The sequence below is a fragment of the Nicotiana tomentosiformis genome, chromosome 4 (genome assembly GCF_000390325.3).
Source record: "Nicotiana tomentosiformis chromosome 4, ASM39032v3, whole genome shotgun sequence".
NCBI lineage: Eukaryota > Viridiplantae > Streptophyta > Magnoliopsida > Solanales > Solanaceae > Nicotiana > Nicotiana tomentosiformis.
The window spans coordinates 109,894,737-109,955,684 of record NC_090815.1 but is presented as its reverse complement, the minus strand read 5'-3'; the positions used below and the strand labels follow the sequence as shown (position 1 = coordinate 109,955,684).

General features: G+C 39.6%; 2 protein-coding genes across 2 annotated transcripts; both read right to left on the bottom strand.

Moving 5' to 3' along the window:
- Positions 1-16,776: 16,776 nt before the first annotated feature.
- Positions 16,777-17,622, bottom strand: LOC138910330 (uncharacterized). The gene is made up of 2 exons (XM_070201561.1): positions 17,362-17,622; positions 16,777-17,166 (listed from the first exon to the last, which is right to left on the bottom strand). Exons 1-2 carry the CDS (start codon positions 17,620-17,622, stop codon positions 16,777-16,779), a joined length of 651 nt encoding a protein of 216 aa, XP_070057662.1.
- A 1,374-nt stretch (positions 17,623-18,996) lies between these two features.
- LOC138910329 (uncharacterized) lies at positions 18,997-19,494 on the bottom strand. The gene has a single exon (XM_070201560.1). The coding sequence runs from the start codon at positions 19,492-19,494 to the stop codon at positions 18,997-18,999; it is 498 nt and encodes a 165-aa protein (XP_070057661.1).
- Positions 19,495-60,948: the final 41,454 nt, after the last annotated feature.

Below are 60,948 nucleotides of genomic sequence, written 5' to 3'. Positions count from 1 at the left end.
AACCTCCTCCTACGCCGAGCGCTCATGGCGCGACTTGTCGAAGGGCCGATGGGAGGCCAAAAATCACGGTAAGCACCTTTCTTGTATCTTTTGGTAATTTGAATAAGATTCTTTTCACACACTTTAATAAAAAAATTTATGTGTAGATGTGGGCAAAGATGCGGTTTTGAGGCCCTCATCTGTTGAGGGAGAGGCTTCGGCCTCTATCCCAAAGCCGATGAAAGATAATAAGAGAAAAAAAGCCCCCGTCCTCGAAGATAAAAAATCGAATAAGAGGACGATTCGTAAGCCGAACAAGAATAGCATTCCTTTTACCGTAGAATCAGTTCTGCATCTGAGAGATAAAGAAGAAGAAGAAGAAGAAGAAGAAGAAGAGAACGATGGGTCTGTGCTGGCGGCCCGAACGAAGAAGACCACCGACATTCCACAGGCAGCTGGATCGATGATGGTTCATAAGGCTCCTCCTCGAACTGAGGATATATCAGAGAAAGATTCGGGCAGAGTCCCCGAGTTGTTGGAGATCGAAGACGCTTCCCATCAAAGCCAACAAATGGGGGATATGTCTGAAGGGGCTCTTCTCAAATCTTTTCGAACCGAAGAGAATGTCCCAGGTAATTCACTTGGGGCAGTAGCAATCGAAGACTCGCCCACCTTCCCTGCTTTTCCGCAGGGGCGATTCAGGAGGCCCAAGCTTTGGGGACCCTCGAATTAGATAGGCCTCATGATGGAGAGTATCCTTTTCGTGACCTATTTATCGGTGTCGAGGACACTACCGGTACAAGTGACGCATCAGATATTTTTCATGGAGTGCATCAGGCTTTGAATCAGGTAAGACTTAAATTATATGGCGTTACCTTTAAGTTTGCTTTTTCTTTTCTAACTTCGTTTCTTCTTTCTTTGCAGGCCGCGACAGTTCATCGAGAATCATGTTCTCGGTCCCAAACTGAGCTGCGTCGATACGAGGCCGAGCTTCAACGAGTTACGGAGGAGAGGAACTCCCTAAAACTCCTCTTAGGCCGAAGGGGGAAGAAAAAAGACCTCTGAGCTTAATTGGCCAAGGCTCACCAAGATCATATCGATCTGCTCGAGCAGGTAATAATACTTTTAAAATCCTATGGGCTCGATACCGGAACGATGGCTAATTCTTTGGTCTCACAGCTGCAACAGAAAATTGAGATTATCGGAAAACTCCGTGAAGAAGTCGATGTGATAAAAGCGGAGTCTTTGAAGTGGAAAGAAGGAATCTACCGCTTTGCTGTAGAGAAAGAAACTGCTCGAGCCCAATTGTCATCTGCCGAAAACCAACTTTAAAAAATAAAGGAGAAAGGCTTGGTCCAAGCAAGAAGAATAGAGGAGCTCGAAGCTCGGTTGGCCTCTGAACTTTCCAAGGCCGAATCTGACACCGAAAAGGCAAAGGCCGATGCGGATGCACTCGTGGCCGTCTATCGGTCCGATGCTGAAGCTGCCCAGGTCCAAGCAAGAGAGGCAGCCGAGACCGCCGATACTCGAGAATATTGGGTCGCTGAACTTGCTAAGTGCCGATATCGGAGGGAGACCCTCGAGGAGATCCATGCTCGATGTTTCAACCTCGCTGAAGAGATTAAAAAGGCCAAAGAACTCCAAGCCAATGCTGAAGCCTTGGTTTTCGATGACAATGATGATTATAATGATGATGATGATGGGAGTAAGAGCAGGTCCGAGAAGGGGGGGAGCCCGATAGAGAAGAGACCGCTCCTGCGGATAACCAAGAAGCTTAGTCCTTAATTTTTATGTTGTAATTAATCATGTAAACAATTTTTTATATATAAAAATATCCCTTTTTGCCGACTTTCTTCTGTTCTGTTTCCTGTATTGTGATGATTTTATTCACGCCTTATGAATATTTTCACAAGGATTTAGGCAACTTGATCAAATTTGGACTTCGTAGCCTTTATAACCGAGTGAGCGCTTACTCAAACTTGAAATAAGGTAGCTCATAGGCTTAGCGGTCGAGTTGAGTGATTGTTTGAACGTATGCTTACTCAAACTTGAAGTGATGTAGACCTTAGGCTTATTAGTTGAGTGAATGATTCGAATTCGAAGTAATATAGCCCGTAGGCGTAATGATCGAGTGAGTGCTTGCTTGAACTCGAAATAAAAATAGCCCGTAGGCTTAGTAGTCGAGTGAATGATTTAAACTCGAAGTAATGTAGCCTGTAGGCATTTTGGTCGAGTGAGTACTTGCTCGAACTCGAAATAAAAATAGCCCGTAGGCTTAGTAGTCGAGCGAATGATTCGTACTCGAAGTAATGTAGTACGTAGGCGTAATGGTCTAGTGTGTGCTTGCTCGAACTCGAAATAAAAGTAGCCCGTAGGCTTAGTAGTAGAGTTGAGTGATTGTTTGAACGTATGCTTACTTAAACTTGAAGTGATGTAGCCTGTATGCTTATTAGTTGAGTGAATGATTCGAACTCGAAGTAATATAGCCCGTAGGCGTAATGATCGAGTGAGTGCTTGCTTGAACTCGAAATAAAAAAAGCCCGTAGGCTTAGTAGTCGAGTGAATGATTCGAACTCGAAGTAATATATCCCGTAGGCGTAATGGTCGAGTGAGTGCTTACTCAAACTCGAAATAAAAATAGCTCGTAGTCTTAGTAGTCGAGTGAATGATTCGAACTCGAAGGAATGTATCCCGTAGGCATAATGATCGAGTGGGTGCTTGCTCGAACTCGAAATAAAAGTATACCGTAGGCTTAATAGTCGAGTAAATGATTCAAACTCAAAGTAATATAGCCCATAGGCGTAATGGTCGAGTGAGTGCTTGTTCAAACTCGAAATAAAAGTAGTCTGTAGGCTTAGTAGTCGAGTGAATTATTCGAACTCGAAGTAATGTAGCCCGTAGGCGTAATGGTCGAGTGAGTGCTTGCTCGAACTCGAAATAAAAGTAGCCCGTAGGCTTAGTAGTCGGGTGAATGATTCGAACTCGAAGTAATGTAGCCCGTAGGCGTAATTGTCGAGTGAGTGCTTGCTCAAACTCGAAATAAAAGTAGCCCGTAGGCTTAGTAGTTGAGTGAATGATTCGAACTCGAAGTAATATATCTCGTAGGTGTAATGGTCGAGTGAGTGCTTGCTCGAATTCGATCCTGTTTGCATAATAAATCTCGAAATAGAGGAATTTTTCTTGGATATAATATATCGGTATAGAAGAGAACTTTTCTTTGCAGGTCATTATACATGTATTCATGTTTTGCGTCAGGGCTCGGGCCAACTACATGAGCATGGTTCGTTTTGACCATTTGGATCTTACAACTTTTCCTATTGGAAGAACCCTGTTGTTACGAAATAACTTTCTTGCATCAGAACTTGATATATTTGAGGGCTAATGCCCCCCCAATATTCGGGGTCGATTGTAAAGAGGCCTCGGATACTGTCGAATTATTTCTAAGTTTAGCACGATCACTGGTTGCCTCATTAAAAACCTTGCCGAAAAAACCCATTTGGGATAAAACCGGTCTAAGGGAAAAAGAGTGTAATGCGTGCTTTCAAACCTAGGGCTTCGTATTGAAGGATCCATCCTAGCTCCTGATCGGACTCCTGCAGGAGTTAGTTTTGAAATGTAGACAGATATGGGAGGGTCGTACCTTAGCAGTAGTATCGTTTTAGGTGCGACACATTCTAATTGCTTGATAGTTGTTTGCCGTTTATAATGCTGAGCTTGTATGATCCTTTTTTGATGTTTTCGAGAACCTGATACGGTCCTTCCCAGTTCGGTCCTAGTTTTCCTTCATTTGGATTTCGTGTACTAAGGGTGACTTTCCTTAGTACTAAGTCCCCGGGTTTAAAATGGCGAAGCTTGGTTCTTTGATTATATTATCTTTCGATTCGTTGCTTTTGGGCGGCCAATTGGACGAGAGCAACTTCTCGTTTTTCATCAGATAATTCGAGGCTAGTGTTCATAGCCTCGTTATTTGACTCTTCTGCTGTATATCGAAACCTGGTGCTGGGTTCCCCGATTTAGACTGGTATCAAGGCTTCAGAGCCATATACTAAGGATAACGGGGTTGCCCCTGTACTAGATTTTGATGTTGTTCGATATGCCCAAAGGATTTCGGGTAGGATTTCTCTCCATTTTCCTTTAGCGTCGTTCAACCTCTTTTTTAGGTTTTGAATGATAGTTTTATTCGTTGATTCGGCATGTCCAATCCCATTAGGGTGATACGGTGTTGATAATATCCTTTTTATTTTGTGGTCTTTGAAGAGTTTTTTCACTTTGCTGCCGACAAACTATTTCCCATTGTCACAGACTATTTCAGTGGGTATCCCGAATCGACATATGATATAATCCCAGATAAAGTCTATAACCTCTTTCTCTCTTACTTTAACAGATGCCTATACTTCAACCCATTTAGAGAAATAGTCAGTCATAAATAAAATGAACTTAACTTTACCTAGGGCCAATGGTAGAGGGCCGGCGATATCCATTCCCCATTTCATGAATGACCATGGGGATAGGACTGAGTGAAGTTGCTCTCCAGGATGATGTATTTGTCACATTTTCGAACAAACTCCTTTGCATATTTTCCCATATCGATCCAATAATATCCTGCCCTGATTATTTTTCGGATTAATGAATCAGCTCCGGAGTAATTTTCACAGGTGCCTTCGTGTACCTCATGTAGGATGTAATCGGTGTCTCCTGGACCTAAGCATACTGCCAATGGTCCATTGAACATCCTACGGTATAACGTTCCATCTGTAGCTAATGTGAACCGAGCAACTTTGGTCTGTAGGGCCCTCGAAATTTTAGAGTCCGATGGGAGCTTTCCATTATTTAAGTATTCAATATACTTATTCCTCCAATCCTAGGTTAAGCTCGTATAATTTATCTCGGCATGACCTTCTTCGATTACGGATCTCGAGAGTTGAACGATAGTACCCGAGCTTATCTTGCTTTCCTCGACCGATGATCCCAAATTTGCGAGTGCATCATCCTTACTGTTTTGCTCTCGTGGAATATGCTGTAAAGTCCATTCTTTGAAATGGTGCAAAGTGACCTGCAGTTTGTCCAAATACCATTGCATTCTATCTTCTTGAACTTCGAAGGTTTTGTTTACTTGATTTACCACCAACAAAGAGTCACACTTGGCTTCAATGACTTATGCTCCCAAGCTTTTAGCTAGCTCAAGACCTGCAACCATGGCCTCATACTCGGCCTCGTTGTTAGTCAACCTGGTAGTTTTGATAGATTGACTAATAGTGCTACCCGTGGGTGGTTTTAAAACGATGCCTAGCCCGGACCCCTTTACATTCGAAGCCCCATCCATAAAAAGGGTCCATACCCCCGATGACATACCCGATTTCAATAAAAGTTCTTTTTGGACTTTGGGTACGAGGGTCGGCGTGAAATTGGCCACGAAGTCTACTAAAATTTGAGACTTGATGGCCGTACGGGGTTGATATCGTACCCACTGAGTTTGACTGCCCATTTAGCCAATCGGCCTGATAGTTCGAGCTTGTGCAAAATACTACGAAGCGGGTAAGTGGTTAATATGCATATGGGGCGGCATTGAAAGTACGGTCTTAACTTTCTAGAGGCGCTTATCAGTGCAAGTGCCAATTTTTCTAGGTGCGGATATCTAGTTTCTGATTCTCCTAAGGTTCAACTGATATAATAAACGGGAAATTGCATACCTTGCTCTTCTCGAACTAGGACACCGTTTTCCGTGATTTCTGATACTTCTAAGTACTAGCAAAGTTTTTCATCTATTTTTGGAGTATGACGTAGTGGTGGGCTCGATATATATCATTTTAATTCCTCTAATGCCTGCTGGCATTCCAGGGTCCAAGTGAAATCATTCTTCTTTTTTAGTAGAGAGAAAATTTTTTGACTTCGATCTGACGATCTCGAAATGAATCGGCCTAAGGTTGCAATCCGTATCGTTAGCCTCTGTACGACTTTCATGCTGTCCACGATGGTGATGTCTTCGATGGCCTTGATTTTATCGGGGTTAATCTCGATCCCCCGATTTGACACCATGAAGCCGAGGAACTTGCCCGAACCGACCCCGAAAGCACATTTCTCGGGGTTTAGCTTCATGTTGTATTTTTTTAAAGTCTCGAATGTTTCCTGCAAATGGATCAAATAGTCCTCTGCGCGCAGGGACTTAACTAGCACGTCGTCAATATAAACTTCCATTGATTTACCTATTTGTTCCTCGAACATTTTATTTATTAAGCGTTGGTAAGTAGCTCCTACAATTTTTAGCCCGAAGGGCATCACATTATAACAATATGTTCCATATTTAGTGACAAATGAAGTCTTTTCCTGGTCTTCCGGGTTTATCTAGATTTGATTATACCCAGAATAGGCATCGAGAAAGGTAAGGATCTCGTGGCCGGCCGTGGCATCAATTGTGCGATCGATGTTGGGCAGCGGAAAGGAATATTTGGGGAATGCTTTGTTCAAATCCTTATAATCCACACACATTCTAAGTTTGTTCCCTTTTTAGGCACTACAACTATATTAGCTAACTATTCGGGATATTTTACCTCCCGAATGGACCTCATCTTGAGAAGTTTGGTTACCTCGTCCTTTATGAATGTATGCTTTACCTCGGACTGGGGTCTTCTCTTTTGCTTCACCGGTCTGAACCTAGGGTCCAAGCTTAGCCGATACATCGTTATGTCCTGTGGGATACCTGTTATGTCTAAATGGGACCAAGCAAGGCAATCAATGTTATCGATAAGAAATTGAATAAGTTTTTTTCTGAGTTACCCCGTTCCGAGGTATACCTTCCATTCGGGCCAGTGTTCGATTAGTGTGACTTGCTCCAATTCCTCAATTATTGATTAGGTAGCGTTGGAATCATCGGGAATCACGAAGGTTCGAGGGATCCTTTGATCATCATCTTCTTCGATCTTCTGATTATCTGGTCGGGTTAAAGCCAATGTCTATGATTGCTATTTGGTATCTCATTCCCCTTTTGAGCTCGATCCCTTTACTGGCAAATGCGAGGATATTAGATTCGCTTCCTCGACGGCAAATATTTCTCTTGCGACCGGTTGTTCTCCATACACTGTTTTGAATCCTCTCGATGTTGGGAATTTAAGGACCTGGTGTAGGGTCGAAGGTACAATTCTCATATTGTGGATCCATGGCCTTCCAAAAAGGGGGTTGTATCTCATGTCGCCTTCGATTACGTGGAACTTCGTTTCCTGGATGGTCCCGGTCACGTTTGTCGGTAGAACTATCTCACCTTTGGTGGTTTCACATGCCATATTGAATCCGTTTAGAACCAGGGTTGCAAGTACGACTTGGTCCTGTAAACCGAGCTGTTCTACGACCTTCAATCTAATGATATTGGCCGAGCTACCTGGATCAACTAACACACGCTTAACTTTAGTTTTATTCATAAGTACGAATATTACCAGTGCATTGTTATGAGGTTGTATGACTCCTTCTCCATCTTCATCATTGAAGGACAAAGTTCCTATGGGTGTGTAATCCTGAGTTCGAGACCATTTTTTTCTCACAATCGATGTCTTAGTGCGTTTAAGCACTGGTCCCTGAGGGGTATCGGTGTCGCCGATGATCATGTGAATGACATGCTGGGGTTCTTCTTGTTCGTTTTGCTTGACAAAATCCCTGTTTTTAAAATGGTTCTTCGCCCTATCGCTTAAAAATTCTCGAAGGTAACCTTTGTTGAATAACTGTGTTACCTCCTCTCTTAGTTGCATGCAATCTTCTGTTCTCTGGCCATGGGTGCCATGATCTTCGCACATTTTATTGAAATTTCTCTAGGCAGGATCGGTCTGCATGGGTCGAGGCCATTTAGTGTCTTTGATGCATCGAATAGCCGACACGATGGCGGATGCATTGATGCTGAAGTTGTACTCCGATAACCGAGGCTCTTCCTTATATCCGACATGCCTTTCAAACCTACCTCTGTTTATCAACCCCCGGGATCCTTAACCCAGATCACTTCTTTTGTTATTTTGTCCGGGGTTATGTATCGATTCACCGATTCTGTGGTTTCAGTTATACTGTCGGTATCGATCACTGATCGTACCCCAACTGATTATCTTCGACCCTAATTTTTGATAGGTATCGAAAGTGCACTTCGGCCCACGTGATGGCTGGGTATTCGATCAGGTTATGCTTCAATCTCCGTGAAGCCGTCGAACTTTGTTCGTTCAAACCTTGAGTGAAAGTCTGAACAGCCCAATCGTCTGTGACTGGTGGCAGATCTATTCGTTCTATTTGAAAACAAGATATGAACTCCCTCAGTATCTCGTTATCCTTTTGTATTACCTTGAAGAGGTCTGATTTTCTTGTTGCGACTTTTATGGCACCGGCGTGTGCTTTCACAAAAGAATCTACTAACATGGCGAACGAGTCGATGAAATTTGGTGGTAGGTTGTGATACCAAATCATTGCTCCCTTCGAGAGGGTGTCTCCGAACCTTTTTAACAACACAGATTCGATTTCATCGTCTTCTAAATCATTGCCCTTGATGGCACACGTATAAGAAGTGACATGCTTGTTGGGGTCGGTCGTTCCATTATATTTGGGAATTTCGGGCATACGGAATTGTTTGGGGATTGGTTTTGGGGCTGCGCTCGAGGGAAAAGGTTTTTGCACGAATTTTTTGGAATCCAACCCTTTTATCATTGGTGGAGCTCCCGGGATCTGATCAACCCAGGAATTATATGTTTTTACTTTTTTATCGTTGGCTTCGACTCGCTTTGTGAGCTCCTCGAGTAATTTATCAATTTCGGGAGTAGTCCCCGATTCTTGCTCATTTGACTTCACTATGGCTGGCTCCGTTCTGTGGGCGATTTCTCGAGGTGGATTGGGCTCCTGCCTGCTCTGTAGCTGGGTTTGGCTCTGCAACTGAGCTATTGCTGCATGTTGAGCTTGCAATATTTCAAAAATCATATGCAAGCTGATGCCGTTTTTCTCGACGTTATAGGTATCTCGAACTGCAGACCGAATGCCATCATGAATGCTATTTTCGGGTTCAGAATGTAGGTTTTCCTCAATGGCCACATGGGAATTAATATCAATCGGCACTTCGATTCGAGCTCCAACGGCGTTGACAAGTGGTCTTTCGGTACTGGGTGTCAAGTTATTGTTTTCATCTTGAAGACCGACTTCGTTGTCGATAGGTGAGGCTATTTGATTGGTACTTAGTCGTTGCTAATCCGAAATCCAAGATATTTTCATAAACAAGCACAAAACACAACGGTGTGTTTTTGTAGATTCGTATCAAATAACCACTCTTATCCTTAGCCCAACGGTGGGCGCCAAACTGTTTACCAGAAAACAGATAGAGTTAAATTTGTACGTAGTTCTAAGGATATGTGGTATAGCTTAATACAAACCGTAAGGATAATTAAAAATATCAAATATGGATTGCAAAGAGCGCAAAGTAAACAAGGTTGTAAAGAAGATGATTTTTAGGACTAAACATGTTGAATAAATTTATGAAGCTTAAAAGAACAACTCTTCACTATAGGAGAATATGGTGCTTGAATTACAATGGAAGCAAAAACTTGGCCTTACAGAAATAATAACCATCCCCTTTATAGTAGAGGGATCTTACTTTAGATATAATTAAAAATACATAGTAGGAGACCCATGATAAATCAGCTATTCTATAATTCCTGCCAAGATTCTCTCTTCTAGTGGAATTGTAACGGCTCTTGTCTATGAGCTCGATATTGACTCTAGTTTTCGGTCTTGACTCGAGCTCTCGATCTTGACTTGAGCTCGATTATGACTCGGATCCTTGCATTGATTTGGGGTCGGTGTTGGTCGGTCTCTGAATCATAAGCTCGATAACTTTACTTTACATCATAGTTCGATTTGGATTCGAGCTTAATAATGATATCGAGCTCGACATTGATCGGTCTCTCGGGCTCGAAGCTTGTTTATACCATCTTCGAAACCCATCTCGAAGTCTTACTCCGATCCATTACGTTTTGATTTCGATCAATCGTACGAAGGCCGAAATCTATTTCGACCGTATACAAGAAAGATATTCAAGAAGCACAAGAGAAAAAAGCAGACAGACATAACATAATATGAGCAACCGAAAGCTATAAAGTTTTGGTATGGCATTGTGTGTTTGTGATGGACGTTTTATTGCGCCCAAAATTACAAAATATTTTACATCAAGTATTACAGTGGCGGAAACCTAATCCAATAAGCACTTTTCACTCTCATCGTCATACTCAAGAAGTTTAATTTCGGAAATCTACAAATAAAACATTACAAGAAAGTGTCACTAGTACACAAAAAGTGAAGGGGTAGGAGAGCAATTAAAAATTATGTAAAAGGCAAATTATGAAATAAATTGCACGTCTCATCGTCCAACTCATCATTGCATGTCTCAATCCCTTCCCCATCTTAAGAAAGTAATCTCCTTGTTACAAGTTATATTTTGAATAGAAAAAAATATATTCTTATAAAATTTTGTATTTAATTTATCATTTTATTTGTATCTAAATTATATTAAAAGCACGAAAGTTTTTAGCGAAATATTTGTATACCCGTAAAACGGTACAGTTAAATTTATATGTGGTTTCTAGATAAGTGAACTAATTTGATCCTGAAATAATGCAACAATTGAAGAAATGTACAATACTTAGCCTTAAAATGTAGATGAAATAGCAAAGATGACAGTTCCGGGAACAAGGTTTCCGGGCACAGCAATAATGAGATCAAGAAGCAGGAAAGTAAAATTGTATTAAGCTTTGTATAGAGTGTAGTGTAAGTTTAGCCAGAAAATTCGTGTCATTTACAATGATAACTGGGCTTACAATTTATAGTTGTGTCTAGGGAAGGAGATCCTATGATTGTGTCATCCTTTAATGTCAATTATGAGGGTCATTGATGAAGATGTAACGGTGAACATAAATACTAAATTCTCTGTAACGGGCCGTCACTCTTAATGCTGCATAATATTCCTTATTAAATGCTACTGGGCGCAGAGCATTTAATACACCTTTATGAATGTTATTCCTTCCGGTGACAAACGGAATGGCTGCGTTCGGTCTTCGGCCACCCCCATCTTGGGCTCCACGTGTCTTTCCTTTAGATGACCACATATCATATCATATTTTACCCTATACAGATAGCCCCCTACTTTCCGGTGACATAATTTTGTGTTACCAGGAAGTTGGTAGAAATACTCTTTTGGCGAGAATTACTATAACTCCCTCTAAAGGCTACTGACAGTTAATTAGACGCACGTCTCTCCACATTTAATGCCCCGAACACGCGTCATCCCACGATTTAGCACAACTTTTGCCGATTATTGAGGTAATCATGGCCATGAATTTAGCCGCCAAAAGTTTACTTATACGCATTATTCTTTTCCTTTGCACTTCATAATTTCTCGAGCTTCTGATTTGCATCTTTGTTCTCTATCCTTTCTCTAATTCTCTTCAAACAAAAACCTTTTCCTTCTTCTTATTCAATGGATTCTTCCTCCAAGCGTGTCGGTTTTTCTAAGAATAAGAACAAAGCCAAGGACTCTGCTCCTCCAACGATGGGTTCCATCATCCCTAGAAGTCTTATTACCACAAAAGACTTTGAATAGAAGTTTTCTACTGCTAATTCTCGTACATGGGCCGTTAGCAGGTATCCTTCTTCCATACGTCCTTCGAGCATTCCTGTTGTGAAGGAAGACTGTCGCTGTCATGACTTAGAATCCTTTTACTTTGGGTGCGCTTTTTTTGAACGGGGAGCTTGATTCTATGATTGCGGAGTTTTTCCTCCGCTACCAAGTGTGTTTGTCACAAGTAAGTCCTTCTGTGTGGAGGACGGTTTCTTGCCTTTGGCGTTTGTGCCGGGAAACTGGAGAAGAGCTAACCTTAGCTCATATGATAAATTTTTATTCTCCCAAAATCTTCCGCGGGGGAATGATAAACCTCTACAAGCGTGGCCACCATACTTTGCTATCTAGCATGGATGATGACAACGACCGTAGGTGGATGGAAAGGTTTGTTGCAGTCGCTACCAATGACATTATTCCGGCAATGACTTCATCCTTTCTGGCCGCTTGGAATTGCACTCGTAAGCTCTTTGTTTAGTATTTCCTTTTACTAAATATTTTTCTATAGCCGTATTGATCCTTCATCCTTCGTTTGTTTCAGAAACTCGATGGATCCTACCGGTGACCGAAGGTTTGGAACGGTGGCTACAAAAGATCTTGGATGTTACGACGCCTGAGACTCGCTTGTGGAAAGAACTGGCCCCTAAATACAAGTGGAAGGCCAAGAATCATGGTAACTCAAACTCGCCTTGTTTCAATTTTTCATGTAAAGAACTTGATTGATCTCTTCTAACCTGTCTACTAAATCAGGTCTACATGTGGGCTCTGTTGCTGTCCTTGAGGAGGACGTCTTGGCTGATCTTAATGATGCAACGTGGCTGCTTTAGGAGGCACTTACTTGAACAGGTATCTCCGGGCCTATTTCGAGCATAAACATTTCTTTACGGAGTCCTCGACCAGAGAATAAACAACCAAGGTGAAGACGTTCCTCCCCGGTCGGGAAAAAGAATAAGAGGGCATAGACTGACGCCCCCGAGTCATCTCCGGTGGCGATGGTGACTGGTCCTCCTTCCGGACCGGTCATAGACACTGTGATGATTGATGATGATGAAGAAGCTAGTGATGAGGGAGCTTCTCTACATAGAAGACAAGGATCCTTATCATCTCAACAGGATGCTCGTCCTGGTCAGAGAGTTACACCAACCGAGGACGATGCATCGACACTTTGGGGAGAGTTTGATTTGGTAGATAATGTTAACTCCCATTTTTGGGCCCCAATTGTTGTGTCCGGTACTGCGGGGCTGAGTACCGGATACCTGCCGTCTTTGGTTGGCGAGCATCCATACACCATCACTGCATTTGATGCAATTTCTTCTCACCCTTTGACTTCATCAGCTTCATCTCCACCTTTACCAACACCAGCAACTGCTACATCATTTTCACCTTTGTCCACTCTTCCACCAGAACTGCTATATCATTTCCACCTTCATCCACTCTTCAACCAGCAACTGCTACATCATCTCTGCCAGACGCACCTGACCATGGATAGTGTGTTCCTCTTCCCTAGTCCCCAGTTTATGAGAATTTGGGGCAAAATTATGCTGCCCCTTCGGAGGATCCACAAAGGAGGAGAAACATTACTCTTTCGGTCTCTACCGAATGCAACTTGCTATCCCGGCCAGTGGAGCTTGCTAATTATCTGAAGCCTTTGGCTTCAGAGAAAGACTGGGAAAAGATTCAAGCACTCTCGGGGGAGTGTTTGTTGAACAATGCCATGCACAATGCTGCAGCGGTGCATACCTTTCTTTCTTTGTTATTTCTTCTACTTTTGTATGAATGTATTCTATGTTTTACTTCTTCTTGTTTTGTACGCCAACTTTCTTGCTTATGAGGGACTTCAGAGGTTGATTCATAAGAAAGAGGAACTTACTTCTGAACGGAATAAGCTTTTGGTAGAATGGGACCAAACCGTTCTCCGCCTCTTGGAACTGGAAACCAAAGTTACTGAGGTTGTTGTTTTGGAGGTTCGTTTGCAGCAAAGCGAGCAAGAAGTGGTAACCCTTAGCCAAGAAATTGACCCACTGAGGGTTAGATTTGATAAAGCCAAGGTCAAATAGGCTGAAGTCCAGGACGCCGTTCTTGCTGCAACCGAGCGTGAGGCTGATACTGCCACTAAAGTGATTGACTTAGAAGAAACCTTTAACTCCAAAATCAAATAGCTTGCTGCTATGAGGGCGAAACACACCCAGTTAGAAGAGAAGTACAAGAAAACTATCGAGCATAATAGGCTCTTTAGTTCAACTGTACGCGACCTTGATGTCATCCTCAAATTTGCTAGGTCCGCCCGGAAAAACCTTTCTGCCGAAGTAACCCAACTCAAAGAAGAGCTTAACTGCCGAGAGGCTTCCCTCGTTGTTGAAAACAGTTACGTCATGTACAGCATGGGGAGAAAAATCTCGGAAGAGGCCATAGCTGGTGTCATTGACTTTGATGCCAAAATTGCTAAGGCACGCGTGCTTGAGTTAGCTACTAAAAGTGGACTCCCATCGAGGTCTGATGTACCTGGACCTTCTGGTTCTGGTTTTGAGTTTTCAGGAATTGTAGAAGAATCAGAAGATGATGATGCCGAAGGCCAAACTGATGAAAATGTTGAGCCATCGCTGGACCCACCTACTTCTCCCGGGGATGCAACCACTTCTCTTCCTCCTGGTTTCGGAGACAGTGCAGTTTAGCTTTTCTTTTCTTTTCTTTTCCCCATTTTGTACTTTTATCGTTTTGGCACATTTTTATAAATAAAGACATATTTTTGCTCAAGTATTGTTTGAGTCTTACTTTTGTTTGAATATCTATGCAAGTCTTTAACCTTTATTCCGGGCATAAATTCTTCTGAAACCAACCCTTTAACGTGAGGGTTTTTATAAGAGAGGGCCCTCTTATGTTTATGGTGCTCTTGAAGAGGACGTCTTCTGTTCATTATGGCACTAACATTTGAAGTACTTGTTTAACTTTCAAATGACAAAGTTAGTTCATTGTTCAAATAAGAAACAAGATAAAAATAAAAGGATTTCATTTCATATAATTCTTTCTATTTTCAAAAGTACCCAAGCATTTATTATGCTAAGAAATTGCCATTACTTGTGGCTAGCATTTATTATGCTAAAAAGAAATTGCCATTACTTGTGGCTATCTTGTACAACTTGTTTCTACGGGGCTGGCTGTGTAGTCCCCGGTCTCGATGATGCATTTGGTTTTCGGATTTTTGTTTCCCGGTTGATGTGGCAGCCAATGTTGTCGTATCCTCATATCATTCCCCCCAATGTTCGAATGCGAAGAATGCAAATTGGAACACTGGAAGTCTTGTGTCTTCAAGGATTCCACCAATGAATTGCTAGATAATCCTTAAGTCGGCAACATACCTTACTTCCCCTTAGGAATCCATGTTAACGAGTGAAAGAATATATAACAATCCTCTAGTGGTTTGTGCTCGTGAAAGGTCGGGTAACCTCTGTTCGGTAGCAAACTTAACTTCCCAGTGGGAATTTGCTATCGAACCAAAGATTATCTAACCATCCTCGAGTGGAAGCTTGTTTGTTTGCCTTGCTATCAAAGGTCTTATTACTGTTGTTTTCGTAGTATGCTTTCTATCGCCGCCTCATTAAAAACCTTGCCAGAAAAACCCAATTGGGACAAAAATTGAATGAAGGGAAAAAGAGTGCAGCACATTCTTTCCGCTTGAATAATGTTCATCAGCAATAATATCTTTTGAGGTGTGCCACGTTCCAGTTGCTAGGCAATTTGTCTCCATTCTAGTTCTCTAACTCGTATGAACCTTTCTCAGTAATAGCTGAAATCTGATAAGGACCTGCCCACGTTAGACCTAGCTTTCCCGAGTTGAGCTCCCGGGTATTTTAGATTACTTTCCTCAGAACCAAATCTCCTACTTTGAAATAACGGAGGTTGGCTCTTCGATTATAATATCGCTCCATTCTCTGATTTTGAGTTGCCATTCTTACACGCTCCTAGTCCCTGCGTTCCTCGAGCAGTTCCAAGTTGATTAACATTTCTTTGTTGTTTGATTTTTCATCTGTCTAAAAATATCTCAAAGTGGGTTCACCCACTTCCACCGGGATTAGGGCTTCAACACCGTACACAAGGGAAAAAGAGAGTTTCTCCTATGCTCGATTTTGCCGTTGTTCAGTAGGCCCATAGAACTTTGGGTAATTCTTCGGGCCATTTGCCTTTGGCTGCTTCCAATCTTTTCTTGAGGTTTTGAATAATCACTTTGTTTGTTGACTCCTCTTGACCATTTGCGATCGGATGATAAGGAGATGATGTGATCCTCTTTTTCTTCAAATCTTCGAGGAACTTTGTAACTTTTGCACCGATAAACTGTGGCCCATTGTCGCATGATATCTCTTTTGGTATTCCGAACCTGGAAATTATATTTTTCCCCAGAAAATCGACCACTTCGCGTTCTTCGATCTTATGATAAGGACCTGTTTCCACCCATTTAGAAAAATAGCCAGTCAGAATTAAAAGCTTACCTTTCTAGGAGCTGGTGGCAGTGACCCGACGATGTCCATCCCCCATTTCATGAATGGTCATGGGGACAGAACCGAATGTAAGGGTTCTGCCGGTTGGTGTACTAGTGGTGCGTAGCGTTGGCACTTATCACATTTTCGTACGAAGTCTTTGGCGTCTTGTTCCATGCGACGCCAGTAATATCCTGCCCACACCAACTTCAGCACTAAAGAATCTGCGCCCGAGTTATTGCCGCATATCCCTTTGTGGACTTCTCTCATGACATAATTAGCTTCTGATGCTCATAAATACCGGGCCAGCGGGCCTTGGAAGGATTTTCTATACAATTAGCCTCTCTTGAAGCTATAACGTACAGCTTTGGCGCGTAATGCTTGTGATGCTTTGGGGTCTTCGGGCAACTTCCCGTACTCGAGATAGTCAATTATTTCATTTCTCCAGTCCCAGACCAGACTAGTCGAGTTTACCTCATAGTAACCATCCGTATCCAGGACTGAGTTCATCAGTTGCACTATCATCCCGGACTCTAATCCCTTTATTTCCATAGAGGATCCTAAGTTTTCTAATGCTTCCGCTTCTGCGTTATCCTCCCTCGGGATATGAATAATTGACCACTCCCGGAATCGTGCCAAAAGAGCCTAGGTCTTTACCACGTATTGTTGCATGCGTTCTTCTTTGGTATCAAAGATCCCGTAGACCTAATTTATCACCAGCTGCGAGTCACATTTGATTTCGATAACCTCAGAATCAAGTCCCTCATTCTCTGCTTCATTGTTAGTTAAAGGGATCATTGTGATGGCTTGCCTTAAGGTTTCCCCCGAAGGCGTGATTAAGAATATTCCGAGTCCAGACCCTTTTACTTTGGAAGCTCCATCCGTAAATAAGGTCCAAACCCCTGATGTCGATTCCGACACCATTACTGCCTCCTTGGTTGCCAGAGGCAGTAGTCCTAGACTAAAATCGGCGACGAAGTCAGCCAAGACTTGCGACTTAATTGCAGTCCTTGGTTTATATATTATGTCGAACTCACTCATTTCAATGCCCCATTTAGCCAATCTTCCCAAGAGCTCGGGTTTATGGAGAATGTTCTGCAAAGGAAAAATATTCACCACAGCTATCAGGTGTCATTGGAAGTAGGGCCTGAGCTTCCGAGCGGTGATTACGAGAGCTAAGGCTAGTTTTTCCAAATGTGGGTAGCGAGTTTCTTTTCCCGTTAAAATTTTGCTAACGTAATAAATGGAAAATTACGTACTTTCGTCCTCCCAGACTAAAACCGCACTTACCGCAACTTCTGAAACTGCGAGGTAGACTAACAATGTTTCACCTTCTTTTGGTTTTGATAGCAATGAAGGGATTGACAAGTAATTCTTCAGGTCCCTCAGAGCTTGCTTCCACTCCAATGTCCATTCGAAATTATTTTTCCTTTTGAGCAGTGTGAATAAGCTATGACATTTTTTTGACGACCGGGAAATGAACCTGTTCAAAGCTGCTAATCTTCTTGTGAGCCTTTGGACTTCCTTTATGTTTGACAATTGATCCGGCATATTCTCTATGGCCTTGATTTTTTCGGGGTTTACCTCAATTCCCCTTTGCGAGACCAGAAATCCCAGAAACTTACCAGAACTGACCCCGAACACGTACTTCTCGGGATTAAGTTTCATGTTATGCTTCCTCAGGATATCGAATATTTCTTGCAAATGCTCAAGGTTGTCACCTCCATTCAAAGACTTAACGAGCATATCGTCTATATAAACTTCCATAGTCTTTACTATTTGCTTTACAAACATCTTATTTACAAGCCGTTGATAAGTGGCTCCAACATTTTTCAATTCGAAGGGCATCACATTGTAACAATATATACCAAAATTCGTTATAAATAAAGTCTTTTTCTGATCTTCCGGGTTCATCTTGATTTGGTTGTACCCGAAATAAGCATCGAAGAAACTCATTAACTCGTGCCTGGCCATGGTATCAATCATTTGATAGATATTTGGCAATGGAAACGAGTCTTTTGGGCATGCCTTATTAAGGTCTTTATAGTCTACACAGATACAAAATTTATTATTCTTCTTAGGAACTACTACTAGGTTGGCTAGCCAGTCCGCATATCTTACCTCTCAGATCGAACCGATATTAAGCAAGCAGGTTACCTCTTCTTTGACGAATTTATTCCTGGCCTCGGCAATAGGGCGTTTCTTTTGTCTTACAGGAGGTACGTTGGGATCCAAAACTCAGCTTGTGCATGGCTACTTCCGTCGGGATACATATCATATCCTCGTGCGACCATGCAAGACAATCGACATTAAATTTAAGGAATTCATAAAACCAGACCTGAGCTCCGGGTGCAGTCTTGTCCCCAAATGGAATTCTTTTTCTAGGAATTCTTCGAACAATGCAATTTGCTCTGGTTCCTCCGCCGTGGACTTCGTTGCGTCCGTCTCTTCTGAAACTTGGAAATATCTCGGCACCTGATAATGTTCTGATGACTCTACTCCCAGGATAACTTCTTCTAGCTCGGGAGTAGGTGTCGGTTCCTCTAATTGCTATGTCGTGTGCTCCTTCCCTTTGCTACTAGAAATTGATATTGCATTCATCTCTCTTGTTGCCGGTTGATCACCTTTTATGTGCTTGATTCCTTAGGGCGTTGGAAACTTCAGCAATTGGTGATATGTTGAGGGTACAACTTTTATCTCATGTAACCATGGCCTCCCCAGGATGCTATTGTATCCCATGTCACCATCTACTACTTCGAAGAGTGTTGTTTTCATTACTCCTTCAGCATTCATGAGCAGCAAAATCTCTCCCCGGGTCATCACGCTTGCACGGATGAATCCAATGAGGAGCTTTGTTGCCGGAATAATGCTTCCGGTGAGTTTAGCTTGTTCCAATACTCTCAATTGTATGATGTTATCCGAACTTCATGGATCCACTAGAACACGTTTAATCTTAAAATCCAACACATTTAAAGAAATTACCAGTGCATCTTTGTGTGGTAACAGCAATCCGTCTGCGTCCTCCTTCGTGAAAGTGATATCGTCCTCCCGGAGTCTTTTACTATGAGTTATCGATACTTTCGTATTCTTCGCTGCAGAAAAGGTGACCCCGTTAATCTCATTCCCTTCGAAGATCATATTGATCATTTGGTGTGGGGGTACTTTTCCTGCTTTTGAAGGTTCCGCGTTGTCTCTGTTACAACCATAATTGTTCTTAGCTCGGTCACTCAAGAATTCTCTGAGGTGATTATTCTTCATTAGTGTTGCCACCTTTTCCCCGAGGTGTCGGCAGTCCCCTATTCGGTGGTTGTTCGTCTCATGGTATTCACACCATAAGTTAGGATCCCTTTGGTTGGAATCAGATCTCATAGGTCTCGGGAATCGTGCCTCTTTAATATTTCTCATGGGTGACACCAACTCCATTATACTGACGTTGAAGTTATATTCTGATAACTTGGGGTAAGAAGGATCTTGAGACCCCGATCGGTCCCTCTGTCAATGGTGAACTTGTTTGCTGCCTGGAAGTTTCTGCCACGGCCTTCGGTCTGCTCTTAAGGCAAAAATCGGCCCCTCAAAGTCTGTCTGTCTGCATCATAGTCATCCTTTGATTATTCTCTGCTCCTCTCTCGTCCTTTGGCCGATGATGTAGAATTGACCTGGTCATCTTCGATCTTTATCTTTGACTCCTACCGGTGTTGGACATCTGCCCAAGTTGTTGCTTGAAACTCAAGCAGGCTCTCCTTCAGCTTCCGAGAAGCATCTGAGTTTCTCAGATTCAATTTTTTTGGTGAATGCTTCAGCTGCCCATTCATCCAGGACATCCGGGAGCAACATTCTTTCTTTATGGAATTGGGTAACAAACTCTCGTAATAATTTGGATTCTCCTTGTGTGATACTGAATATGTCAGCCTTTCGGGCTTGTACTTTCCTGGCCCCGGCATGAGCCCTGATGAAAGAATCTACGAGCATCTAAAAAGAATCTATAGAATGCTCGGGTAATAATGAATACCACTTTAGAGCCCCTTTCGTGAGAGTTTCTCCAAATTTCTTTAGCAACATAGATTCAATCTCTTGAGGAGCTAAATTATTTCCTTTTACCACCTTTGTGTAGGTGGTAATATGCTCCTATGGGTCTGAAGTCCTATCATACTTTGGCGCTTCAGGCATTTTGAACCGCTTTGGGATTAGTTGTGGTGTCGCACTCGGCTTGTACGGCAATTGAGAATACTTCTTCGAGTCCGGGCCTTTCAATACTGGTGGCGCGCCCGGGATTTGGTCTATGCGGGCGTTCACTTCCCTCATAAACCGTAAAAGTTCATTCTTGAATGGGTCGTTCTCGTTGTTGAGACTGGATCAGCTCCCCCAGCCCCGTTGGAGCCAATTACACCCTTGGGAGTGTTGTTGTCGACTCTCTGCGTTGATTGGTTTGCGGGAACACTAGGAGGAATTAGATCTTGTCTGTTTGCATTATTCAAAGCCCCCGATAGCGCCTGATTCAGCTATGTCATAACCTTATCCTGTCGCGTGAGGTGACCTAGAATGATCATCTGTTGCTCTTGCAGGACCCTCACTGCATCCATGATATGCTCCTCATCAGCATCATCGGGAGTTGTCTCCCGAACCTGTCGAGGGTTCTGCCTGTCTTGCACCGGCGTGGCATCATTCCTCTCATTGCGGGTGTCACTGATTGAATCCTCAAAATGAGGCTGGTCCCCTCGAATTTTAGGGTTGTGCGTGTTGTTAACAGTGTTATCTGCCTTTTTTTAAAAAAAATTTCTAAGACAAGATAATCGAATCACGTTAGTGAAAAAGGCAAAGATCAATTTAATTGCACGACTATCTAGGCCCGACGGTGGGCGCCTAACTGTATACCCGTAAAATGGTACAGTTAAATTTATACGTAGTTTCTAGACAAGTGAACTAATTTGATCCTGAAATAATACAATAATTGAAGAAATGTACAATACTTAGCCTTAAAATGTAGATGAAACAGCAGAGATAACAGTTGCAGGAATAAGGTTTCCGGGCACATCAATGATGAGATCAAGAAATAGGAAAGTAAAATTGTATTAAGCTTTGTATAGAATGTAGTGTAAGTTTAGCCAGAAAATTCGTATCCTTTACAATGATAACTGGGCTTACTATTTATAGTTGTGTCTAGGGAAGGAGGTCCTAGGATTGTGCCTTCCTTTAATGTCAATTATGAGGGTCATTGATGAAGATGTAACAGTGAACATAAATGCCAAATTCTCTATAACGGGCCATCACTCTTAATGCTGCAGAATGTTCCTTATTAAATGCTACCGGACGCAGAACATTTAATACACCTTTATGAACGTTATCCCTTCCGGTGACAAGTTGAATGACTGCATTCGGTCTTCGGCCATCCCCGTCTTGCTTAACCTTAATCGAAGTATTATTGTCTTTTTCGTAATTGCTTAATCTTAATTGAAATTATTGTTGTCTTTTTCGAAATTGCTTAACCTTAATTGAAGTTTTGTTACCCGTTTCATTGTTGACTTATCCGTATTTGGAGTCATTGATTCATGTTATCTCTCATCGTCGAGTTGTACTTATGTGGAATCATTGTTGCACATTATCTCTCCCCTTGTTGAGCTATTCTTTTTGAAACCACTATTCCCTATTATGTTTTTCATTGTGAGCTCATTCTTCCGATTATTTGTGTTCTAAAGTTCTTGTGTTGATTTACTTGCCATACTCTCGTGTCATTGTTGTTGTTGTTGTTGTTGTACTCAGTGTTGTTGAGCCGAGGGCTATGCGTGGTTGTGGTATTGAAATTTGTTTTGAGGGAAAGTTGTGGCATATGGGCACATGTGGTGAAAGACCTTATATTGTGTTGTTATGTTTTTGGCACACATGGTATTGTTGAGAGGAATGTCGGGGTGTTCGCACGTGAGTTGTCCGTGCTATTGTTATTATTGATATTTGTACATACGGCGTGACAAGGTGGGCTATATATGTAGGTTTGCGCATGTGGCGAGACAAGGTGGGAATATTATTATGCGTGTGCAACGAGACAAGGCGGGCATTTATGTAACTGTTGCGCACGTGGCGAGACAAGGTGAGCTATGTCGAGGATGATTTGTGATGACTTATGATGGCCTAGGGGCATTGTTATTGATAATATTTGTGTAGTGGTGTGCCTACCTTGTGTGAGTTATGCATTTTACGTTTTGTTGTGTTGTTTCTTATGTGCCATTCGTTGTCTTTACTCTTACGTGTTGACTCGAGTTGTGATAGGACACTTGCACAAGCAGACACGAAATTAATCACCCATATCGGTTTGAGAAGATGAACCTTGATGTCTATTTATCATTTACATATATTCTCGTATACTTGCCTTCGATGTGAGAGTTGTACTATTGGCACGCGAGTTGTCCGTGTGGTTATGAGTTATTGTTATTGCTAGCACGTGAGTTATCCGTGCGGATGTGAGATATTGTCACTACCTTAGCACGTGAATTGTCCGTGCAGATATGAGGTATTAATGGTATTGGCACGTGAGTTGTCCGTGCGGTTGAAATTTGTAATGTGGGCACAAGATGCCAAGTGATCTGGGACCTGTGATTTGTGATTATGAGGTTTGGTACCTCCGGGAAATTCTTGAATAAATCTTGTGTGAAAGCGGTTGTTCTTATTGAGTTGTTACTTTCTTTCCTTTATTTGGTTTCACCGGACTTAAACTGCGTTCAGCTTACTCTACGTCGTATTACCTGTTTATTCCCTATCGTTAATTATTGTCTCTAGTTTCTTATTGTAAGTATTGTTTTGTTATTTCTACCATGCGTAGCTTTATAATGATATTGTTCCCTATTAGTTTCACATTATTACTTGTACAGATTATTAAGTCCAGTAGGTGTCTTGACTGTCCCTCGTCATTACTCCACTGGGGTTAGTCTTGATACTTACTAGGTACCGCCGTGGTGTACTCATGCTATGCTTTCTGCACATTTTTATGCAGATCCAGGTACCTCGAAGTTTGTTGATCATTAGCTAGCTGATCGGGCATTGCTGTGGAGACCCAAGGTATACGTGATGTCGCGTTCGCAGGCCTCAGAGTCACCTTATGGAATTTTAGCTTGTACTGTTTATTTCTATTGCGGAACATTTGTACATAGAGATTTTCTAGTGGACTCAGTAGAGCTTATGACTTGTACTACCGATTTTGGGATTGTTGGCTTTGTATAGAAATTTCTGCTTTGTAATTAATAGTTGTTGGTTAGATTTTGCCATTAATTCAGTACATGTTAGGCTTACCTAGTCCTAAATACTAGGTGCCACCACGACATCATACGAAGGGAAATTGGGGCTATGACAAATATTTAGGACTTCAAATTCTATTGTAATACTCTATTACAAGTCACTTTATAATAACTCTATTACAAAGACTTTACAACTCAACTAACTCTAGCCAAGACTCAAACACAAAGGTTTAAGGTTTACAAAGGGTTTCCTACAGAATACTTCTAAACAAGCTAAGTAGGAATTACAATTGAAGAACTATTACAAAGTTACAACTCAACTAAGGACATACAATGACTTGCCGTGGGGAACTGGTCCGTAGTAGTGTTGCTCTTTGTTCTTGATGCACTTGAGAATTGATTGCTTGATAATCAATAATCGTGAGGGAGCTTCTATGAATTCTCTAAGTGAACAAAAAATTTGTTTTACCTTCCTTGATGTTAATAATGCACTTATGACATCACTTGGGATGATGTAAGCAAGGTAGGTAAAAGACACTCCCCATAAAGTTGACTGCTACACTATTTCTGCACTGTAGCGTGTGCAGGCAGCAACTTTATGGCTGGGGCAGTTGACTTGTACAGTTTTCTCGGGAAACGATAGTTATCTGTTCCCTCTGTTGTTCAATATTCCAAGCTGGAACCTTTTGATCTTAAGGTCTTGAGAATATGTAACAGGTTCCTTATCTGGTTCTTGACTGTAAGTTTGTTAGATCATCAAAACATAACATGGATATACATATAGCCTATCAATTCCCCCCCTTTTGATGATGATAAACTTATAATTCAAGTTCCCCCCTAAGAACTAGCATTTCCTGAATTCCCCCTGAATCTGTTTCCCATCCTGTTCCCCCTGAATTATTTTCTCCCCTTTTGGCATCATAAAAAGATTAGTAATAGGCTTATAGCAAAAAGAAGTCTAGCTTGAGTTAACTCATACCACTTGTGTGCACACAACATGACTAAAAACATAACATAAAGACAAGGCATATACATCAAAAAGGGAAAAGCTTCCATTAACAATTTGGATCTGAAAATAGGGAGCAAAGTCAATGTTACTGACAACCATCCACAATTCAGAACAACAAAAACAAATACCACAAACATCATAAAAATAAATTAATCATAGGAAACCAATACTTAAGACTTGACACTGAGGGGACACTGTTTAGGGAGCACTTGAAAGAGAGGGCTTAGAGGCAGAGGCAAGGGTTTTAAGGATGAGATCCATTTGAGCATTCGCCGATTTTTGCTCATTGAGAAGTTTCTCTTCCAGGTCCTCCACCTGTTTCTTGAGCTCAGCATTCTCCTTGGTCAGGCGGGCAACCTCTTCACTTTGAGAGATACTGGAACCAGGTGCCTCCTAAAGCTGACTCAACTAACTCTCAAGAATAGCATTCCTTGCTTTCAACTGCCTTATCTCAACAGTAGCACTGTTCTGAGCATTGATCAACTGAGAAATGGTAGAAGTGCTTCCAACTTCTCTAGCCCTATCAATGTACTCACATTCTTCCAGAGTGGACTTGGAGAAAGTTTGCTTCTTAGTGCCCACTTTAGCTTGTCCTAGAGGAACCTTGAAGTACTCAAAGACCTTGGTGAGAAGGAACCCTTAAGGTAGCCCATGATTACCATATTTAAAATTTGCCACTTTCTGCATGTGCTCTATCATGATCCCAGGCAGGTTGATGGTAGTGAAGTTGTCCAGTGCTTCCATGAGGAACAGGTCTGCACGAGAAGTGATAGATCTTCTCTCAGCACGAGGGAGCAAGACCTTGTTCACCATCTCAAATAGCAGTTGGTACACTGGAAGGAGGGCCTTCTTCTGGACCCGTTCCCCTTGCTGAACTACTCTGTCCTTCAGGATGGCGTTTCTAAAATTTGGAGAACAAGATCCCTGGACACTAGATAACCCTTCAGCAGGCACACCCAGAATAGATCCCAACAAAGCAGAGTCCATTACCATATCAACTCCATTCATCAGTACGCAGATTTGATCATCCTCAACTTTGAAGAGGTCGGCATAAAAACTTTGAACTTCCTCCTCATACACCTTTGGAGCATCACTTGTGAACATATATGTCCACTGTTGAAAATCACAAATTTTAACCAGCTGTCTCATACCAGCCTCTTCCAAAATGTCAGGGGAAAATATGCGACCCCGTAGCACCTTTTGATTCCTCAACTTCTCTTTCCCAACACTCCTTGGATCACCAACTTTGGCCTTCTTTGAGGAACCAGGTTCCTCATCAGCATCAACTTTTCTCTTAATAGGTTTGTGAACATTCTTTCCTTTTTCATCAGACTTTACAGATCTTTCACCCAATTCTTCCATCACCCTGGCAGCAGACTGTTCTACCAACTTATCACCAGATTCTTTCACCACATTTTCACTAGCGACAACATCATTAGACTTGTTCAGACTTTCATCAAACACAGAAGATCCCCTTTTAGGCTTGGGAGACCATGTTTTTGTGAGCGCTTTCTAGTCAAGGAATCAGGTTCCTCTTCTACTTCATCATCCATATTCATAACTGACACTGTCTTCTCGCTCACAACTTTCCCATCTTTCACTAATTTTCTTCTCCTTGACTTATCTTGGCTGTTCTTAAGCACAGACTCAAGAGCCTCCTTCCTTTGCAACCTTGTAGTTGGTCTCTTAGGAGTAGACTCTTGAATAACCATTGGTCTATGCCTAATCAAGCTAGCAATTGGCATATCATCAAAATCCTCTTCACTTTCCCCAACTACTTCTTCAGAATCAGATTTCATCTCAGGCACAACCACAGACAAAGGCTCAGCATTGAAATGAGAGGGGGGGGGGGGAGCAAGATCAATACTGACCTAGGGCTCTTAAGAGGAACCCTGAGTTGGATCCTCTGAGGAGGCACACGCTCTCGATTGTTCAACAGGAACAAGCTCTCTACCCTCTTTAACACTCTTAGACTCATCCCCCCGAGTCCCAAAACTATCATCACCTTCTTCTATAACAACCCCTTTCATGAGCTATGGACAACATGTTCTCTATTGCCTCTTTCTCTTGTACATCCATGGAGAACTCAGTAGAGGAAGGAGTGTTACCTGTGGACACAAGATCAGGAGCAGTATTTGTTGAGTCAAACTTCTCGGAAATAACAGTTTGATCTACCTTTGACCCTTTTTTCATAGGCAAACTTGAAATTTCCTGATTTTCTTCTTTGTCAGTAGTACTCTGTTCATCCCCTTTTTCCGGCAAAGTAGGAGAAGGGCTCTGGGATACAAATCTTTTGGGAGTCAAGATTTTGCAACTCCTATGAGAATTAGAACTCGAGTGAGGAGTCTAATATCAGTGTTTCAACGGGTGAGGACTCAATGGGGATGTCACTTGAAACACTCGAAGTTGTTTGATTTTCAGCCATGGTGAGAAGAAGAGACGGGATTTGGCAGTTTGAGGAGAGGCAGAAGAATGGGTGTTTTGAAATTTGATGGGAGGAGTTATGACAGTGATAGATGTATTTATGATGGATGAGGGGCCAGTTAAGAAAGGGCGGCAATTTTGGGAGTTGGGTCGGTTCTCAATGGGTGAGGCGTTTGGTTTCAAAGGACAAAAAGAAAATGTAACTGACATACTGATGACGTAAAACTTGTTTTAACCTTTCAAAATTGTGCATGAGAGAACAGAGAAACTACTAACCTGTGTCAGGAGAACCAGGTTCCCTAACTAATCTTGCATCTGTAAGCTTTGCCCTTTTTACCAGCGCGTACTGCATTAACTGCCTATTTGCTCTGTAATCATCATGCGTGTCTAACTGTAACGGTATAGAGATGAGTTAGACTTTGCCAGAAAATACTTTTTAGCTAATTTTACCTAAACATTTCTTTCATAGCCAATCATCGAGGGACCATGTTCTCAGTTGGGCTTTAGCAACCCCAGTGCCAGACGATTTCTTTCAAAATGTTCTCTACTCAAGGCCTTGGTAAATATGTCTGCAATCTGATCTTCTGTGTTGCATAATTTCATGAAAATGAGCCCTTTTTTAACATTGTCTTTGAGGAAGTGGTGACGCACATCAATGTGCTTGGTTCTCTTATGTTGGACTGGATTTTTGGCCATATTGAATGCATTTGTATTGTCTCAAAGGAGAGGCACACAATCTGAGAACACTCCAAAGTCTTCCAGCTGCTACTTGATCCACAACGATTGAGCACAACAAGAAGCAGCTGCTACATATTCTACTTCTGCAGTTGAGAGTGCCACTGAGTTTTGCTTCCTTGTACCCCAGGAAATGTGACATTCCATATGTGTTTTTCCTATCCACCAGATATCCTGCATAATCAGCGTCAGCATACCCAATAAGATCAAAGTTGTCACCTGAGGGATAGTAGAGAATCATGTCCTGCGTTCATTTGAGATATCTCAATATTCTCTTGGCAGCCTTCAGATGAGATTCCTTTGGATTGGATTGAAACCTTGCACAAAGTTCCACGCTGAACATAATTTCTGGTCTGCTTGGAGTGAGATACAAGAATGACCCTATGATCCCTCTATACATGGTCTGATTTACAGGGGAACCAGGTTCATCCATGTCTAGACGGGTAGCTGTGGCAATAGGGGTGTCGATGAATTTTGATGCTTCCATGTCGAACCTTTTCAGCAATTCCTTGATGTCCTTCTGCTGACTTATCAATGTTCCCTTCTGAGATTACTTCACTTAAAGTCCGAGAAAGAAATTTATTCTCCCACCATACTCATCTCGAACTCACTCCCCATGAGTTTTGCAAATTCTTCACAAAGAGAGTCAGTTGTGGCTCCAAAGATGATATCATCAACATATACCTGAACAATGAGCAGGTTCCTCCCTCGTTTTTTTAGAAAAAGAGTGTTGTCAATTTTTCCTCTTGTAAATCCATTTTCTAGAAGAAATTTTGACAACCTTTCATACCAAGCCCGGGGAGCCTGCTTTAGCCCGTACAATGTGTTGTCTAATTTGAACACATGCTCAGGATGCCCGTGACACTCAAAACCAGGAGGTTGCTTGACATAGACTTCTTCTTTTAGATATCCATTTAGAAATGCAGTTTTGACATCCATTTGGAGCAGTGTGAACTCCATATGAGATACAAAGGCAATACGAATTCTAATGGCTTCCATTCGAGCAACTGGAGCAAATGTTTCATCATAATCGATCCCTTCTTCCTGATTGTAACCTTGAACTACAAGCCTTGCCTTATTTCTTATTGTATTTCCAAACTCATCAAGTTTGTTTCTGAATACCCACCTGGTTCCTATGATAGTTCGATCTGCAGGTCGAGGGACCAGGTGTCATACCTTGCTTCTTTCAAATTGATGCAACTCATCTTGCATGGTTGTGATCTAGTCTGCATCTTTCAATGCTTCTTTGATGTTTTTGGGCTTTATTTGAGAAAGAAAGGCTGAAAAGGCAAGTGAGTTTCTTGTTTTTAATCTGGTTTGAACTCCTGAGTCAAGAGGGGTGATTATGTTGTCAAGAGGATGTGAGCTTTTGTGCTTCAAATTTGGTACCTGAATCTCATTGATGGAGGGCCCAGGTATGTCTGACTAAGGTTCTTGGGTGCTTCTTACTTCAGCAAGTAGAGTACTTTGGTCTGCATCAACAACTCTATTTTCAGCTTCAGTTGTTGTGATTGAGGAACCGGGTTCCTCTATGTCAGCTGGAGATTCATCTGTGCCATTGTCATTTGAATCCTTGACCTGACCCATCATGTCAGTTTTTCCATTTGCCATGTCAATGACTTCACCAGGCATAGATAAGGGTTCTCCATATCGATCAACATGTCTGTCTTTCTCACAGGAGAGGTGAGATTTATCAAAGATCACATGTATATTTTCCTCAACCCACTGAGTCCTTTTGTTGTACACTTTGTAAGTATTGCTTTGGGATGAGTATCCCAGAAAACTTCCTTCATCACTTTTGGCATCGAATTTTCCCAGAGCTTCCTTTCCATTGTTGTGAACAAAGCATTTACACCCAAAAGTCCTTAGATGTGTCAGCTTGGGCTTCCTTCCATTCAGCAGTTCATATGGAGTTTTGTTCAGAAGGGACCTGATTATGCACATGTTCACCAAATAGCAAGCAGTGTTGACAGCTTCGGCCCAGAAATTATTTGCAATCCCACTGTCAATCAATATTGTTCTTGCCATGTATTCAAGAGTTCTATTCTTCCTCTCCACAACACCATTTTGTTGAGGTGTTCTTGTTGCTAAGAAATTGTGAGTGATACCATTTTCGGTACCGAACTCATCAAATTTGGCATTGTTAAACTCTGTCCTATGATCGAACCTGATGCTGGCTACCTTATTACCCATCTTCACTTGGATCTTCTTGACAAAAGCAATAAACACTTCAAAGGTTTCATCCTTGGTCTTGAGAAATAGAGTCAAGGTGAATTTGGAGTAGTCATCAACTATCACAAAGATGTACTTCTTTCCTCTTCTACTTGGCACCCTCATAGGTCCACATAGATCTATGTGAAGGAGATCAAGTGGCCTTGAGGTGCTCACTTCCATTTTGGGCTTGAATGAAGATCTGACTTGCTTGCCTTTTACACATGCGTCACACAACTTGTACAGACCACGAACTAGGTCCTTCCTGACCAATTTGTTCAGCAATGTGAAGCTTGCATGACCTAGCCTCCTGTGCCATAGTTCAGCATCATCATCTACGGCACTTAGACAACTGAGATCACTATTCTGCAGAGACTCAAAATCAGCAACATAGATAGTTTTGTATCTTTTTGCTAGTAGCACCACCTCACCAATCACTAGGTTTGTGACTGTACAAATTTTTGACACAAATTCCACATTGTTTCCCTTGTCACAGATCTGGGAAACACTTAGCAAGATGTACTTCAACTCGTTCACATAGTATACATTTTCGATTGAGTGTGAGAGAAACTTCCCAATCCTTCCAACTCCTAGAATGTATCCATTCTTTCCATTTCCAAAGGATACACTCCCTTTTTGCAGGGCCTTAAGTGAAAGGAAATCGTTTGTACTTCCAGTCATATACTTTGAGCAGCCACTATCCATGTACCATTGTAGGCTGCTTCCTTTCACTGTTCCCTGCACAAGAAGATCAAGAGTTAGACTTAGGAACCCAAACTAGTTTGGGTCCCTTATAATGAGGAAATGGGTGTACGAGGGATCTTTTGGTCCATGCAGACATCATGCATTTTTTATATGAGGGACCAGGTTCTCTACCAGTGGTTACTTTTTCAGCAAAAAAATTGTTTTTCTGCTGTGACTGAAATCTGGTCTTACAATTTTCTTTAAAGTGCCCATTGTTACCGCAGTTAGTACCTTTTTAGCTAAGGCTTCTTTTTCCCTGTTTACACACTCAACGGTCTCTTTTAGGTCTACCACAACCACCATTAGATCATCCCTTCCATGTTTTATATTTGTAATGTTTTCATCTAAGGCATCCTTCTCTTTCTTCAGGTTCTCAATTCTTTCCTTTAAGTCAACTACAACAACTACAAGGTCATCTCTGGTCTGTTCTGCTTCTCCTAACTCCACATTTAAAGCATCTTTATCATTTATAAGACTGTGATAAGCATCAATTAACACATTTGCCAATGACATGAGTTTTTTTAGGAGAATAAGATTTCAGATTTCTCTGAACATCCAGAAAATTTACCTCATCATCTTCATCATCATCAGACTGAGCCATCAAGGCAAAGATTGAATCATACTCAGTTTCTTCACTTTCCACTGCCATCATTGAACTATCACCATGATTATTTTTTTCTTCAGATTCGCTGGAAGAGTCTCCCCATGCAGCAAGAGCTTGTTTTACAACATTGTCAGCGAGATTCTTTCTATTGAGGCGTTTATCAGGAATCGGGTTCCTCTTGGCTGCTTTGTCAAAGTTTTTTTTGTACTGATCTTGTTTTAGGAGAGGGAAATCCTTGATGAAGTGTCCTGGATTGCTACATTTAAGACAGAGGTCATAATATTTTGGCTTGCTAGAACTTCCCCTTTTTGAAATGCCTCCATTCCTGCGAACCATCTTCTGGAATCTTCTTGTCAAGTAAGCCATATCACCATCTTCACCACTTGAATCATTGCTATCCTTCTTAAGGACCAGTTTCTTCTCCCTCTTGGGCTCTCTTCTTTCATTGTCCTTCTTCTTCTTCATTTCATATGTTTTCACATTGCCAACAAGCTCATCAATGGTTAGCTCCTGCAAGTCCTTCGCCTTTGTAATAGCGTTCACTTTACTTTCCCAAGAACTGGGTAGCACACTAAGGATTTTTCTGACAAGCTTGTTTCTTGGAATGATTTCACCAAGAGAGTGAAGATCATTGATGTTAGAGATGAACCGAGTATGCATATCTTAGATGGATTCATCATCTTTCATCCTAAAGAGCTCATATTCAGTTGTGAGCATGTCGATCTTGGATTGCTTCACCTGTGTTGTTCCTTCATAAGCTGTCTGAAGGGCTTCCCAAATTTCCTTGGCTGACTGACATTCTGATATCCTGTTGTATTCGTCAGGACCAATGCCACAAACAAGAATTTTCTTTGCATGAAAATTCTTCTCTACCTCCTTTCGATCAGCATTATTGAATTCCTTCATTGTCTTGGGAATGGCTACAACTGGGTCGCCAAGGTTCTTAGTAGGGACGAAGGGTCAGTCACATATGACATCCCATAGCTCAGAATCTTCAGCCATGATGAAGTCGTGCATCCTAGTTTTCCACCATCCGTAATACTGTCCATTGAACCTAGGTGGTCTGTAAGTAGACTAGCCTTCTTCGAAATTTGGAGGAGCAGACATGAGGATCCCTTCTAGGTGTTAACCTAATAGAAAGAACCCGCTCTGATACCAATTGATAGAATATAAGGGTCCACCAAACTCTATAGAGAACCAGATTCCCTATTAGTTCCACTAGAGCACACGCGCACTGTAGTAAGTAAATGACAATAGGATTTTTACATGGAAAATTTCCAGCTCAACGGTATTAAAAACTACGACCTACCCTTGTAGGATTTCAACTTCACTATTGAGCAACTTTTAGATTACAACCTCTGCCACCTAGGAATTAACCTCTTAATCCCTCACTAACTTGTAATACTCTATTATAAGCCACTTTGTAATAACTGTATAATTTTACAACTCGACTAACTCTAGCCAAGACTCAAACACAAAGGTTTAAGGTTTACAAAGGGTTTCCTACAGAATACTTCTAAACAAGCTAAGTAGGAATTACAATTGAAGAATTATTACAAAGTTATAACTCAACTAAGGACATACAATAACTTGTTGTGGGGAACTGGTCCGTAGTAGTGTTGCTCTTTGTTCTTGATGCACTTTAGAATTGATTGCTTGATAATCAATAATCGTGAGGGAGCTTCTATGAATTCTCTAAGTGAACAAAAAATTTGTTTTACCTTCCTTGATGTTAATAATGCACTTGTGACATCACTTGGGATGATGTAAGCAAGGTAGGTAAAAGACACTCCCCATAAAGTTGACTGATGCATTGTTTCTGCACTGTAGCATGTGCAGGCAGCAACTTTACAACTGAGGCAGTTGACTTGTACAATTTTCTCGGGAAACGATAGTTATCTGTTCCCTCTGTTGTTCCACTAACTCTGAAGAGTCGAAGCATATTCCAAGCTGGAACCTTTTGATCGTAAGGTCTTGAGAATATGTAACAGGTTCCTTATCTGGTTCTTGACAGTAAGTTTGTTAGATCATCAAAATATAACAGGAATATACATATAGCCTATCACATGTAAATATTTAAATAAAAAAATTTAATGTTAGACTCAACCCAAGAAAAAAAAAAAAAAAAAAAAAGAGAAAAGAGCAGAACACATTTTAAACTTTTAATATTTTTTGTTATAAAAGTAGCTTAACCTCATTTTTCTACATAAAATCTTTATTTTATAATCTTGATAAATTAAAATTAGATTTTTTTTGGATTGTCCAGAAAAATAGAAAACCGATTTATTCCTTACACGATGATTAGCATAAAGTTTTTATACTTCATTTATACCAACTGAAAGACTATGTGCTTAGTTGCGTTAAAATAATATTTGTCCAAAATTGACAATTAATTAAGTAATAACTAATTTATTATTTTCTGATATTATGAATATAACATAAATAAAAGAGATGTTGGGTGAGATATAACACTATAACATATTTTATATCTTATATAATAATGATAATAAAATCTCTAAACTCCAAATACTATATAACTATTTCAACTAATTTCATCATCATATATTGAATTCAACTATTCTGTAAATGTAATAACATTCTTTTTGATCATTTGAACAAATATCACATTTTGTTTCACATCAGTTGCTATGTTTTAATAATTTATTATTTTTACACGTTTTATACTAATTGACGTGAGGTACACATGCAACACATGTACATTAAAACTAGTTATTATTTAATAATGTCACACCCTAACTTCGAGAGGTGTGACCGGCACACGACGCCCGAAGGCCCGTGCAAACTAAAGTTCATCCTTAGACCTCTCAACCTGAAATTTGGGCCAATAAGGGTTTCACGTATAATACCAGAATTTAAAAAAGCTCACAACTGGTTATGGAACAAACTTTCAATCTTTTATGTATATACACAACTGTTGTTGATAAAGTCATAACCAACATTTATATATATTTGCACACTAGTCTAATATCAACTTGTCACGCTTCAAAAACTATGGTGGGACGTGATTGACACCCGACTTAAGCAATCTGTCGAGTGAACCATTAACTAAGTTGTACTGAGAATCCCTATACCAAATTCCTAATGTTTCATTGAAAAGCCCTTTCTTTAAAATTTCAATCTATATGTATCACATGACTATACTCAGTCCACGTGATTAGTCCAATTCTCTTTTTGTTAATTTTTTAAGAAAAGGCTTTACAATGAAACATTAGGAATTTGGTACCGGGATTCTCGTTTTGGCCAAAGCTTAAGGGTAGCAGAAATTTATTCTTTTTCGCTGCTTCCATTCTTTCCGCTGTCAAACGAACTGTAAGAAAATTCGTTCTTCCTTTTAATCTTTCTTCACTTCTATCATATTAATTGTCTACTCTACTATTGAGACGAGTTATTGTAATTGCAAACAGGAGTTAGGGTTTGAGGGGTAAAGGGAGAAATTGATAATGAAAGTTTAAATTAGTGAAAAAGATGAAATCTTTGACTAGGTATTATACTGTATTATTGATGATGTTATTGTTGGGCTCAACCAACCCAAAGATACTCTTAACAGAGTATGATATTGTCCGTTTTGGACTTAACCTGCACAATTTTTCCCAAAAGGTCTCACACCATTAAGAAATCCCTACACCTTATATGTAGGCTCTCAGTTTTTTCAGCTACCAATGTGGGACTTTGTTCGCATATCCAACAATCTCCCCCTCGAACTAAGTTCCATGTGACCTATTGCCACGATCCACGGGTCAATTTTTGAGACTCAATGTGTGCCACCCTATGATGACCCAAAAGGTCATCTTATGATTTAGAACTTGAATCTGCGCTCTTAACCCTTAAAAATCTCATTTTTATCCTCCTCGATTTACGTGCACAGTCCGGACAGATTTTCGGAAAGCTTTTATGTTGAAAATAAGAATTTATGCCTTAAAAGTTGATTTTAGTTAATTTCGGTCAATATTTTTGGTAAACAGGCTCAGATCCATATTTTAACGGTCTCGGTAGGTCCGTATCGAATTATGGGACCTGGGCATATGCCCGAAATTGAATTCGGAGGTCCCTAACTTGAGTTATGAATTTTTGATAAAAATTTAAAAGTCTAGAAATTATTTATTTTTAAAAATTGATTGATATTTGGCACTGTTAGTATCGGGTCCGTATTTTAGTTTCGGAGCCCGGTACAGGTTCATTATGATATTTAAGACTTGTCTGTGAAATTTGGTAAGAAAAGGAGTTGATTTGACGTGATTCGGACGTCCAGTTGAGAAGATATGAATTTTAAAGTGTTCTTGAGAATTTCATTTGATTTAGTACTAAATTAGTAGTTCTAGGTGTTATATTGGCGATTTGATCGCGCGAGAAAGTTCGTATGATATTTTTAGACTTGTGTGTATGTTTAGTTTGGAGCCCCGAGGGATCGGGTGAGTTTCGGATAGGCCACGAGATGTTTTGAACTTAGAAAATTTTGCTGGTATAACTGAACCTGTTGCAGGCCTCTGATCTCGCAATTGCGAGATCAGGCATCGCAAATGCGAACATAACAGGGTCCGCAATTGCAAGGCTTTCATCGCAATTGCGATTAGAATCCTGGGCCAGCAATTCTCGTATTTGCGAGGTTACCTTCGCAATTGCAAAGGGAGTCTGGGAAGGGCAGGTTCGCAAATGCGAACATCTACTCGCACTTGCGAGGTTCAGTGGTCGCAAATGCGACACTTTCCTCGCATTTGCGAAGGCAGAGGGATTGTGAAGGGCATCGCAATTGCGATTGTTCCCTCGCATTTGCGAAGCTTAGGTCGCAATTGCGAGACCTGCAGCTGAGTAAAAGGGGCTTAGACGGGATTTTTCAATCATTCTTCATATTTTCAAAACCCTAAACCTTAAGAGGCGATTTTCCAAAGACCAAATCTTCCCCAAATCATAGGTAAGTGATTCCTAACTCTTTTCTTTCAATATTTTACATCTTATAACAAGATTTCAACCTAGAATCTAGAATTTTTATGGTGAAATTAGGATTTTTGGGTAGAACTTAGGAATTTTGAAATTTGAGGATTTAGACCCCAATTTGACGTCGGATTCCAAAACTAATTATATATTCGGGCCCGGGGTCAATTTTTCGACTTTTTGGAGAAAAATTTGGGAAAATTTAACTTACGCAATTGATTCCTTTAGCAATATTTGATATTATTGAGTCATTTTTGAATAGATACGAGTGGTTTGGAGGTGAATTCCAAAGGAAAAGCTGTGATTGAGAATTAAGTGGCCTTCGGAGCGAGGTAAGTGTTGTGTTTAACCTTGACTTGAGGGAATTAGTAATCTTAGATTACTTGCTAAGTGAAATTCATGTGAGCGGTGTATATGTGAGGTGACGAGTACTTATGCGCCGTCAATTTACCCGTTTTTTCATGTTTCTCAGTTTTTCTTATATTGTCTCATTCCTATGCCTAATTGCTATGTGTTATACTAATGTTGTTGAATTTATCATTCTTATCATGCTTACGAATTTTCTGGTGATAATTAAGTTTTTATTTCAAAGTTGAGATTGATGTTATGGAACCAATTGTTGAAGTAAGATTTGTACTTGTTATTCTATCTCCCTGTTGTCATTTATGCATTGCATTATGATAAGGTAGAGTGTTAATACATGAAGGGTGATGCCGTGCCATATTGTGAGTGTTAATGCACGAAGGGTGATGCCGTGACATGTTGTGAGTATTAATGCACGAAGGGTGATGTCGTGCCATGATATGAGAGTTAATGTACGAAGGGTGATGCTGTGCCGTTGCTATTAATTTTATGGTGAGATTGAGAGTAAAAGCACGAAGGGTGATGCCCTGCACTTTTTCTTACTGCATTCACTATTCTTATTGATTCCTAGTATATTGACTGCTCCGGTGATCATTCTGGTGTAGTTCTTTACCTTGCATTCCCCTCAGTATGTTTCCCTCCCGACATTTCCTGTTTAGTTCTTCATTCCTGTGATTTGTATATATACTGTTAAATTGTACAGGTTGATTTGTAGGTGCCTTGCCTTAGCCTCGTCACTACTTTGTCGAGGTTAGGCTCGACACTTACTAGTACGTGGGGTCAGTTGTACTGATACTGCACTCTGCACGTTCTGTGCAGATTTTGATACCGGCTCGGGGTGATCGAGATTTTTGCTATTGGTCCACTGTCTGGAGACTTAAGGTAGATTCGTCGGCGTTCACAGACCTTGAAGTCCCCGTCTATCTTTTCCGTTCTATTGTTTCTTTCATTCAGACAGTTGTATTTCTTTCAGAATATTATTTGTAGTAAATTGTAGAATGCTCGTGAATTGTGACTCCAGATCCGGATGGTATTAATTAATACAGTTTTATGATATTCCGCACTTATTATATTTCATCTTAGTTAATTATTGTTAATTACTGAATGAAAATAAAGAATTGGTTTAATGATTCTCTAACGTGGGCTTGCCAAGCAAGTGAAATATTAGGCACTATCACGGTCCCGTCGGTGGGAAATTTCGGGTCATGACAGTTGGTATCAGAGCTCTAGGTTGCCTAGGTCTCACTATTCACGTGCAAGCTTAGTAGAGTCTAGAGGATCGGTACAGAGACGTCTGTGCTTATCTTCCAGAGTCTATGAAGTTTAGGAACAAGTTTCACTTCTATTCTTCTCTGTCGTGCGATTTTGCTTTCTCAATACTTATTGAACTCTTCTACTCTTATTCTCTCGCAGATGGAGAGAACATGTACCGCTTCCCCAGCTGAGCAGCAGCCAGAGCCTCCAGTGGCAGCTCCTACGCAGGGCAGAGGTCGAGGCCGAAGTAGTGCCAGAGGTCGAGGCCGAGGCAGGGGCAGGGCTCAGCCTAGGGACCGAGCAGAAGCCCCAGCAGTGGAGCCTCAGATAGAGCTTGACGAGGAGGTTCCATCCCAGACTGTTCCTACTAGACCAGCTCAGGTTCCAGAGGGGTTCATTGCCACCCCAGTACTTCAGGACGCTTTGGTCCTTTTGGTGGGCCTTATTGAGAGTGTGACCCAGACTGGCGCATTTCCCATGGCACCAACAGTCTCTCAGGCTGGAGGAGGAGCCCAGACTCCCACCACTCCCACTCCGGAGCAAATAGCTCCCCAGTATCAGGCTCTAACAGCTCAGCTAGTCGGACTAGTTCAGCCGGTTATTGCGGCACAGGTCGGAGATGGGCCAGCTATGTCTTCTGAGGCTTAAAGGAGATTGGACAGGTTTACCAAGCTCTTTCCTGTTCACTTCAGTGGTGCTCCTTCAGAGGATCCCCGGGAGTATCTTGACAACTGTCGCGAGGTTTTACAAAACATGGGTATAGTGGAGACCAATAGGGTCGATTTTGCTGCATTTCAGATGACTGGTTCCGCCAAAAAATGGTGGAGAGATTACTTGTTGACCATACCAGCTGGGTCGCCTGCTCTTACTTGGGACCAGTTCTCTCAGCTCTTCATAGAGAAGTTTCTACCTATCACATTGAGAGAGGAGTGTCGCCGTCAGTTTGAGTATCTCCAGCAGGGCAGTATGACTGTTACTCAGTATGAGACCCATTTTGTGGATTTGGCCCATCATGCCATTCTTCTGCTTCCTACCGAGAGAGAGGGTGAGGAGGTTTATTGATGGACTTGCTCAACCTATCAGATTTCAGATGGCTAAGGAGACTGGGAGTGAGATTTCTTTTCAGGCGGCTGCTAATGTCACCAGACGGGTCGAAATGGTTCTTACTTAGGGAGGTCAGGGGTCTGACAAGAGACCTCGTCATTCTGGTGAGTTCAGCGGTGCCTCATCTAGAGGCAGGAGTACTTTTGGTAGAGGCCATCCTCCCAGGCCATTTCATTCAGCACTTCAGGCATCCCACGGTGCCTCAGGTGGTTGTGGCCCTCAGATGCATTATTCCGACCAGCTAGCCTACAGTGCACCACCAGCTCCTATTAGTACACCTCTACTCCAGAGTAATCAGGGTGGTTATTCGGGTCGACAAGGTCAGTTTCATGGTCAGCAGTCACCGCAATCGAGGTTATGTTATACTTGTGGTGATCCAAGGCATATTGCTAGATTTTGCCCTCGGGCAATGGGCAACTCACATCATCAGAGTTCTCGTGCCATGGTTCTGGCACCAGTTGCTGTACCACCTACTCAGCCAGCCAGATGCAGGGGTCAGGCAGCCAGAGGTAGAGGCCAGACTGTTAGAGGTGGAATTCAGGCCGTTAGAGGTGGAGACTAGCCAGTTAGAGGCCGTCCCAGGGACGTAGTTTAGGGTGGTGGGGCCTAGCCCCGGTGTTATGCTTTCCCAGCCAGGCCTGAGGCTGAGTCATCTGACGCTGTTATCACAGGTACTGTTTTAGTTTGCAGTAGAGATGCTTTAGTTCTATTTGATCCGGGATCTACTTACTCTTATGTGTTATCCTATTTTGCTTCCTATTTGGTTGTGCCCCGTGATTCTTTGAGTGCTCCTGTGTATGTGTCCGCACCAACGGGAGATGTTATTGTTGTAGATCGAGTTTATCGTTCGTGTGTGGTCACCATTGGGAGTCTTGAGACTCGTGTAGATCTTCTACTTCTTGACATGGTTGATTTTGATGTCATACTGGGTATGGATTGGCTGTCACCTTATCATGCTATATTAGATTGTCATGACAAGATGGTGACCTTAGCCTTGCAGGGGTTGCCTTAATTAGAGTGGAGAAGGAATCTTGGACATTCTGCCAACATGGTTATCTCTTATGTGAAGGCTCGACATATGGTCGAGAAGGGGTGCCTAGCTTATTTGGCTTATGTCCGCGATTCTAGTGTGGAGGTTCCTTCCATAGATTCGATGCCAGTTGTTCGTGAGTTTCCAGATGAAAGAATTGAAGGAGCAGTTGCAAGATTTGCTTGATAAGGGCTTCATTAGACCTAGTATCTCACCCTGGGGTTCACCCGTGTTGTTTGTGAAGAAGAAAGATGGATCGATGAGGATGTGTATAGATTATCGACAGTTGAATAAAGTCACCATCAAGAACAAGTATCCGAACAAGTATCCATTGCCGAGGATTGATGTTTTATTTGATCAGCTTCAGGGTGCCAAGGTGTTTTCAAATATTAATTTGAGATCTGGCTACCATCAGTTGAGGATTAGGGCATCCGATGTCCCTAAGACAGCTTTTCGAACTCGGTATGGGCATTATGAGTTTCTAGTGATGTCATTTGGGCTGACAAATGCCCCAACAACATTCATGGATTTGATGAACCAGGTGTTCAAACCCTACTTGGATTCCTTTGTGGTTGTGTTTATTGATGATATCTTAATCTACTCCCACAGTCGAGAGGAGCATGAGCAGCACCTTCAGATCGTTCTTCAGACTCTGAAAGACAGCCAGTTATATGCTAAGTTCTCAAAATACGAGTTTTGGTTGAGTTCAGTTGCTTTCTTGTGTCACGTTGTATCAGAAGAGGGTATTCAGGGGGATTCTAAGAAGATTGAGGCAGTTCAGAACCGGCCTAGACCCATATCAGCTACAGAGATTCGTAGTTTCTTGGGTTTGGCAGGCTATTACCGTCGATTTGTGGAGGGGTTTTCATCCATAGCAGCCCCGTTGACGAGATTGACCCAGAAGGGTACCCCGTTCAGGTGGTCAGATAAGTGTGAAGTGAGCTTTCAGAAGCTCAAGACAGCTTTGACTACGACACCAGTATTGGTGTTACCCACAGGTTCAGGATCTTATACAGTATATTGTGACGCATCTCATATTGGTCTGGGTGCGGTGTTAATGCAGGGTGGCAAGGTTATTGCATATGCTTCGTGGCAGCTGAAGGTTCACAAGAAGAATTACCCTGTTCATGATCTAGAGCTGGAAGCCATTGTTCACGCGTTGAAGATTTGGAGGCACTATCTTTACGGCGTGCCATGTGAGGTATTCACTCATCATCGGAGCTTGCAGTATTTGTTCAAGCAGAAGGAACTTAATTTGAGGCAGATGAGGTGGCTGGAGCTATTGAAAGACTATGATATCACCATATTGTATCATCCCGGGAAGGCCAATGTGGTGGCCGATGCTTTGAGTAGAAAGTCAGTCAGTATGGGTTGCCTTGCAAATATTCCAGTTGGTGAGAGACCGCTTGCATTGGATGTTCAGGCCTTAGCCAACCAGATCGTGAGGTTGGATGTTTCTGAGCCCAGCCGTGTTCTAGCTTGTACAGTTGCTCGGTCTTCTTTGTTTGAGCGCATTAGAGACCGGGAGGATAAAGATCCTCATTTACTTGTCCTTAGAGATAGAGTGCGGCACGGTGGTGCCAAGCAGGTTACTGTTGGAGATGACGGAGTTTTGAGGATGCATGGTCGTATTTGTGTGCCTAATATCGATGGACTTCGTGAATTAATTCTTGAAGAAGCACACAATTCCAGGTATTCTATTCATCCAGGTACCGCCAAAATGTATCAAGATTTACGGCAACATTATTGGTGGAGGAGAATGAAAAAGGATATAGTTGCCTATGTAGCTCGGTGCCTAAATTGCCAGCAGGTAAAGTGTGAGCATCAGAGACCTGGTGGTTTACTTCAGAGGTTAGATATTCCTGAGTGGAAGTGGGAGCGTATCGCTATGGATTTTATTGTTGGACTCCCACGGACTGAGAGGAAGTTCGATGCAGTTTGGGTTATTGTGGACAAGCTGACTAAGTCAGCGCATTTCATTCCTATGGCAGTTACCTATTCCTCGAAGCGGTTGGTAGAGATTTACATTCGTGAGATCGTCCGTCTTCACGGTGTGCCCGTGTCTATCATTTCTGATCGAGGTACGTAGTTTACCTCACACTTTTGGAGGGCAGTACAGCGTGAGTTAGGTACGCAGGTTGAGTTAAGCACAGCATTCCATCCTCAGATGGACGGACAGTCCGAGCGTACTATTCAGATCTTGAAGGATATGCTCCGTACCTGTGTTATTGACTTTAAAGGTTCTTGGGATCAATTTTTGCCGTTAGCGGAGTTTGCCTATAATAACAGCTACCAGTCGAGCATTCAGATGGCTCCCTATGACGCATTATATGGTAGACGGTGTAGGTCTCCAGTTGGGTGGTTTGAGCCAGGGGAGGCTCGGTTATTGGGTACAGATTTAGTTCAGGAGGCTTTGGACAAGGTCAAGAATATACAGGATCGACTTCGTACAGCTCAGTCCAGGAAAAAGAGTTATGCCGACCGTAAAGTTCGTGATGTGGCATTCATGGTCAGAGAGATGATATTACTTCGGATATCGCCCATAAAGGGTGTTATGAGATTTGGGAAGAAGGGCAAGTTGAGCCCTAGGTATATCGGGCCATTTGAGATCCTCGAGAGTGTGGGGAGGTAGCTTATAGGCTTGCGTTGCCAACTAGTTTAGCAGATGTTTATCCGGTATTCCATGTGTTCATGCTTCGAAAGTATCACGGCGATCCGTCCCATATGTTAGATTTCAGCTCTGTCCAGTTGGACAAGGATTTGACTTACGAGGAGGAGCCGAGGGTAATTCTAGCCCGGCAAGTTTGCCAGTTGATATCAAAGAGTTACCCTTCAGTTCGAATGCAGTGGAGAGGTTAGCCTATTGAGGCAGCTATTTGGGAGTCCGAGTCTGATATGCGGATTACATATCCCCACTTTTTCACCAGTCCAGGTACTTTTCTATGTCCGTTCGAGGATGAACGGTTGTTTTAGAGGTGGAGAATGCGATGACCCAAAAGGTCATCTTATGTTTTAGAACTCGAATCTGCGCTCTTAAACCTTTAAAATCTCTTTTTTTACCTCCTCGATTTGGGTGCACAGTCCAGGCAGGTTTCTGAAAAGCTTTTATGTTGAAAATTGATGAAAATAAGAATTTATGCCTTAAAAGTTGATTATAGTTGACTTCGGTCAATATTTTTGGTAAACGGGCCCGGATCCATATTTTGACAGTCCCGGTAGGTCTGTATCGAATTATGGGACCTGGGTGTATGCCCGGAATTGAATTCGGAGGTCCCTAGTTCGTATGAAGTTTTTAGACTTGTGTGCATATTTGGTTTAGAGCCCCGAGGGCTCGGGTGAGTTTTGGATAGGCGACGGGATGTTTTGAACTTAGAAAATTTTGCTGGTATAACTGAACCTGTTGCAGGCCTCTGATCTCGCAATTGCGAGATCAGGCATCACAAATGCGAACATAACAGGATCCGCAATTGCGAGGCTTTCATCGCAATTACGATCAGAAGCCTGGGCCAGCAGTTCTCGCATTTGCGAGGTTACCTTCGTAATTGCGAAGGGAGTCTGGGAAGGGCAGGTTCGCAAATGCGAACATCTACTCGCGTTTGCGAGGTTCAGTGGTTGCAAATGCGACACTTTTCTCACATTTGCGAAGGCAGCGGGATTGTGAAGGGCATCGCATTTGCGATTGTTCCTTCGCAATTGCGAGACCTGCAGCTGAGTAAAAGGGTCTTAGACGGGATTTTTTATTCATTCTTCATATTTTCAAAACCCTAAACCTTAAGAGACAATTTTCCAAAGACCAAATCTTTCCCAAATCATAGGTAAGTGATTCCTACCTCTTTTGTTTCAATCTTTTACATCTTATAACAAGATTTCAACCTAGAATCTAGAATTTTTATGGTGAAATTAGGATTTTTGGGTAGAACTTAGGAATTTCGAAATTTGAGGATTTAGACCCCAATTTACGTCGGATTCCAAAACTAATTATATATTCGGGCTCGGGGGTTAATGGATAAAAGAATTTTGGTTCGAACCTCGAATTTTGACCAAGCGGGCCCGGGGTCGATTTTTTGACTTTTTGGAGGAAAATTTTACTTACGTAATATAATTGATTCCTTTAGCAATATTTGATATTATTGAGTCATTTTTTAATAGATGTGAGTGGTTTGGAGGTGAATTCCAAAGGAAAAGCTGTGATTGAGAATTAAGTGGCATTCGGAACGAGGTAAGTGTTGTGTCTAATCTTGACTTTAGGAAATTAGTAACCTTAGATTACTTGCTAAGTGAAATTCATGTGAGCGGCGTATATGTGAGGTGACGAGTATTTATGCGCAGTCAATTTACCCGATTTTCCATGTTTCTCAGTTTTTCTTATATTGTCTCATTCCTATGCCTAATTGCTATGTGTTATACTAGTGTTGTTCAATTTATCGTTCTTATCATGTTTACGGATTTTCTGGTGATAATTGAGTTTTTATTTCAAAGTTGAGATTGATGTTATGGAACCAAATGTTGAAGTAAGGTTTGTACTTGTTATTCTATCTCCTTGTTGTCATTTATGCATTGCATAATGGTAAGGGAGAGTGTTAATGCACGAAGGGTGATGTCGTGCCATATTGTGAGTGTTAATGCACGAAGGGTGATGCCGTGCCATATTGTGAGTGTTAATACACGAAGGGTGATGCCGTGACATATTGTGAGTGTTAATGCACGAAGGGTGATGCCGTGCCATATTGTGAGTGTTAATGCATGAAGGGTGATGACGTGTCATGATATGAGAGTTAATGCACGAAGGGTGATGTCGTGCCGTTTCTATTAATTTTATGGTGAGATTGAGAGTAAAAGCACGAAGGGTGATGCCGTGCACTTTTCCTTACTGCATTCACTATTCCTGTTGATTCCTGGTAAATTGACTGCTCCGGTGATCATTCTGTTGTAGTTCTTTATCTTGCATTCCCTTCAGTATGTTCCCCTCCCGACATTTCCTATTTAGTTCTTCATTTCTATGATTTGTATATACACTGCTAAATTGTACAAGTTTATTTGTAGGTGCCTTGCCTTAGCCTCTTCACTATTTCGTCGAGGTTAGGTTCGACACTTACCAGTACATGGGGTCGGCTGTACTGATACTGCACTCTGCACTTTCTGTGCAGATTTTGATACCGGCTCGGGGTGATCGAGATTTTTTCTATTGGTCCACTCTCCGGAGACTCAAGGTAGATCTGTCGGCGTTCACAGACCTTGAAGTCCCCGTCTATCTTTTCCATTCTACTGTTTCTTTCATTCAAACAGTTGTATTTCTTTCAGACTATTACTTGTAGTAAATTCTAGAATGCTCGCAAATTGTGACTCTAGATCCGGATGGTAGTAATTAATACAGTTTTATGATATTTCGCACTTATTATATTTTATCATAGTTAATTATTGTTAATTACTGAATGAAAATAAAGAATTGGTTTAATGATTCTCTAACGTGGGCTTGCCTAGCAAGTGAAATATTAGGCGCCATCACGGTCCCGTCGGTGAAAAATTTTGGGTCGTGATACACCCACATTGTTAGAGTATTTATGACATCGAAGCGCGCAACTAGCATCTTTTTGTGTGCGCATCTCCAAATTGAGTCTCGCACCATCACTCTACCATCGCCACACTCGTCCCGCTGTACCTGGGCTATGATACCAGTTATTTGGCACAACCAACCAAAAGATACTCTTAACACGGTGTGATATTGTCCTCTTTGGGCCTAGCCCACATGATCTTTTCCAATGCTTCATCCCAATAAGAGATCTCTGCACCTTATATGTGGCTCCAGTCTTTTCAACTTTCAATGTGGGACTTTGTTCGCATACCCAACAGTTATCAAGGATGATTACACCCATTGTATTGTAAAAAAAAAAAATTTAAGTGGGTACTCCTAAGTAATAGAAGAAAAAAACTCACAAATAAGAGGATTTGAACCAATGTCCCTATATTAATGGGAATAAAGTTGCAAGATTTAGGCATATATTGATGTAAGTTGAACTGGTTTATCATGTAGGTTGTGAACTTGGGGCGGGATTGCTTGAATGAGGTGTGAAGTGGATGTTAAGCTTGTCGTCTTGAGGTGAGTTAAGGCTTATTCTCCTAGTAGGGAATTTTATTAAAACCCACGTGCTGCATATGTTTGACAAATCTAAGCCATGGCTCCTTATGCTCCAATGTAACGACCCGACCAGTCGTTTCGAGAGTTATAGACCTGTTTTTTCCATTTTTACTTCTTTTTGTGTTATTCAGCTATATTATATTATATCGGGTTAGTTGGTTCGGGACCGTAGTGGTTTTAGAGTAAATTGAGACACTTAGTCTCTTGAGTAGAAACTTAAGTTGGAAAAGTCAACAGGATGTTGACCTATATGTAAACGATCTCGGATTTGAATTCTGATGGTTCCGTTAGCTCTGTTAGGAGATTTTGGATTTAGGAGTGCATCCAGAATGTGATTTGGAGGTCCGTGATATAATTAGGCTTGAATTGGCGAAATTGAAAATTTGGCGATTTCGGTCGGCAGTGAAAAATTTGATATTGGGGTCGGAATGCAATTCTGAAAGTTGGAGTAGGTTCGTAGTGTCATTTGTGATGTGTGTTCAAAATTTGAGATCATTCGGACGTGGTTTGGTTGGTTTCGACATCGGTTGCCGAATTTAGAAATTTAGAAGTTCTTAGGCCTGAATCCGAGGGTAATTTGATGATTTGATGTTGTTTTGAGTGATTTGAAGGTTCGACTAAGTTGGAATGTTGATATAATATTTGTTGGTATTTTTGGTTGAGGTTCTGAGGGCCTCAGGGTGATTTCGGGTGGTTAACGGATTTGTCGAAGTTGAAAAATGCAGCTGGAAGCTGCTGGTGTAAGGCTACTGGTGTGGCCGCACCTGCGGATGGTGAGCCGCAGGTGCGGATGGCATGTCGCAGATACGGGAAATGGAGGCCTGGCATTGAGTGCAAGTGCGGAAGAGAGGATCGCACCTGCGAGCCCGTAGGTGCAAAGGGGCAGCCGCAGGTGCGAAGCTTGGCGTTTAAGTGACTTTCGCATATGCGCACCTGGGACCGCAGATGGGAGTCTGCAGGTGTGAGAAAGGTGTTCGCAGGTGCGAAAGCTGGGGAATTAAGTGAGTTGTGCAGGTGCGGCTCCTTGGACCGCAGGTGCGGTCCCGCGGGTGCGAGAAAAAGGCCGCAAGTGCGAGAAGCCTGGGCAGAGGGTACATATTGCACACTTCGCGAATTTTTGGTGCATTCTTCACCATTTCTATTCGGTTTTTGGAGCTTTTGGTTGAGATTGGAAAAGGGAACCAAGGGGGTTTAGTTGAGGTAAGTTACTTGAGCCTTAATACTTGTATATAAGGTGATTCTCCATTGTTTAATCATTATAATTAGTGAAATGAGAGATTAGGGCTTGGAATTTTTAAGAGTTTAATTTAAGGATTTGAGGGATCAAACGATGTCAGATTTTGATGAATTTGGTATGGTTAGACTCGTGAGTGAATGAGCATTCTAGTTTTGTAAATTTTGTCGGATTTCGAGATATGGGCCCGGGAGCCGGGTTTGAGCCAACTTCGGGTTTTGGTCTAATTTGATAGTTTTTCTTGTGGAAGTCATTCCAGTAGCGTATATTGATGGTATTGTAATGATTATGAATAGATTCAGAGCGTTTGGACACCGAGTCCAGAGACGAGGGCATCCCGGAGTAGGATTTTACGCTGTTAAGGTAAGTAACAGTTTTAACTCTAGCTTTGAGGGTATAAACCCGGAGATTTGATATCACGTGATTGTTTGGAAGTGATACCCACGCAAGGTGACGAGCGTGTGGGTGTGCACTGCGAGGGATTGAGACTTGGTCCGTCCAGTAAGACTGTAAGGCCTAATGGCTATTATCTGTGGTTATGTGTTTATTTGTTATTGAACTTGTTTGCCTTCATGATAGAGATCATGCTTAGGCTTTATTCATGCTCATATTATTTGTACTCAATCATAGAAATTATTGTACATATTTACCTCAGTCTCTATTATTTGCTAATATGCGGTGATACTTGATATGGGATGTGTTCCCTTATTTGTTGATGATGGTGAGGCTAGTGAGGTACATGATTGAGTAAAGTCGAGGGCCTGGTTGTGAGGATATTAATACCATAGCGCGTGAGTTGTCCACGTAGTACGTGAGTTGACCGCGCGGGTCCAGGTATTGATACCATAGCGCGTGAGTTATCCGCATAGCATATGAGTTAACCGTGCGGATCCAGATATTGATATGATGGCACGTGAGTTGTCCGTGCTTAGCGCTTGAACTTTGGGAGCCCCTCCGGAGTCTGTACACACCCCCAGTGAGCGCAGAGTGTTGAGTGTTTTGAGTGTTGAGTGCCGAGTATGAGTGATGAGTGATGGAGTGACACTGCTGTGAGGTTGTATTTATTTGTGTTGTTGCTGCATTTATCTGTTAAACTTCTTTGTGGCATTTACTGAGTTATGGAATTTACCTGTTTATTTTTGTTTATTTTTAAATTGTGAAAATAAATAATTGGACTATTTTACTTAGCTCGTCACTACTGCTCAGTTCCTTAGTTATTTCTGTTACTTTCTGAGGTGGTTGTACTCATACTACACCCTGCACTTTATGTGCAGATCCAGGTGAGTTAGAGCGCGACGATCGTTGAGTTCAGGCCGGCTAACTGTGGAGATTGCAAGGTAGCTGCTAGCGTCCGCAGGACCTTGTTACTCCTTTTGTCATTTCTTCTTTTGGACAATTAGACAGTTTATATATCTTAGTTTATAGTTTTAGACGCTCATGACTTAGTGACACCCCGATATTTGGGGCTCGTTGCCGTATTTTTATATATTATTATTAGAGTTGATTTAGTTTATGAAAAATTTAAATAGTGAAAATATTTTATTAAATTCTTATAATCAGTTTAGTAGTAATATTTTTGGAAGTAGGCCTGCCTTGTAACACGATAGGCGCCATCACGACCATGGTTAGATTTTGGGTCGTGACATCCAATATTCAATTTGCGTCATTCTTATTCACTACAACATTATATGTGATAAAGTTACATGTTTATGCGTATTTATGTGTCTTTAGTGATGTATTCAATTACAATATTTATTTATGAATTAATATGTTCACATTTTGAAAGGAGAGCTAGTTGACCTCCCCTTGCGTGAGTGCCACAAGGCTAGGGTTAGCTATCCCATGCTCGTAGGGATTATTGTTTGCTAGAGAGATAGGTCGACACTCCCCGTGCGTGTTGCTAGATCTCGCGTACATAGGGCCACTATGTGTAACTCAATTTCTATTACAGTCTAGCTATTACCTTACAGTTCCATGTTTAGCTATGTTCTTGCATGATCAGCCTATAATTTTAGACTTTAGTCTATTATCAGTTTTCATCTCTTACACTGCTTACATGCTTTCTGTGGACGTATTTATTTCTTGTTATGTTTATCCCAGAAGGTCTCGCTCCGCCTTCTTAGGAGGTAGCCCATGAGACTTGTTGGGTATCCCATTATGATACTTAGCCCGCGAGGGCCTGTTTTATTTTTCTTGGATGCAAATACTTCTGATCACGTTCCAGGCGCTACAAAATAGGACTAGCTTTCAACCCAACACTTTCCCGCTTCTCTTCTTGGTAGGAACTCAGACTTAATATTCATTTATATTTTCTTAGAGTCCGGGGTATACCCCAAAGACATATATACTCAGTAGTCATAGAGGCTCGTGACTTAGTCTAGTGGGTATCATACTATTTTTATCCTCAGTTGGGTATTTTGTTGAGATCTATGACTTAGCTCTCAATTTGAATTTAGTTATTTTTAGTTGATAAATATGTCATGGCATCATTTTGTGTTACTTCAATTATCATGATTTTTAGTACAACTTAATTAAGGGTTCACTCGACATGTTATTTAGGTCGGGTGTCAATCATGTCCCACCATAGCTTTTGGGGCGGGACATTTGAGGACAAATAAAGGAAAAAGGTCAAGACTATATCATTTTAAATAGAAATAAAAATCACATTCATCTACATGATTATCATTTTTTCTACTTTATATGTAAGAAACTACATGTGATTATTAAGAGACATATACAGGTCTATTTTTCAGGTTATGCTATATATATCATGAATAGCAGATGGATAGTTATGACTAATGAGACTTTATTTGATTTTTAATTTCTATTATTGTAAAGTGACGTCAAAGATAGCTTTTGCAAAATAATTACTGAGAGTATATAATCTTTTCATTCTTTAGGTGAACTCTATTTAATTGTTTGATTTTGGAATTGTTTTTGACTCATCAGTAATATAGACAGTTTTATAGTCAAATCTTGATGGTAAACTCTAACTGAAAAATTTTAACCAATTTTTGCTTTTTATCTTTTATTACTGCTTCAATAAGAAGATATATTTTATAATAGGCTCGTGTATTATTTTCCCGTTGTGATTTTTTATTTTTCAATATATTTGCAAGTTAATTTATTGATGAAAAATGTGATATTCATGATTTTTAGTGAAATTCATATGTGTATAATCCAATAAGGCATTTCAGAACTTTTGTGTGGTACACTCTCTTCCTTCTATTGAGTTAGCTAAACAACATTAGCATTCATTTTCAGGACTTGAATTTTTATAACCCAAATACATTCTTTTATGCTCCCTCTATGTCAATCTATATCGTATTCTTTTCTTTTAAACCTAACGACATATTTTTTATATTTAGAAATAATTATTTTAAAATTTTATTTTACCCTTAAGATGATTTATAAGCACACAACTATCTATAGATTGTGTTAGAAATATTACAATCTTCAATAATTTTTCGTTCTTTCTTAAACTTCATTCCCAGAGGAATTTTTATGTAATTCTTAAAAATATATACTCATTAATAGGGATATATGCGCAACACACGTGCCCAAAAACTAGCATACAGAAAGAAAGAGAGTGCATGTATACACAAATTTTATTTAAAATGTTTAATGTCTTAATTAAAATGTGGCCTTAGGCCACTAATTAAATTGAGTCGTCCTTGCTGAAGTAATCACAACTCTGACATCAAGGATCAGTCTGATGCCTCACATAGTTAAGATAGTCGCACAAATAATAAAGAGAAATTGCAAGAGAAATTAATTACCAATAATATTAATTTTTCTTAGAGATAAGTTAAGATTAGTTTACATCAAGTATTACAGTGGTGGAAGCCTGGTCCAACAGGTACTTTTCAGACTCATCGTCCGACTCTTTAATTTCAGAATACTGTAATTAGAACATTACAATTTACAGGCAAGTGTTACTAGTATACAAAAAAATAGAGGGGAAGGAGAGCAATTAAAAACTATGTAAAAGGCAAATTATGAAATAAATTGCACGTCTCATCGTCCAACTCATTATTGCATGTCTCAATTCCTTCCCCATTTCGAGAAAGTGATCTCCTTGTTACAAGTTACATTTTAAATAGAAGAGATTAATCTTATAAATCTTGTATTTTGTTTATCGATTTTTTGTATTATTATTTAATGACATTTTATAAAAAATTATATAACTAAAAGATTATTCATAATAAATTATAAATCGTTCTTCATAATACTTCCATTTAAATTTCACAAATTTATATAAAAGAGGTAATAAACTTACGACGCCGAAAGAAGCACAAGAGAAAAAAGCAGACTAGACATAAAATAATGCTATGAGCAACCAAAAGCTAGAAAAGTTAAGTATGGCATATTGTGTGTTACTATTATATATTATTGTATATCCCTTTCTACCAAAAGAAAAAAAGGTACAAGGTGATGCATATTTTATTGTGTCAAATTCACATTAGATAAGAGAACATGAAATAAAATGAAGAGACTCAGATAAATCACGGTCAGATTTGAAACATGTTATGTAAATGGATGATTAATAGTATTCAAAAAGGGAGAAGTTTAGAAAGTTGGTAACTATTTTTATTAATATCAATTAATGCTTATCAAGGATTTATTTATAATTATTTAACTAATAAGTGATTATATTGTACAAATAATTTTGTTCTAGGTTATCACAGAGCTATCTTTTCCATATTGTACAAAATAAATTCATCACAAAGCTATGTAGGGAAACAGGTCAAAATTATTGTATATTATGATTAAAACATACTAGTATATTATTTAGAGTTGTAATTCCACCAAAAATCTTTCTATCTTTTCGTCTTCACTTTTTTGATAAATGAGAAATTATTCCATTGACTTCCTTTATGTGTCTTACTATCAGGGGCGGCTCTAAGGCTTTGGGCACGGAGGCCATTGCCTTAGGCCCCAAATTTTGAAGACCCTCAAATTTATTTTAAATTCTTATTATTATTGTTACTATTATATATTATATAATTTATATAAATAATTAGAATAAAAAAAGTGTTACAGTAGATTTTTTGTTACTTGATTGAGGTTATTTTATACAATAAATTTATAAATTATGATAATTTTCTTCCCTCATTAATTAGTATATTTGACAAGAGTGGTTGCTCTAGTGGTGAGCACCCTCCACTTCCAACCAAGAGGTTGTGAGTTCGAGTCACCCCAAGAGCAAGGTGGGGAGTTGTTGGAGGGAGGGAGCCGAGGGTCTATCGAAAACAGCCTCTCTACTCCAGGGTAGGGGTAAGATTTGCGTACAAACTACCCTCCCCATATCCCACTAGTAAAATTATGCTGGAATTAAGGGCCTCCGAATATGATTTCGCCTTAGGCCCCGAGATCTGTCGAGCCGCCCTGCTTACTATTGTCTTTAGCTCCTGTTAACCTGTATAAGACAATCTATATACTCTTCTGCTTTCTCTTTATCTGCAGGTTCATTGTCATAAATTTTGAATTATAATTTTAAAGTAAAGATGTTAATTAAGGAAAACAATATAACGAATAGGACATTATGAGCCTTGTACGTCAAGATCAAATGGTTCTTTAAACCACCAAGATACGTAATAGTGTCCATGAGATCCCTCTAGTGTTAATTAAAGATTTCGAGTTTAATTTTTTGAAATAAAAAATATATATTTTTAGGCGGAAGTACTTCCACCTTATAAATCTATATTAGTTGTGTCAGTGAGTTCTCGATACGAGATGATTAAAAAAAAAGAGTTCTTTGAGGTTCGGCAACCTAGTCCCATTCCTCACGTATGCTATGCTGATTGCTGAAAGGCTCCACTTCAAAATTTTGACAGCTAAGTTCTCAAATATTACACATCAACCCTCCCTGATTCTTGTATCACAAGAGTATGACAATTGTCTGATGTTTTTATGATAGCATTGTATTTAGAGGTGCTTATAGGGCGGATGGGCGGCTATTTACGTTAATGGTTTGGTTTATCGGTTATCGGTTTATAAATATAGTAATCTACTAGCCATCCAATAAGACATTGGACGGATTGGTATCGAATTAGTGATTATCGGACGATTACAGTTCGATTTTGAACATCCCTAATTGTATTAAAAAGATATACCCAGAAATAAACGTGGTTCTCCCAAGATATATTTTCTAACTAGGTCATAAAGACAAAGACAATCAAATAAAATGATATTTATGGTATAACAGTATTTATTAGTTATTTAACATATTTGCTTATTTTTTCAGAATACACGACAATTCTGGATTAGGTTGATACATAATTTAAGAAGTATTATCTTGAAATTCAGCATATTATACCGTTCTTCAAGGTAAATGATTCCCAACATTTGTTGAGAGCAGCCACAATTAAAATTTGCATTTGAAATAGTTTTAAAATATAGTTTTGAAAGCATTAATTGGATCATCCTTTCAAGCTACATCAAATCACCTTAAAATGCCAAATAATCAAATTGTTCATCTAAAATACATGACTTTGATTTGTTTACGAAGCCAACTTAATCATTTTTTACAATAATATATAATTTTAGTTTTGCAAATAACTGTTTTTTAGGTTGTGCTTTATCAATCTTGATCTCTTTGATTTTCTTTATTTTTTTGGCTAATCAACTGTTTAACATAAATTATAGAGATAAACTTCATAATGATGGCTTTAATTTGACACTAACTTTCGGTTCATTAAATTAGCATGGGGTTAGTGATGAAACATGGTTGTTCTCTTCGTGAGACATAGACATTTAATACTTTTCTCTTGGAGTACCAAAAGGACAGGGCATTAATTAATAATATGTCTGTCCTTTACAAAAAACATGTTAATTAATTCACATTATGAATAATAATTTCTATCATTCCCTTCCGTAGTCATACAAATTCATGTTGGAAAAATAAGCCCAAAATTATTCTCTACTTTTTTCATATTTATTGAGTGTGGAAGAATAAATACTAATTTTTTTTCCATGTAGAAGATTTTTGATTTGTCATAAACTATTCTCCACAATCATCATAGTTTTTGCTCCCTTTTTCTCATTTTAAATGATTACTCTGATAAAAAAGAAAGGAAAAAGCAACATTTTCCCTCGACTTAAAAATTTCCAATCATTACATTAATATAAAAAGGGCAAAAGAAAATAATAAAAATAAAAAGACTTAACTCAAATAGTTGCTCACCCTAACGGTTAAACTAAAACAGCCATCGAATATATAACACATGCGTAATCTATACATTATATATGTATAATATATATATATATATATACTCGTTAAAAAAAGTAAATAGTGGATCTGGTTGATTATTTAAGCTTAGGTGGAATGGTAGAAAAAGTTGGGCCAGCACATATAAAATCAGACGGAGATACTATATGTTTACAACTAAGTGGCCAATAATTAAGTGGAATCTACACAAAATATTCATAAAACCTAAACTAATTATCTATCCTCAAACTAATTACAAAGACTACCCATACAGTTAAAAATATTTATCTGCCCCTTCACTTATCTTCTGCCACGGCGTTGCATTCACAAATCATGACATCATTATTGCTTTGACCATCTTCCCCCATTTACCCCGAATGTGGATTTTAAGTAAGATGCTATGCTATAGTAAACGAAAGGATATTAATAATACTGAAATTTAGTTTCATTTGGAACTGATTTGGGTGCTTGGGATTAAATTTGAAAGACTCACCATTGTAGAGATTGAAGCTTTTGAATTAAAAATTTTAACTTTAAGATTTGTTGTTTGATTCAAAGTAGATATTTTTAAAAAGTTATTTAAAGTATCTTTAGAAAGTTTATACCGGAGATTTTGAAGATTTATTATTAGAACAAATCAAATGCACAATTGAAGGACCTTGAAGTCGAAAACTTAGTGGGCTTGTTGAGTTTGTAGTTGTCTTGAGCTGATTCTGCTTGGCGTTTGTTTGAAATGTTAATTAGAAGTTGTAGCAAAAGCTTGAGCCAATTTGATGGAGATTTTGCAGTAGAGTTGTGAAATATGGGTTGAAATTAAATTGAATTAGCGAAGATGATGGATTTGTACTGTATAACAAAATGGTATACATGCATACCACTTTAGTATATAACTTTTAATTTATACAATTTATTCCAACAATATACTCTTATAATATATAGTGTAGTGTAATATTATACCGTTATAATTTGGTCCTTTTTAAATTTATTAAAAAATTTTATTGGAATCTTTTTAAATGTTTAATGGAGTTTTCATGCTTTTTTTCAAATTTTTATTAAACAAAAATATTTATTTTTAAATGTTGAATGGAGGTTGTGTCTAAAGTTGAGCCAATTTGGTGGATTTTTTGTACTAGAGTTGTGAAATTTGGGTTGAAATTGAGTTGAACTAGCGAATAAGATGAATTTATACTGTCACACCTCTTTTTGTCCGATGGGATATGGAAGTTTTTCCAAATAAAGTGTCATTAATCGAAGTTGGATTATTTATTTAATTTAGAGTCGCCACTTGGGATAATTTATGGTGTCCCAAGTCACTGGTTTATTTTAAATCCCAAATCGAGGAAATTTGACTATGTTTTAAAGTCTGCGAAAATCAGAAGACCGGGTAAGGAATTCTGTTAACCCGGGAGAAGGTGTTAGGCATTTTCGAGTTCCGTGGTTTTAGCATGGTCGCTCAACTATTAATAATTGGCTTAATTATCTGATTTATACATATTTGAAACCTATTGTGCATTTTACCTTTGACCGCTTTTAATTATTTATGGAATCTGCTTGAACAAGTTGCGATGTCACACACTCGTTGTTTTTGAACACATTGTAAATCGCGTCACATGAAATGCACCCGCGGTTTACAACATGTTTGTTTTATTATTATTTGAAGTAATGGTCGGGTCACATGAAATGCACACCCGAATGAGATTTATGTATCGTGACCATGCCACGGGAACCGTACCTATGATCACAATAATTTATTAATCGCGCCTAAAGCAAGCTACCATGTTTATACTTTGATTGATTTTTCTAAGTTTGAAATCGTATATGAAATGTCTGAGTGTATGAAAATTATAAATAAGAACACAGGCGTGTTGACAGATTGCCAAACATCTCATAGACAGCATAATTTTGTGTCAGTCTGATTTGTTAATAAAGAAGAATGGGCTGAAAATTCATTTGGCCTTTTTCTGTTCTCCAATCCGAGATGGGCCGGGAGCCCAATAGCTTATTAACCAATAGAAACATGACAATTCAAATCACCGGCCAATAAATTACAGCGTAATATAATTATAAATTTGGCTAAATGTTTGACAATTGAAATGCTAATCAAAAGGAAAAAATCGCACTTTGAGCTTTAAACTATTACAAGGGTAAATGATCCTAGACACAATTGATGTTATCCCACCAAACTTAACCAACAGAGTATGAGTACACATATATTTATACAATTTCAGTTTCAAATTCCTATAATCTAGCAAGTTTAAATTGCTTTTATCACCTGACAAACACCACAAACTTGTTCATGGCTAATGAAAAATCAGTTATGCAAAAATCTTAAATTATTCTTAGTAGAGAATCATAAGCACAATATACTCCATCATAGAAGAGGGAGATAAACAAGCTAAATCACAATTCCATTTGATATCTTCATACCATGATTGTCGTCATGTATTATTTCAAATACAATAGTAATGCGTTTAAAGCACAGCAATATACAATACAGATTTAAATTAGAATGTAGCAAAAAAATATGCTAATCACATGGAGCTTGATAGGGAATTCCAAACTTCATGTATACAACCATGGAAGAACAAGTACTCAGCATCATACCTGGTTACAGCAGAATTAGACAAAGAAGAAAATAAAGCTCTGAAGTTGAGAAGATGTAACAGCAAAACAGAACAGCAGCCAAGAGAGTAATTCAGAATAGCTTCAAATTTAACTCAGAAATCCAGAAGTTGCTCAAAATTTCGGATGAAAGCAGAAAAATGAAAGTAAGAGTGAATTTTCTATTTTTCTTTTGAGAGTGAGTATGCAGATTTTCCCTCTCTCTCTTTTTCGAAATACAAGAAAGAGATCCAAAACTAAACTGAAATTTCCTCACTCCCTTATGTATCTGTGAAACTAAAAAAACGAAAAGAAGAAACTCAGCGATTAAAATAACCTCTAAAATTTTGTCCTATAAATTTTTAACCGAAAATTTTCTCTGATTTTTTTCTCATCCCTTCTTCCTCAAGACCTCAAATATATATAGCCCCGCAGTCCTTTCAAATCCGAAAATTCTCAACTCTTTGTGTGGACGATTTTGGGACAAATGGAGGGCATGGATCGATTGTTAATCAATTTATGGCTCCTATTAATCTAAAATCACCTAAAAAGAATCTAGACGCGTAAAAATTCGAAAGGAATAATTTCACTGTCAGAGTTAGTTACGCTACGTGGCAAGAGGAGAAGGAGGGAGCACGTGAGGCGGGTGGGTTGATTTTTCCGGTGGGTTTGGGGTCGTTTGGCAGCAGAGAGGCGAAGGAGGGGTGGGGCGCCGTTGGAGATGAAGGATTAGGTTTAGGTTTTTTTTGATGGGTGTTATAATTGGTATTTTATATGGGGTGTGGGAGTTGATTGTGTCCATTGGATGAGGATGGATTGAAGGGCTCAGATTGAAGAAGGGAGTGGTGCGGGTTTGGACAGATGAGTCAGAAGCTGGGTAGGGGGAAAAGGTGTTGGGTTGGCGGATTTTGGGGGTAATTTTTGGGGCAATTGGGCCACTGAAAATGGTTGTGGCCCAATACGGAATTAAGCAAGCTTTCTCTTCTTTCTTTTTTTTGATTTTTAGCTTAATATTATTAATTAAAATCCTAAACTAAGTCCTACATCAAATCTAACTTATAAAATTAAATTAAAGGTCTATTTCTAACATAAAAATAATTAATTAACTTAAGACTAATGAGAGAAAATTACTAATTTGCAACTAAAAGCTAAAAATATAAAAATGACCAATATTTTTTGATTTTTTATTTAATAACGTAATTAACTTATGTAATTAAATCTTAAATGCAACTAAGACCTAAAATGCTATGCATGAAATATTTTAGACATTTTTGGTATTTTTTTTCATGATTTTAAAATGTGAAATATGCAATTAAATGCAAGCAACGATTAACAAGAAATTCCTAAAAATTCTATAAAAACTAAAATAATTAGAAAAACCTATTTTGAATTTGTAGGAGTATTTTTCATCGGGTAAAAATTACGTGCTCACATATACTATATACCAAAATAGTATATATGTATACTGGTTTGGTATCATAAAAGACTGAACTCTTTTTGAAGGAATGAACCATACCTATATCATGTTAGTAATGATATATATCATGTGGGTATCATAGATGATTGGCGCGTATTTTTTTTCTATTAAAGGAATGAACTAGTCCTCTATGATATCCTATTAGTATATGATATATACCAGGTTGATATCTTTTTTATTGGAACTTTTTTCAATGTTTCAATAGAGTTTTCACACCTTTTTAAAAAAAATTCTTAAACAAAAATATGTAGTTTGAAATGTTGAATGGATGTTAGTGGCTAAATTTTAAGCTAATTTGGTGAAAATTTTGCACTAGAGCTATGAAATTTGTGTTGAAATTAAGTTAAGGTAGCGAAGTAGAAGAATTTGTATTGTATACAAAAATGGTATACTTGTATTTCACTTTGGTATCATAGAGGAATGGGCTCTTTTTTGAAGGAATTAACCATAACTCTATCTTGTCAGTATATAATATATATATACCATGTGGGTATCATAGAGGACTGACGAGTATTTTTTTTCTGTTAAAGGAATGAACTAGTCCTCCATGATATCCTGTTAGTATATGATATATACCAGGTTGGTATCTTTTTTATTTGAATCTTTTTCAATAGAGTTTTCACACCTTTTTTAAATTTTTCTTAAACAAAAATACTTAGTCTGAAATGTTGAATGGAGGATGTGGCTAAATTTTAAGCTAATTTGGTGGAGATTTTGCACTAGAGTAGTGAAATTTGGGTTGAAATTAAGTTGAGGTAGCGAAGTAGAATAATTTATATTGTATACCAAAATGGTATAATTGTATATCAGTTTGGTATCATAGAAGGATAGGCTCTTTTTTGAAGAAATTCACCAGAACTCTATTTTGTCAGTATATAATATATATCATGTGGGTATCATAGAGTGCTGGCGAGTATTTTTTTGTTGAAGGAATGAACCAGTCCTCTATGACCCCCTGTTAGCATATGCTATATACCGGGTTGGTATCATCGATACTGAGTATTATTTTGGAAGGAACACCACATTATATCCTATCAGTATATGGTATAAACCATATAGGTATAATAGAGAACTGAGTATATTTCTGGAAGGAATGAACTAGGCCTCTATGATACCCTATCAGTATATGATAACATACTATGTGAGTATCATAGTATGCTACAACAATATACTTCAACTGCTACTAATATGCTATTTTTCGTATACTATATGCTAAAGTAAGTTATTTTCTAATAATTAGTATAAGAAAAATTAAATAAAATAAGAAGATGTACTATATCAGTTATTTTTTTTTATATTGATATAGTAAAAAAGGGAGAGAGAAAAAAACAAAAATAAAGGAGCCAAAAAGATGTGTAGATTACGAGGAAAAATAGAAAATACAGAAAAAATAATATTAGAAAAGGAGAAAAAAAGGAAAAATGCAATGGAAAAAGAGAAGAAAAAACGCGTATAATGTATAAGTTGTTCTAATAATTGATTTAGAGAAAAAAAAATTAGATAAAAGAGATAAGGTATATTATATCAGTTATATTAAAAAATAGTGAATGAATGTTTACTATATTAGTTATCTTTTATTACCGTATAAAATAAAGAAGAATAAAGAAAGGGAACAAATAAAGTGAATGTGATTAGATTATGTAGGGGGAAAAGAAAAAAGAAAGAGTTAAATAAAATTAGAAAAAGGAACAAGAAATAGATAAAAATGAACAAAAGGAGAGAAACAAGATAAAAATAAAGGAGCCAAAATTGAGTATGGAATAAAATTATGGTAAAAAAGAAAAAGAAAATAAAAATAATATGATTGAAAAACATAATAGAAAGGGAGAAAGAGCAAAAAATAACGAAAAAGAAGAAAAAAGAGTCAATTACCCCAAAAAGCTATAATAGGTAGGAAGGGTAATTAATTTGATGGGTACAAAAGTAAATGGGCATGTAAGGGTAATTAGTTTAATTTTTATGAGTAAAGCTCTAAAATTTCCTAATTAAAAAGGAATTTTTATAAAACACTATAGTTTAAAGCCTAATAACTATAGTTTGCTTACAATAAAATGCTCTAGCTACGAGTCAAACTCAAAACCTCCGGTAACTAAGCGAGCGTTCTAACTAATGTTATGCAGTGGGCCGGGCCCGATCCTAAGTGGGCTTCGCGGGCCCGGTCCTAAGTGGACCGGTCCTAAACGGTCCGGGCTTCGCGGGCTTATTGCTAGAACTGGCTCGGGACCGGGACCACGAACTAACGGTCCCAGTTAAGTGAGCCGGTCCCGGGCCTAAACGGGTCCAAACGGGCCCAACAGAGACTTTGTATTTTTTTTTTATTTTTTTTATAGAAGTTAGAAAAAAAATAGTAATAAAGATATATAAACTATATTCGATTTATATACTATATTATATACATAGTATACATCTTAAAATATACTATATATATACATCTTAAGATATACTATATATATATAGTATAATATAGTAGATCTTAAGATATATATACATCTTAAGATATATAAGCTATATATATATATATATAGTAAGATGTATATATAGTATATCTTAAGATGTATACTATCGAAT

Coding starts and splice junctions, on each gene's coding strand:
- LOC138910330 (XM_070201561.1), bottom strand. CDS start 17,622: ATGCCGGATCAATTGTCAAACATAAAGGAAGTCCAAAGGCTCACAAGA. Junction 17,167..17,361: donor TCGCAGTTTCAGAAGTTGCG/GTAAGTGCGGTT, acceptor TTTCCTTTGCAG/AACATTCTCCATAAACCCGA.
- LOC138910329 (XM_070201560.1), bottom strand. CDS start 19,494: ATGGAGTTGGTGTCACCCATGAGAAATATTAAAGAGGCACGATTCCCG.